The sequence below is a fragment of the Populus nigra genome, chromosome 7 (genome assembly GCF_951802175.1).
Source record: "Populus nigra chromosome 7, ddPopNigr1.1, whole genome shotgun sequence".
NCBI lineage: Eukaryota > Viridiplantae > Streptophyta > Magnoliopsida > Malpighiales > Salicaceae > Populus > Populus nigra.
The window spans coordinates 19514905-19586993 of NC_084858.1; the positions used below are offsets into that span (position 1 = coordinate 19514905).

General features: G+C 32.4%; 5 protein-coding genes across 6 annotated transcripts; 2 read left to right on the forward strand and 3 right to left on the reverse strand.

Moving 5' to 3' along the window:
* Positions 1–1768: 1768 nt before the first annotated feature.
* LOC133698125 (mediator of RNA polymerase II transcription subunit 16-like) lies at positions 1769–12873 on the reverse strand. Its single transcript, XM_062120952.1, has 16 exons — positions 12155–12873; positions 10603–10671; positions 10266–10354; positions 9970–10082; positions 9649–9750; positions 9372–9462; positions 8218–8814; positions 7293–7911; positions 7057–7136; positions 6814–6896; positions 5882–6118; positions 5334–5505; positions 4554–5080; positions 4153–4329; positions 3613–3984; positions 1769–2463 (listed from the first exon to the last, which is right to left on the reverse strand). The coding sequence occupies exons 1-16, from the start codon at positions 12421–12423 to the stop codon at positions 2317–2319; spliced, it is 3744 nt and encodes a 1247-aa protein (XP_061976936.1). The 5' UTR covers positions 12424–12873; the 3' UTR covers positions 1769–2316.
* Positions 12874–25126: 12253 nt separating this feature from the next.
* Positions 25127–30051, forward strand: LOC133698571 (putative serine/threonine-protein kinase). 2 transcript variants are annotated; one of them, XM_062121545.1, is made up of 7 exons: positions 25127–25449; positions 25836–25967; positions 26878–26990; positions 27687–27897; positions 27999–28236; positions 29029–29179; positions 29489–30051. In XM_062121545.1, the coding sequence occupies exons 2-7, from the start codon at positions 25889–25891 to the stop codon at positions 29816–29818; spliced, it is 1122 nt and encodes a 373-aa protein (XP_061977529.1). In that variant the 5' UTR covers positions 25127–25449; positions 25836–25888; the 3' UTR covers positions 29819–30051. The 2 variants fall into 2 exon arrangements, with proteins under 2 accessions (XP_061977529.1, XP_061977530.1); XM_062121546.1 differs by lacking the exon at positions 25127–25449 and adding an exon at positions 25483–25628.
* A 3842-nt stretch (positions 30052–33893) lies between these two features.
* LOC133699228 (clathrin light chain 1-like) lies at positions 33894–36837 on the reverse strand. Its single transcript, XM_062122392.1, has 3 exons — positions 36296–36837; positions 34697–34850; positions 33894–34603 (listed from the first exon to the last, which is right to left on the reverse strand). Exons 1-3 carry the CDS (start codon positions 36655–36657, stop codon positions 34106–34108), a joined length of 1014 nt encoding a protein of 337 aa, XP_061978376.1. The 5' UTR covers positions 36658–36837; the 3' UTR covers positions 33894–34105.
* A 1053-nt stretch (positions 36838–37890) lies between these two features.
* LOC133698951 (RNA polymerase II C-terminal domain phosphatase-like 1) lies at positions 37891–47784 on the reverse strand. Its single transcript, XM_062122063.1, has 17 exons — positions 46989–47784; positions 45505–45981; positions 44994–45204; positions 44669–44826; positions 44436–44506; positions 44176–44281; positions 43936–44019; positions 43107–43760; positions 42955–43018; positions 42515–42642; positions 42323–42376; positions 41513–41609; positions 40791–41026; positions 40597–40683; positions 39172–39237; positions 38979–39052; positions 37891–38568 (listed from the first exon to the last, which is right to left on the reverse strand). The coding sequence occupies exons 1-17, from the start codon at positions 47301–47303 to the stop codon at positions 38460–38462; spliced, it is 2991 nt and encodes a 996-aa protein (XP_061978047.1). The 5' UTR covers positions 47304–47784; the 3' UTR covers positions 37891–38459.
* A 15545-nt stretch (positions 47785–63329) lies between these two features.
* On the forward strand, positions 63330–70354 carry LOC133699730 (wings apart-like protein 1). Its single transcript, XM_062123126.1, has 13 exons — positions 63330–63938; positions 64898–64997; positions 65455–65794; positions 66502–66614; positions 67309–67431; positions 67566–67659; positions 67756–67866; positions 67974–68608; positions 68761–69026; positions 69208–69358; positions 69484–69581; positions 69661–69742; positions 69912–70354. Exons 1-13 carry the CDS (start codon positions 63460–63462, stop codon positions 69993–69995), a joined length of 2676 nt encoding a protein of 891 aa, XP_061979110.1. The 5' UTR covers positions 63330–63459; the 3' UTR covers positions 69996–70354.
* Positions 70355–72089: the final 1735 nt, after the last annotated feature.

The window sequence follows — 72089 nt, forward strand, 5'->3', positions numbered from 1 at the left end:
TTCTATGGTTTTAATTTGGATAATTAAGTATATGACTATATGTAGTTTGATTCATCAAGCAATAGAAGTTACAAGATATATGGCTGCGTTTATTTTAAAATATAGTTTGGACGGTTCCAATTTAAAAAAAGAAAAATTGATAAAAAAAGTTAATATATATATATATATATATAAATGGAGATACAGATACACAATTAAAAAAACAAGAGTAAAGACACTTGATTTGAAAACTTGTATAATTACAGGCACTGAACTTTTCCAAGATAAACTCAAGAATGGTTGGCTCAATTGTTTTATGTTTAAAATTATTTTGTTTTTGTTTTTAAAGTTTTTTAATATGCTGATTTTAAAAAATAAATATTTTAATATATTTTCAAGTAAAAATTATTTTAAAAAATAATATTCACTACTCTCCCTAACCTTCCTAAATATTTAAGGAGTATAGTAGATTTTGTTTTTAGATGTATTTTAAAAATATATTTTTTTGAAAAAAATATCAAATTAATAAATTTTTAATGTTTTTTTATGGTTTTAGCGTATTAATATAAAAAAATATTTAAATATATTTTTTAAAAAAATATTTCACATTACAATATTAAAAAAAATTAGATCTAATAATCATCTTAGAGTTTTGACGAGAAACAACGATAGATAATAAATCCCACCCATCATGATTATTCCATGGAGAAAAATCCATTTCATACAAAATCAAAGCTTTCTTGGACACGTGTCACAGACTATTCTTGGACGTCTTGCGATAAGTCAACTATGATTATCTAATCCATGTCTAATTACCTTCCAAGTGGAGATTTGGAAATCTTGGGTTTGCCCAGTTATGTCATCTTTGAAATTTGAATTTGTTTGCTAGTTCCTCCATGCCATGTTTTTAATAAGTCTTTACTATTCTAATTCGACTTATTTATTAGCATATTATAACACGCCGGTGGTTTAATAATAATGTTTTTTAAATATAAAAATTATTTTAAGTGTTTTAGATCTAATGTTTTTACTAAATTTAAGGTTATTGAATCTAGCGGTCATACCAAATTCTAGAAGCTTGCATTTGATATATTTATCAAATATAAAGTGTTTGGGTTTAACAACCTTAACACAAACAAACAACAAACAAACAAATAATAATTATATATTTTCATTGTCAAGAGAGAGAAAAAAAAACATAAACAATCAAAGAAATATTTCATAAAAAAAAAAGATGAGAAATAAAAAGTGAGGCTACTGTTACAATTTACAGTAAATAACTCTTGATTTAAAGTAATCTTCCCATATTATTTAACTTTTATTATAATAAATCCAAAATTATTCTCTAATTTATCTTTTAATTATTATTTTTAATTTAATACTTCGATCAGTTAGAAATTATGTATAATTTTTTCATTTCGCTTTGCGCGAGATATCTCAAACAAAATTTCCGATATTAGATTAGTACTAATTTTACAATATTTTATTTTGTTATGATATAGTAGAATAAATAATAGTTTCAGGAAAAAAAAAAGTTAGTAAACACCCACCGGGTGAAAAGAGTGGATCCAACCAAGTGAGGGATAGGGTAATTAACAAAAGCAAATATTTCAGGTGAAGCAAAATACAGCTCTCATTTCTTGTTCTACAACACAACATGTCGTGTGCTCGACCAATGAAACATTTGATAGTTAGATGAAAATAACACGCTCAAATTTTGCAGAGAGACAGGATGTGAATCTTTTTGACGGGTTACCAAGATTAGACATTTTTTATTGGATGCTGCAACTTGAAAAACCAGGGCATCATACTAATAAATGATTAATGTTGTCTCAAACAGACGTGACACCTGCTATCCCGATCAATTTCTCGTATCTATAATGTACAGGTAATGTCACTTCCATTAAAGGAAAAGCAAATGTTATATGTGAAATGCTGGGAACCATCATTAATGGAGCTCTCCTGAACATTTTCCAAAACACAAGCCTTCCTTCCAAAACTTTTGCTGTCGAGCTGAGGAACTTAAACGCTGTTACCTAAGCACCAGACAGCTGATGCATAGGACGAACGGACGAATTTCCACTTCTGCAAGGCTAACAGCCCCTCTTTACTTCCAAGCTCCAACCAGCAACTACAAAAAGGAACATAAAATATACTACCATCAAAGAGTGCTGCTTTCTTCAACATCAGCTACTGCATGAGCTTGCCCTGAATTGATTGTCATGAAAGTGGAAAGCTGCAGCTAATTAACATTGCAGTCATGCATGCACCACCTTGAATTGATTGTCATGGAAGTGGAAACCTCCATCTAATTAACATTTGTGATTGCAGTCTCGTCTATACAACTCGAACCCATGTCCCCCCACACATCGGACAGCCATAGGCCCAACGGCTGATCCACCAAGCCTCTCTTTCATTTTGATCTGGTGGATTTGCAGCACCAGTGGAAGCCAAAGCCGAAGTCTGCCGCAAACATCTTATGCACTGCATTAATAGCAATAATGTTAGATAAGTATAATAGATTACAGGTAAGTATAATAGATTACAGGTAGATCCACGCATCCAGAGAGGGCAGAGGATTTGCAACTGAAATAAACATATGAATGGTTATATGGCAAAAGAGAGAAACTTTATGAGTGAGGTTATTCCTTTGCAGATTCTTATCTCATGGAAACATATTATGCAAGAAAAAGATATATTATCATAAACAAAGCAGTTCACATGTTTCATTCCCTAGCTCCACAATTAAATTGAAAATAATGTCCGACCATTTCCATATTATGAACCACGAGAACCAAAACCTAGTAAATCACCTCTTGACCATTCATCCTCGTGTCCAAGGAAATATATTTCAGCACTCCCAGAGAACAGCTCCACTCACATAAAAGTCGGATCCGTGAGTAATCATGGTTGATCCTCTTCTTATGTGAGTTGGGGAAGTAGAGCCCAAGGAGCATGTATCTTTGGGCATGTTTTCAGCTCCTAACATCAACCCAACACCATTATATATCTCCAGTGATATCATTAATACTATAACCTCTAAAGTAATATCCAAATTAGAGTGGTTAATGGATTATGCATGACCAATAATGGTACAGCATCGCAGATAAGGAAAAAGGAAGATGCATGAGGGATGATCGTTGATTTCCTTGTGAAACACAAAAACGCACCGGGACAGAAATTCAATTGCATTATGCATTTACAGCCAACTACATGCCTTCCACCTCATGGTTACCAAGGAAAGAGATCCATAACTCAAGGAATCCCTTCATGGGATCATCCGTGTGCTGTGAAAACTCTTGGGTGTACGGGTACAGGACCAGACTAAAACTACGTAGGTATTAAAGGGAATTGGGTTTTAAGCATCTTGTGGTGGATGTGGTAGTGTATAGGGGATAACAGGGGAATATAATTCACTAGCTTGCAACCACTAAATTCACTTCAAGGCCTAATTATGTTGAGTACCTTCTTCTAGATACATGACACAAACTTACCAATAACATAAAAATGGATTTTCCTTTTTATTTCAGTAATCCTACAGAAAAGATGGCTGAATAACAAAAAAAAAATAACTGACAAGATCCAAACAAACAAAAAAAAACCAAATAAGAGGGAGAAGAAAAATGGAGTGACCTTGTACCAAACGCCTTCAAGACCAGTCTTCCACACTGCAGTAACAACATCTCTTCGAGAACCCATTATGCCAAGATATGCTCCCAGGCCTGCAGAGGTGTTCAAGCCAACAGCTGCATCTCTTTCAGACAGTCTGCGCTTCCTCGGCCAAAGGCCATGAGCTCCGTAATAAACATCACAATTTTCCAGTGAGCTAAAATCAAGTGAATCTGTGGACTTAAGCTTAGAAGAATCCTCTGAACCATTATCCTCTGGATCAGACCAGGGTCCGCCAAACATATTCCGCCTGTGCCACTCTTCAGATGGCGGGTGTAGTTCTAACTCTCGGAGTAACAGACCAGCAGCATCTGCACCTCTGGGCCGTGGCATGTTCTGTGGATTCCATAACAAAATGTAACATATAGTTAAGAAAACAGTTGTTTGTCAAAAAATATACAGAAAGAAAAGTGGAGGGTTATCCCGGTCAAAAAAGAAAGAAAAGAAAGCTACTTCCAAACAACCACAGGTTCATTTACAGGAGTAAATCATAAGCATAGATACCTGCATATGCGGGCCAAGAGATGCTTCTACAACCTCTGGCAATACAGTATAATTGCCGTCAATATAATGCAACCGCACCTGGATATTGCTGCTTCCTACTTGAGAAACCGGCAATGGGTGTACCAGAGCTGCTGTTCGCCGACACAGATCCATGAGTATGAGGAAAAGGACCTTCACCTGCATCGTGCCAAAGAATGAGCCTTTATCTTAATCTAGAGAACCACTGCTGATTGATTGATTGTTTCCTTAACTGAGAGAACTATCAAAAACCTTTCCGATGCCCAAACACTGAGCGATTGACTTGAAAGTAAAGCAATATAGCCAGATAAGAAACCAAAAGCCTAATGAAGATTCTTCATAACATGTGAAGACTAGAAGAATTAAAGAGCAACAGTTTCTACCTCCTCAGAACTGTATCCTTGGCCAGCATTGCCACTGCCTACTCTGTGCCTGCCAGCAGGTCCCTCTTCAACTGCTTTAGCTCCAGGCACTACCTGACTACCTCGAACTGCCTGACCTTCATCCGACCGAACCGCAGCTGGTGCTGGCTTTGAAGAAACAGAGTTGATCTCCTCCACCTTGCCAGGAGCACCAGATTGAGGTTTTTGCACATTTGTATCAGTGGGATTTCTCTGTGTACCTCCGGCAAAGCGAGGTAGTTGAGTTCGCCGCCGAAAGAAAAAACAGAAAAGCAGAAGCTGGCATAATCTGTGAAGGAAATGGCAGTCACCAATGAGCCTCACTGCTGGGGTTCCAGGAAAAGTTCCAGTATTGATGCTTATTGGCATGAAAGAAGATGGACCACTTATGGGGTTTGTAGTTGCAGTGGACACTCCATCTGTTGTGCTACTAATCTTAGCAATGGCACCTTGTACCCAAGCTTGCATCTGAGTGCTTCCAGTAGAACTTGTACCGCCACTTTGACCACCTGGAGAAAATGCATTAGAAGACAGTGTGTTAAACATAATAACCATAAGAGAGTGAGAGAAAGAATATAAGAGTTTTTATGGAATTTTCCCAGAGACTACAGCAGTGACCTCTTAAGCAGTAAAGATCATATTACAGGACTCCACAAGCTTTTGAAGTTGGACACCACAAAACTTAGCAAACACAAAATTATGGAATAAAGGAATTTTATCTTTCTCCTTTATAAAGATGAACACTAGACACTGCATACTAACCCTGATTTGGTGTGGGTGATGCCGAACTTTGAGTAGGACTAGTCACCGTATTGCGGTTACTGCCTGCGCCTGCTGTAACGGCGTGACTGGCCAGTGTGCGACAGAAACTTGCATAACGCCGTAGACGTGTGATAAAATGTGAAGCTAGATCAAGAACTGCATCAACATAAGCCTGCATGAAATTACCACAGTTAGAGAAAATTAACAAATCATAAACCTGCATCAACATGGGCAGATGTTTGAGCTGACTGGAGGCAGGAAAATATGCAACCAGCTCAGTCTGCGTGCTTGGATACAGCAGACTATCAAGCCTAAACTGCCACACATATATTGTTTGGTCAGGCATCAGTTTCCAGGCCATAAAAGCAAGGTACAGCCCAAGCCATGCAACCATCATCACACATTTGATGTATCAGATATAAGCATCATATTGCAGGCAATCAGACCATGAGTAAGCCACATATTGCTGGTAGGAGTAGATCTTCAGTACTGAGAACTTCAACAGGACCCAAACTTTAACATGAGATAATAGAGAGAAAAGAGCAAACCTGAATACTCGGAACAAGGTTTGGTTCAATAGTCATTGCTTCAGGATCAATGCCAGATAATGTCTCGCTAGAAGCCTGCCATGGTTCAGATACTAATGCTGAAGGATTTATCAAAGCTGACTCAATGCCTTTGCCGAGCATATCAAGCAGCAACCTAGCTTGCATGTCAAGAACCATTGCCCTAACCTCCTGAGCATTTGTACCTTCCAGTAGCCTACATTTTATCCTGTCCAGACTCTGCATCATTAAGAAACAAGTTTACTTCCCAGCCAAATGCATTCTAGAAACACAGGCAGTAACAGGAGCTTTGAATTGTCAAGTGGGGTGAGAATTAAAGAATGCTGTTTTATCTTATTTCCTAATTTGATTGTGATGCATGTCTTGCATGGGACTTTGGGTTGTAATGTGCCAGGATATATCATGTGTGTTTATGAGACACATTACATGTCATACCTTCTGTAATGTGCCTCAATAAGCAGAGAGTTTATTTGGTTGAAAGCAGATGATCAATGAATGCAATTTTTGTATTCACAACTTTTTCATATTTATGGTTTCAAGAACTCTTCCTTGAGGATTCATGGAAGCCCCAGTGAAATTCTAAATATCTACCCCCTCAATTTCCACAAGCCATTCTACGTCCAGTCCAAGTCGAATATTCTACAAGAACTAGGCTAGCAGCAATAGAATATTCTAGATGCCCTTGCTAACTATTGAAATAAGATTATTTTTTTTTTTTTGGAGGGGGGGGGGCATGGGCCACCATGGCATATTCTAATTCCAAACGAATAACAAAAGGAGTTACATGGAAAATTTAAGAGAAATGAACCAAAAATATTAGATGCACTCACTCAATAATGTAATTCCAAATATCATAATGATAACTATCTCAAAAGAAATAATGATGAGATGGCAATAGCGCAGAAAAAACATACAGGACCATACTGCTGCCTGTGCTGTGTGGAGGGAAGAGAATGAAAATCAGCATCCAAGACTGCAATGACACTGTTAAGTGAAACTGAAAAGAAAACAAGAACCAGACATCAACAGAGTATCTTACCGTGGATTCATGTTGCTTGCAAAGAAATCTAGAATAGGAATCCTTGGGAAGAAATTGTTCTTCAATATATTTTCTTTTTATAAGCCACGGTAATACTGGAGAATCAAATTATTCTTACCGATGCCATCCTCAGCAGCACTCTGTGTACACCCAACAGCATCCCACCAATCAACACCAACCAAAAGGCTCCACCAAAACCTGCTCTGGCAAAACACAATATCAGTATGACCAAGCAGAATGTTGAAATTATCTGCACATCCAACCTTCATCTGATTTTTAACCAAAGGAAACGCCATAACCACTAACATGTGGATTTCCAAAGTAATTCCCAAACAAATGACTCTTACTAAGTACCTTTCAGCAATAGCACGCTCCCAGATTGCTGAGTTAGCCTTCACCTGACTACTTGGAACAGCAGGAGGAAGAACACGAATTATCTTCAATACAGTGCGATCCTTGCTAGTGTCATGCCAAACTGAAGCTGAGCAGCAGCTTGTGGAAGAGAAGGCAGGAGCAGCAATTGCAGATCCAACATTAATCTGGTAGTTGTCAACAAGTGTGAAGTTTGGCCCAGAGAAAATGTGAACTCCACCCCGCAGAAAAGCAATAGCAATCTCGCCACCATGAGCAGAATAAACAATTCGAGCAAGAGTTCTCACGTCGCTGGGCAGATCAGAGGGATCAAAGGTGACTCTTTTCGTCTTCTCAGAACCAGAATCAGATGCCTTTCTTCCATCTGAGATTGGTACTGCAGGAGCTGCTTGGAGATTTTTAAAATCATTAGTTGGTGGTATGCTTGTATCCACTTTGGACACCCATACAGTTTGCATGGGTGCCTGCCCACCAAAACCAGAAGTGGGATTTCCAAATATTGGATGAAGAACGACAGGTTGAAGGGATGATTCCCAGCGTTGCACCCTCCATCCCGTGATTAAAGGACCCTCATCTGGATCATAAGGGGACATATATTGTCCTGCATGCACAAAACCAGTTATTATTATATTGAATCCAGATAACTGCGGGCAAAGAAAGGGATCTTCAGCTGACTCGAAAATGAAAGTTTAGCCTCACATCACTGTATGAGTATGAGTATTAAAGTGAGTAGAGAAATCACTGCATGAGTATGAGTATTAAAGTGAGTAGAGAAAGAGAGCCAAGGACACTCTTGAACAAGAAAAATCACACAAACTACATAAAAACACACTGAAGGAGGATTTGTTATGGAAAAAATACAGAACAGGCAAAAAATAAAATTTCAATACAGAATACTAATAGGTACCCTCAACTATAACAACCGCAATCACAGAGCCACCACGAGTCGGATCAAAAGCAACGGCACTGACTCCAGAACCCCAAGTGGTAGTTGCTGCAGATTGAGCTGCAGCCTCAGGACTCACATACGCAGAAAAATTTGAAACTGGCGAACAATGAAGTGAGACAGTGTCAGCGAAATCTTTATCCATATGCTTTTTCCCTTGCATTGCTTCAGACATCAGATGCTCCTGCCAGCTGAATAAATATGAAGCCAAAGGAGCAAAACCAGACCAATTAGGAGGCTTGACTGAAGGCGGGACCCCATTGCTAGTACTCACCATTGGAGTCGCTTGAAATCCATTTCCAGGGCCAGGAGTAACCTCCCAAACAACAACAGTTGAAGGGTTTACAATCGGAACACCTGCAACATGCATTGCACCACTATCTGTTATAATAGCATCAGCAGCCATAATCCCACTAGGGCCGGCACCCAAGAGTCCTTTGCTTGTGCGAAACCACTTCGGTGATGTATTATTCTGACTTGGGGGCCACTGGGACCAATGAAGTTGAACAGAACCAGATGAGAAAACTGAACAAACACAGAGGAAATTTGGCCATCTAGCTGAAAGAAAAACAGAAAGCACGTTAGTGATGGTCTTGGTGCTGTTTTAATATGTCAAGTGGAGGTACCTCAAAAGCAGAAAGAACAGAAAACCAAAAGTATCACCATCATTATTGGAATACTTAGCACTAGCAGCAGTGGTCAATAGTCGGTTAAAAGCACCAGTTCATTCTCGTAATTAGGACAAAAAATGGCAGATATTAAAAATTCTTAAATTAAGAGTTTCTGTTCTTGCCATACATTGCATCTTTCTAGGAACATTCACGATACAGTAGTTAGAAGTTGATCCAATAATGAATAAATTCTTAGCAGGAACTACAGCCAGTAATGAATAAAACCATAGCAGAAACTACAACCAAATTACTATTCTAAATTTACAGCTGTTCATAAAATAACCTGAACTATTCTTCTCAAAGCAACAGCCACATGATATAATTCACCGGATGTTAAGTTGCTAGTCAGAAGGCATGGCCCTTACAAGCTAAAAATGGAACTGGGCTTAAAGCTCCCACTTGAGCTTCTACAAACGCTTATAAAGAGAAGTCATGAAAACAAACCTGAAGTTTGAGAATGCTGAGAAAGGAATTTTTCCTCAAAAGCTGACTTTGAGTTTGTGGGAGTACTGGACTTTGACGAAAGCCACCTGTACTGATTTTTTAAGAGAAGTCGGACTACAGCGGGAGTATAACCAAATCCCAACACATTTTTAAAAAAACAGAGATAAACTAGAGAGCTGAGAAATATAGATAAATACTAAACCACCACCACCTATGTGCAAAGCATAATACATGGATAATTTAATAATCAGATAACAAAAACATAATAACTGCATACTGGAGAGACCCCAGATAGCCATTTAGTAACAACTGCAATGTCCTGTCGCCATTCATGCTCACGCTGCCAGCAGCTAGCATCACGCACCAAATTAGATGGACCCTGCATGACCAGATAAGATGTAAGCTACAAGAGAATTTAAAATTATAAGCAGGTGGTATGCATAAACACAGAGAGAGAGGGTAAAAACCAAAACAGGGCCAGCCCCAAACCTCTTATGTTGAGCAAGCCATGAAAAGCTTAGTTCTTAAGAACTAGTGAGTGGAAAAGGGCATCTACTTATTTTATATCTGGCTTAAACAATCCATCAAGTTAGCTTACTTGAGAAGGCTGAGTCCAGATAGTTATCCTCCCATGGAAATTAGCTATTAATAATGCACGAGGGCAAGAAGTAGGGGACCATTCGATAAACTGAACAGAATCACGAGGAGAATCTGCAAAGGGATCCAATTCAATAACTCGAAAATGGGAAATTAGAGCCCAATAGAAAGAGGGAAGTAATAAATAAGTGAGAAATCTAACATGTAATAGATGAATGAAATACACTCGGCATACATGACTAATAAAAACTTAAAAAAAGGAGGGCATGGTAAACGGTGCAAGATGACTCAAAATACCTGCTATGACATTGAAAACTGCACATTCAGTTGGTCTCTCAGGGATAACCACGTGTATGGGGATCCAAAATGGTGGGTTTGCATTGGAGCTACAAAAAAAATAGCAAATGATGATATTAAAATATTAATTGAAAAAATATGAGTCCATCTTGGGTACAATCTTATATTTTAATTAGAAGAACCCGAAATAGTTCACTATAGCAAATATCAATCATGTTTCAACATCTGTTCTCGAGCACATTAGCGTATTTATAGGAAATCCCAATTGGCAACAATGTATACCGAATGCTCTCCCCTATTAAACTGAAACACCTTAGAAATCCAAAACTCCACTGACCTGGGAATTCTTGCACAAGTTTCTGATGCACAAGCTATCGCGTTCAGCTTACCACACCAAGCAACAGCACTGGAAAAGCATAAGTTGAAAATAAGAATTTGGTAAAGACCAGTAAAATGGTAGAATGGACAAGCAAAGATGCTTTAAATAACAACAGCTCATTTACTTTAGACAGCTGTTAATAGAATCTCAAAACCTGCATTAGGAGTATCATGTTTTAACAATACCCATGTCACAAATCAACTGCATGTAGCTACAAGTTTGTGACGCTCATTGTTATGTCATCATGTTTCGAGTGTAAAATAGATGAGAATGACCAGAGAATGTAAGAGTGACAAAACACTGTAGCAACTAGAAAGCATGTATAAGAAAATCTGCAAGTAAAATCTACAATTTCCCGTTGTGCTACCTTCTGTTCTATTTTGGCCTCCCACGGCAGATCATATGTTACGAATGCATATTTTTTCTGCCAAAAAATGTCATTCTCATAATAGGTCAACACTAGAAATTGCAGAAATAGAATGATTTATCACCCTGATACAAGTGTGAGGATGGTGATTTTCAGTATTTAATCAAAACACAAAAGCAAGCTTCTATATAGCATATACCAAATAACTTGATCGTATACTTCTTCATCGTTATCACTTCACTGACTTATTGTATCCTGTACATATCCACCAATCAATTCTAAAACTCTCTTTCTCTTTCACATTTTTCCAAACTTGATTTCTCACTCGTCCTAAACTCACTTCCACTTCCTACACTAACTACAGAGCAGCAAAACCAACAAAATCAAAGCATAAATCCCACTTGAAGGACTCCAGGTATCTACAGATTTAAACAAATAAGAAACTCAACTTCCATAAAACTACTCAAAAAAACACATTTTGATAAGTAAAAGAACCCTAACCAATAGCGATAACTGATAAGCCCAAATTGCAGAAGAAAAAACTCAAATTTCAATAAAAGAAGAGCCTGTGCTCCAATCAACAGAGTAAAAACACTAAACCTTAATAAAGTTTCGCTTAAAACCCACGAAGTTTAGAGACTGAACAACTTCCATATACAAACACGACTCACTTGAAGAATCGAATAAAACACTTGCATTATTTCATAAACTACCTAAAAGAAACTTAACGACAACCACAATACACTGAGATTTGTGCAAAAGAAACTGAATTCCAACTTAAAAGAACCCATAATTGAAACATTCATAAAATTAAAAACACTCAAATCCCATCAAAATTCACTGGAAAATCCACAACCTTAAACACTAAACAACCTCTATTCACAAACAGAATTCATTCAAAATTCAATTGAAGAACCAGGAACTTTGTCTTATCTCAAATATCACCCTAGCAGAACCCTAAGAACAATCACAGTTCACTCCAATTGTCTAAGAGATACTCCAAACCCACTTAAAAGAAGCCCCAACTAGGCCCACAATCCAAAAAAGTAAAAGAATACCAAACCTAAATCGAATTTCACTTGAAAACCACGGCTTTAGTAATCAAACAACCAAAATCCACTCAAATCTCAATCAAAGACTGACCTATATTTGCGACAAAGCTCAGGCACACTCATTTTATGCTGCAAATTCGACCGTGGCTGTTTCAGCCTAATACAAAACACAGTAGCCGGACTCACTGAGTCCTCTTCCATTGAATCGTCAAGTTTCTCGCCACCACTCTCTTCCTCCCCGCCACTGCTGACAGGCTCAGTCTTCTCCGCTCCAGCAACACCACCGCCAGCCGGCACAATATCCGGCGCAACCTGTTCCTCCTCCGTCGTCTCCTTAATAGAAGAAGAAGAAGAAGTCATTTTTGAAAAATAAAAACCGAACCTTTATATAGAAAAAAAAAGAAGTGAATGTTGCTAGTGGCGCAAAAGTCACAATTGAAGGCGACAGGTGTGACTGACTGTTTAGAGTGGGGGAGAGAGAGTGGGGCTAGTGTGGGATTTTGGGTTTTCTTTTTTGATTTTAGTTTTTTAGGGTTTTTGTTTCAAGGAAGAGAGACAAGGAGTGAGAGACTGAGATTCCATCAGGTGTTTCCTTACTCGCCTTGTTAGAGGGAGAAAGGAGAGGCATTTCCTCTCTCTTGGTTCTTGCTTATGTCAAAAGCAAGGCCTTTTTCGTGTTATTGGGTGTTCTTGGTAGTGGGTTTTTCTTGCTTGATTTTGATTTGAGAGACGCAAAAAGGAGGGTGTTATTTTTGTTGTCAGCATTTTTATTATTATTTTTTGTGATTTGATTGGGAATTGGAGCTGTGTGCTGCGTTGTGCTTAGATTTTTTCACCTGTGTTTTTATCCCCAGCACTAGCAGTTTCATTTCATTTGTCTGCTCATGCAAGGCCCCCCCGCCCCCAAGTTCACAAGTGGTCGTCTCCTGGGAGATAGAATTAAACAAATTTGTGAATAATCAAAGATTAACAATACTAATTTAATTTTTTCACATTATTTTGAATCAAGTTGGGATATCAAGGGAAAAAATTATTATAAAGAAGTGAAGTGTTAATGTTCCGTTTATATATATGTTTTGTTTTGTGCAACTAATACGTAATTGTTTGCGCAAATAAATACACATCAATAACCAAACTAGAAAAGAAAATGAAGTTAAGAATAACGTAGATTTGTTTTATAAAAAAAACAGTAATGCAATTTAAAAATTTTGACAAAATAATATCATTTGATAGATATTAATCAAAGAAAACATTTTCATCTTGTTAAACTTTATAAATATAATATTTATTAAATATTACTATTTCTAAGTGCAATAAAATAATTATTCTTCTTTAGAAAATCAATTTTTAAACATGTTGTACTTTCAAAAAAATAACATGTTAATGAAATTCAAATGCATCTTCTTCAAATCAATTAAATTATAATACCAATTCAAAAACTAGACATGCAATTAATGTCGATGTTCTGAACCTTCCAAAGTATTTATTTTATCAGAACTTTCTCTTGATGTGTCGATTCGCTGTTTTTTTTATTTTATATGCTAATTTTCAAATTTGTTGAAAAACCTTTTTTTCATTTTAATCAAAGGATATATTATGTGTCCGTTGGATTTTATTTTTTTTAGTTTAACATGGGTGTTCGGGCCAGTTTACACGCACCTCGACTAATCCCACGGGCCCTGAAGTTAACGACCATTTAAGCTTCCAGTGGCAATCATATGAGCAACCACATGGCTCGAACCTAAGACCACAGAGGGAGCAAGGATCTTTTGCTTCATGAGGAAGAAGTTGTTGTGTTGTAGCTAGCTGCTGCACCGTTGATTTTCTACAACCAGCAAAATTTTTTTATTTTATTAATATAGATATTCTGGTCCGTGTTTACGTATATATTAATTAATTTTATAAATTTTAAAATTAATAATTATATAAATTTGCTGTTATTTAAAAAAAACAAAAAATTAAAAAAGCTCAAACCGTAACTACGAGAACAGACTTAGAGCGTGTTTGGCAGTGTGGTCGCGAGTGCTTTTCAAATAACTTTTCGTGCTAAAATGCATGTCAACGATGTTTTTTCATTTTTTAAAAATTATTTTTGACATCAGCACATCAAAACGATCCAAAACATACAAACCATATTAAATTTTAACCAAAAAAAAATCAAATTTTTTGGAAACACAGCCGCAGCCGCAGCCGCGTTCCCAAACAGGACCTTAATTAATGAAAATTTGAAGGAGACAAGATTTTGACACAAATTTCTTGATGTGTGCAAAAGTTGGAGAATCTCCCTTTGGTTTTTTCAACGGACAAGGATGTAAGAGGGATGGGTGCACTGCACTTGGCCATCACATGAATCAAACAAAGACCGCCATGCATAAAGCTTCCAACAAAAAAGTCTTTGTTTTAGCCTTTACAGGTTTGACTAGTAAATAAAGATCCATCAGCAGACAGTCAAGCAAAGCCCAGCCTGTGCAGCAACGAACGAGTAGTGCCTTCGGTTGTCAGCAACAAATATGTATTGTTAATTTATACACATCATCATATATAATTAAAAAAATAAACCATCTAGATAGTGACCCAGTAATAAAAACCTGAGACTAAGAAATTTGCTTTCTCTGTAGTCTCAAATTAGAGTCTTATGGTTACTCATATGATGGCCACTGGAGGCTTATATGGTCGTTAACTTCAGAACCCGTGAGATTAGTCGAGATACACGCAAACTGGCCCGGACACCTATGATAAACTAAAAAAAATAATAATAATTTGTGAAACACTGAAATTAATTTAATTGATCAAATATTAAATTTATTTTTTAATAATTACGAGTTTGAGTCCTTTTAAAATTATTAGAAGCTTACATGATCATTAATTTTAGAACAATAAAATTAGTTAAAATATATACAAATTAGTCTAACCCCCATAATTTGTGATGATAGAATACTAGGTGAAGATTTTCTAGTAATTATATATATGTGTGTATGTGTTTATCCTAACTATTTTTTGTTGAGTTTTAAAAGATAATTCATTTTTTTTCCAATGATCAAAATTTACATGAAATCATTTAAAAATAAAACATGTTTATACAATAAACATTCACTTTCATTTATTTATAAATAATTATAAAATAATATATTATGAAGTAGAAAAAATACGTACAAGATAATTAAATAATATTATTGTGTCAAAAAAATAAACAGGGGGATATAAATGTACCACTTCAAGCAATAGCGACGTGCACTTGGAGGATACAGGTGAATCAATAATCGTTAAGTTAGGCCGGATTTGTCCGGTCCGGGTCATAAACAATTCAACCAACAGTAATTAAAAGATAATTTAAGATTTGTTTAGTATTACGGTCTAGCCATGTTTTTTTTTTAAAAAAAAATTTCTTTTAAATTAATTTTTAAAATTATTTTGATAACTTAATGTTAAAAAAAATTTTAAAAATTATTTTAATATATTTTTAAATAAAAAAATATTTTTAAAAAACAATTTTTATTACTCTCAAATTCTAAAGCTGTGGATAACTTAGAGTTGAATGGTGGGCCTAATTTAGCTTTACAGATAGCAGACCATTAGCAGGGGAATTTGCCAATTGCTTCGGCCTCTTGTAATTGGGTTCTTTGTCTAGGCCTGTTTACATAGTACTATTGTTCTTTAATGACATGAAAGGTTTTTTTTATGGTATTTATTTTGATGAAAACACTTTTATGGTTTTAATTTGGATAATTAGGTATACGTAGTTTGATCCATCAAGAAAAATAAGTTACTAGATTATGTTTTATAATAATAAATTAATTAATTATGAATTCAAAATATAATGTATATTGATTGATATTTTTTAAAAATACTGATATGAACATATGGTGGATAATAGTTATTTTTAAATATTTACACAATGATATATTATATTGATCTAGGTTAACTTGTCAAATCTTTAATATCAATTATGAGATTGTGATAACTCTAGACAACGAAAAACAAAATATATTATTAAATTTAATTTCTAAACAACCCAATATTGAAATATAAAATTTTTATATATATATATATATATATATATTAAATTTAAAAAAATGACAAAAAAAACTACTCAGTTAACTTGTCAAACCAACAACCCGAGTTGTGAGATCAGAATAACCCAATAGAAATCAAATTTTTTTTTACAAAACTCAATTTCCAACTAGCCTAGTGCTAAAATATAAAATCAAAATATAATTCAATTAGATAAGGCAGCTTAGAATATGAATTGAGTTGACTTAGGTTAATTTATTAAACCTGCGACCTGAGTTATTAGATCGAAATAAAATCATAGAAACCAATAAAAGAAAAATACAAAACCCTATTTCTAATAAATCTAATGTTAAAAGTTGACATTGAGAACAAAACTAAATTCATGAGATTGATATATAACCTAAATAAAAAAAATTATGAAGCACAATTCTCAGAACAACCTAATATCGAAGGATAATACTAAAAAAATTAGGATGGTAAAAAGTAAAGTTTTGAAAAAAAATAAAATAAAATAATTATAATAAATAATATTTTGTGCATGTCTTTTAGTATTTTGTTAATTTTTCTCATATATTCAAGTCAATTTTTTTGTTAATTTTAAGACGGTCGGTTCCAATTTCAAAAAGAAAAATTGATAATATATATATATATATATATATATATATATATATATATATATATATATTAAAAAATAGAGATATAGATACACAAATTAAAAAAAAAATTAAAGACATTTGATTTGAAAACTTTATAATTACACGCACTGAATTTTTCCAAGATAAACTAAAGAATGGTTAGCTAATAATTTTTTGTTTAAAATTATTTTTTTATATTTTTAAATTATTTTGATATGATTATATAAAAAAAAATTTAAAAATAAAAAATATTATTTTAATATATTTCTAAGCAAAAATTATTTTAAAAAACAACATTCATTACTCTCTCAAACACTCTTGGTGTTCAAGGAGTGCAATAAATTTTGTTTTTAGAAGTATTTTAAAAGTGTGTTTATGAAATTGATATTTTTTTAATATTTTTTAAAAATTTTAATATATTAATAAAAAAATAAAAAATTATTTAAATACATTTTCAAACAAAAACATATTTGTTAAAAATATCTCTAACCTCAACACCAAACAAACAGAAAAATTAACAATATTAGATATAATATCTAGAGTTTTGACGAGAAACAACGATAGATAATAGAGTCCACCCATCATGTTTTTTCTACGGAGAAAAATCCATTTCATACAAAATCAAAGCTTTCTCCGACAATAGTTACAGACAATTCTTGGAAGTCTTGTGCTGCGCTAAGTCAACTATGATTATCTAGTCCATGTCTAATTACCTTCCACGTGGAGATTTGGAAATCTTGGGTTTGCCCGGTTTGTCGCCTTTGAATCTGTTGGCGACGCTTGAGTTTATTTTTAAAAATTTACTAGTTTAACTTTTATAATTCTCAATATTATTAGAGGTTTTTATAACTATTAATTTTAAAATATATAAGATTAGTTAAAATATAATTAGAGAGAAGAAAGAAGTGACTGTAGCGATGAAGATCCAAAAAAATTAGCAAATTCCCTTTTTTTGGATATTTTTTAAATTTTGATATTAATATAAAAATTATTAAAAAAACATTAAAAAAATATAAATTTAATATTACTTTTAAAACATACATAACAATATTTTTAAATGCAAAAACAAATTGTTCATTCATGAAAGATAACAGAAATAATGAGGTAGAAAATCGCTTCAGTCATTACCTATCGGTTCAAGTTAACAAAGTTAAATTTTTTTAGAAGGTGGTCTAGAAATAAAAATTTAGGACTAAAAGATTTGCTTATTCTGTGATTTTAGGTTCGAGTCATGTGGTTGCTTGTATAATGATCATTAGAGGCTTACATGGTCGTGCTCATATGATGATCATTGAAGGTTTACATGGTCGTTAATTTTAAGACCCATAGGATTAGTCGAAATACACGTAAACTGATCTAAATATTAATGGTAATAAAAAAAAAAAGTTTGGCAAAGTTAAGAACCTGCAGAATTTGTTTACTTTTAAGCCATTGAGAATTTCCAAGGATCATCAGGTCTCAAGTTCAAATGATGGGACAGATTTTATAAAACGATCTAACGAAGTCAAGAAAATTTAAAGATGATGTCGCTTTCTTCACGATTGAATGAATGACACGACGTGGTACCAAAAGTTGAAAAGGCTAGTGGTGTTTCGCGTTGAAGTTTAAATATATTTTTAAATATATTTGATTTTTTTTAGTTTTAAATTGTTTTTTTAATTGTTTTGAGATGTTATATCAAAAATAATATTTTTAAAAATAAAAAAATAATTATTTTAATGCATTTTCAAGCAAAAAAAACTTTGAAAAATAATCTTTATTGTATTTTCAAAAAATAAATTACTTAGGGAATATTTTTTCTTGACAAACAATAAGCATTTTTTAATGATTAAATCAATATAAAAAAACAGGAGCGGTGCTTGAAAGTGCTAGTTAAATAATATAAGTATAAAAAGATAAATTGTACAGTATAAAGTTGAAGAAGAGAGATTGTAATTACCTAAACCTTAAGCTTAAGAGTTGTTTATATAATAAGATGAGTCAATTCTCATGATATCAATATTAATAAATATTGATTTTATTAACCTAAAATATATTCATTATCAATAAAGATTCTTTTTATCTTTAACATTTATTTATATTTGTTTAATAAATCTAATATTTAATTAATGATTCAATAGTAAAGATAAAGTCCATGAAACAAAAAAAATACTTAAAAAATAAAATTATTATAATTATGAGATTTTTATTATATCAAATCATTGTTTTTAAACATGCATGATCAATGTTTTATTAAAACTGGATATTAATTAGAGTTGTTGAGACCAATACATATTATGTTCATTTATTCAAAGCAGTTACTCTCATAAGTTGAGGTATAGGAGATATAAAAAACAAATATGACAATGCTTGTCAGGTGACATGTACATTGAACTGGCCCGTATGTGAATTCTATATGAAAAGATCGCTTATATCTATAGAAAAATTTACGTGACAGTTGTGTAAATAATCCATAAATACAAGACCATTAAGTTATTATATAAGAAATGTTATGCTTCAATTATGACTGTACATTGTCCTAATCAAGAGTAACAAATAAAAAGATATTTGATATAATATAAAATATATGAATGTACTTGAGTAATCAATAAAAGATTACATTATGTGAATTAGATAAAATATTTATTTGTTCTCAAATAGTATTGATTATGAAATCACTAGTCATTATGGAAAGAGATTTGAAAAAAGTATCAAATCTTATTCAAATAATCAATTACTATAATGTCGAGAATAAAAATTATTTAATAAAGTAAATATACTTCATGCTATAATATCTAAATTATAATATTTTGTATGAATGAATAATAATTACATTTAAAAACTTGTCATTGAAAGGTTAAGTCAAACCACTAATGACTTTTTTAATATTTAAGGATCATGACAAGTAGCTAAACATTGTAATTAATCTTCAAATATAAATAAATAAACTGTTGAATTGATAATAAATTAAATTGATTATTTTATTTAATCTTTTTTTATTTAGAATTATAATTTTTATTTGAGTTAACTTATCAGATATCCTAACAGGTCCCATAAATAAGAATTATTGATCAAAAATTAAAATGAGATGATTAATCAAGTGTGACTTGATTGTAAATAAATTTTAAAGATTGGAGACTAAAATGTAATTAATATTAAATATTACAATTTTAGATCTAGAAAAAAATCAAACCATATCAAGGATTGACAATACAATATGTATTTTTGATATAGATAAAATAATGTTGAGTTAATATTTTAATATGAATAAGATAATTTTTACCACATTTCTGAACATTTAGACTTTTAATGCCCATATAAAAATACACTTTATCCATGCTTAGAGAGTCGGTAGCTATCTGTTTCCTTCACTCTCCTCCGAACAGTATTGATTAACAAAGTTTATCCCAACAAATGTATAATTATGCAAGAATCTTCGAATATTTAAACTCTTAAATTTCACTACATCTCGAGGGCCGGCTGCTAATTAACCTCTTAATAAATTAATTTGAAATCTTAAAAGTAAACTACAATATTGAATTCTCCATAAGAGTCTTAGAAAATTTTTCTTTTACGTAGCTGATCTTGAATTTTAGTGGATTGTGTGTTGAGAACTGTGTGCTTTTTAGTTACAGTAGAAGTTATTTTTTAAAATGTTTTTTTATTTGAAAATATATTAAAATAATATTTTTTTTAACTTTGTAAAATTTATTTTTTATATTAGCATATCAAAACAATAAAAAAACACATAGTAAAAACTAATTTGAAGCTAAAAAAAATTTCAAAAATACGATTAAATTGTAATGCCAAGCACCACTTATAGCAGCCTTTCCATATTCCACAAAATTTTCTACTTCCAACATTCTACAAGACTACAATACTGAATAAATATGGTTATCAATTGATTTGAAAATCTCACTTGTAGAAGAATGGTATGTTAGCTACAATAATATATATATATATATATATATATATATATATATATGGTCTTTAATAATTTTCTCATGGTTTCTTTATATCAAACCATATACATTGAAATAAATTATTACTCATTGCATAGAACACATGTGTTTTACAAGACTATGAATTTTTATTTTATTTTTATAAAGTCCACACCGTGTCTTTTTATCGTGAAAGACTAGACAGACAATTAGGTAAAGATCACAGCAGACATCTCTCGTTTAATTTCTCTGGATCTCAAAAAGTCAGCTGGGTGATTGACCCTCAATATATAGTTTGAAACCCTAGAAGTGGAAATGAGAGAGTAAAATGCTCTACCTAGTTGTTTATTCTTACCATTCATGGATTTCATTGGATTATGAGTTGACATGAAATTAACTTTTCCCATATAAAACGATGTGATTTGATTTGATTTGATTTTATGTATTTATTTTTTAATACAATGATATTAGTTACAATAATGTCTATTATAGTAAAAGCACTAATGAAGAATCACAAAACTTAGAAGAGAGAAAAAAATAAGGGATGAATGTGGCGGTGATGATGTCAAACAAGTTAAATTCAAAGTTAGGTACAAGATGACAAACATGAAGATATTACTTTTTTTTTCTTTTTCCTTTTCAAATAAATATTGTTAAAAAAAATAGAGAAAATAATTATATACCACTTTAATACACACACACAAGACTTGATAATTTAGTAATTTATGCTTATTAAAAGAAGGGTCTCTTTTGATATTTGCAACAATATCTTTATTATTTGATCATGATGCTTATTTTACATTAATAAAAATAATAGTCATCCATTGCATTTGCTAATCAATTCCAATTACATGATATGAAATGAAAAGTCGTGTCTAATTGTTACGAGACATAATACTTGGTACTTAATAAAGTCGTGTCTCATACAAGGACATTCAAATTAAAAAAAAATTTAAAAAAATATTAATTTAATATTTTTTAAAGTAAAACATACTTTTAAAAGTGTATTTGGTATTGTAGTTGCTGTTGTGGTTGTGATTTAAAAAAAGTTGTTTTATAAAAGGTATTTTTAGTTGAGGTTGATTTGGAAAAATATATGTTTGGTTAAAACTGTGGTTGAAACTGAGGTTGAGTAAAAAGTAGTCTAGTATGTTTGGTTAAAAAAATGCTTTTCAAATTGAGGTTATAAAATAATTATATATATATATATATATATATATATATATTAATATTGATAATTTTTAATTTAAATATTGTAGATTTAACTACCATTATTACATTATTAAATAAATAATATTTTATATAAAATACTTTTTATTATTCTATTAAATTATCTACAATTTCATCACGTATGAAATTCATCCGATAAGGACTATAGTTTCCATAGTTTTTTGAGTGTGCAATAAAATCAAGTAAAATATCATCAGAAACAGAATTGGAATTGCGATCAAATTCCACAAGTATTACGTCATCATGCGATATTTTTCTAATTTATGTAGTGTTATTACATAATATTAAACATTATTTTTTTGAGTAAAACATAATTTTAAAAAAATTAATTTTTTTTTTACCAGGTCGTACGCGTTTCAATAAATTTTACTCGCATGAATAGTGCAAAAAAATTCACCTGACACTGTTCACGTGAACAGTGCCTAGTGAATGCTTTTCACGGGTGAATTATAATTTACCTGGCATCACCTAGCATGAACAGTGTCCATGTGAATCATATGAGAAGCAGCTCCCAGCTGCTTGTGCAAAACACAGGTTTAATATAAAAAATTATGAGATCTACCAAATAATAAACTGCTATTTGCATGTTATCAAACACCCGATCTACATTGTTTGCTTTAAAAGCAAAAGTTACCGCTTAAACAAATACCTTCCAAAACAGCACACAAAAAGAAACACGGCAATATACGGGCACATCAATCACTTTCCTCTCTTGAAAGCCGCACTTCACCTTCCGACTAAAGTCTGATATTTTGGCATAGTTAAAACAACTAATGAAAGAAAGAAAAACAACTATATAACAAATATATACACAACAAAAAAAAAAAGAAAAAGTAAAGGCTTTTGAAAAATTCTAAACTTGATTTAATCTTTAAAACTTGTAATTTATAAAATGAAAGCGTGAAAAAAAATTTAAAAAGTCAGTTCTTAATAAATCAAATTAGAATGTGATAAACTCCAATAAAAAAAATGAAAAGAAAAAAGCTAAAACTCAATTTCAAGCAAATAAAATATTGAAAAATAAAAATTAAGCTCAATCATCAAATAATTTAATGTTGAAAGACAAAAACAAAAAATAAATTTAACTAAAAAAAGCTATGAAAAAAATATCAATCAACCATGGTTAAACTGTTAACCCCGCAATCATGAATATAAAATCGAGATAACCTAATAGAGAGAAAAAAAAAAGCATAAAGACTAATTTTCAGTACATCAAAGGTTGAATAATGAAATTAAAATAAATCAATTTAAAAAAAAGAATAAAAAATAAAAGTCAACCTACATTAATCTTTAAAACTGTGACTCTGGTCATAAACCCAAGACTAACCCCATAGAAAGCAGACCGTAAAAAATAACAAAGCAAAACTCTATAAAGGAAAAAAAAACATTAGCTTTAAAAAAGAAAAAAAAACAATTAAACTCGGGCAAACTTCCTAAACCCTATCTAATCTTTAAAATTTGCAACCCATGAAATCTAGAACTGAGATTCAATCAAGAAACTTAATTCCTAACTAATTTAATTTTAAATGATAAAATTGTAGAAAAAATATCAATTTAAAAAACTTGACAAAAGCAAAAAAAAAAAAAATAGTATTTAAAAGAAGAAGATCAAATTTGATAGAAAAAAACCCATGAATGATGAAACTGTAAAAAATAAAATAGATCTTAAACAAAACAAATAACAATCAAAATAATGAAGATCAGATTTGAAAGATTAAAAAATAGAAGGGGTGAAATTAAAAATATTTGTATATTTATAGATTATTCAAAATAAATAAAAAATAGTAATTAAAAAAACATCAACTAAATATGAAGAAAGATAAGATAAATTTGAAGGGGTTGGTTTTAAATTTTGAAAGGAATGAAGTGAGATTTGAAGAGGGGAGAGAGAGAAGAAAAAGAACATAAAAAAGGCTCCTCGATGTTGAACCAGTAACATGTCTGGCATGCATGCCTCCCAATCATGTAGGGTCACTAAAACCTAAAACCATCCAAATGTTGTCCTAAATGATAGTGTTTGGTGGTTGGATAACCTTGTACGTATCGCTTAAAATGCGCGTGGAACGTTTATTTACTGGCATTGCCATGCACGTGCTAGCATGTTTTGTTTAATAATATTTAATATTTGGTTAATTAAACTAATATCCTCAAGTAACCTTTAAATTAATAATAAAACTAATGTAAAAAGACAAAAAACCCTTTAAAAAAAATTATGTTGATTTTATCTTTAAAGGTATCAAAATATTTCAACTATCTTGGGAACAAAATAAAAAGATCATAACACTCATGATGAAAAAACATCATATATTTTTTAATTGCAGGGGTAAATCAATATTTTTACCATGCAAAAATATAAAATTACTAATCTAACCCTTCATAAATTATTAAAAATAATTGCATCAGGATGAAAAAATAACCTTACCTTCAATACCCGGTCAAAAGATTTTTCAGACCATGAATAATTTCATCACATCACTATTCTAGTCAACAGTAGAGCTGCAATAATTTCGCTTCCAGCTTTAGGTTTTTTTTAATGTTAATTCCGAACGACAACATAAAAAATAAATTAACTGTCGTCTAGAAGGAAAAAAAGGAGAACATGAAAAGACAGAATTTGTCACAGCCAGGACCTCGAGGCCTTTGCCAGCTAAGCGCATCCGCGCTTCAATGCATATAAAATTATAAAAGATTAGAAAAGTCAACTCACGTGGTGGAGTGGAAGGATTAAAATTAGTAGACTAGTCAGACAAAACACGAGAGCCCGGTTAATAATAATAACCCTTAAAAAAATTATTTCTTTTCTTAATTTTTAAATTTAAATTCTAGAGCTAATAGTTATTTTGAATGTACATTTAATTTCATTGATTTATGAGCTTGATATTTTTGAAGATATTTTTATAATGATTTAATTTTAAAAATTAAAAAAAATAAAGAAACAGTTTATAGTTGACAAAATCACAATAGGGCAATTTTAGAAAATATATATTCTCTCCGCCTCTTGGCATAATTTTTAAATCATGTTTAATATTATGGTGTAAATATTTTTTAAAAATATTATTTCAAATTTTTTATTTTTAATATTAGCATATTAAAATTATAAAAAATAATAATAATATATATATTTTTAAACAAAATATATTTTTAAAATACAATTACAAACGCCAAAAATAAAGATAACCACTGGACGAAGCTTGAAAGTGAAAGGTCCTAATATGAAAACAACGAAAAACGCACGAAAATAAGAGAAAGGAAGACAGCCTACAAGAAATGGCTTGCTGGTGACCGGTTCCACACGTCGCGGGCCCATAAACGAGAAAAAACCAAGAGCAAACAGAGCTCACCATCTCCAACTAATTTTTTTCCCCCATTAAAGTAACTACAGTAAAAGTCACGAACACCCAAAACATTGAAAAACACCCCAAAAGAAGAAGTTCAAAACCTCAACAGCATTCACCAAGAAAATTATAAACCCAGTATTTTGGTTGGAATATATTTCATGCTCTCTGTATTTCTCTCTTAAAGTTGTTATTCATACAAAAACTTTACAACTTGGAAACTCCTTGATCAGCTTTTATTATGCTGCTAATCAGGTAATAGCTTCTTCTTAAGTACCATCTTAATCTGTTTCTGTTTTGCAGTAGTGGGCTCTTAATTGTACACAATAGAAAAGTTCAAGTCTAGAGATCTCTTGGTGGTGGTTGAGGTTTTTTTTTTAGCTAAAAAATGCGGGGTCAAGCTTCATTAAAGAAAGTATGAAACTTTCAAAAGGGTAGCTGTCTTTTCCTTTTTAGAGCTAAATTTTGTGATTAAGGAAAGGCTAGTTGGATTTCAAAGTAATTATATGTAATCAAGAAGTGGTAATTTGAGAATGTAGTTTAATTGGTGGCAGAAAGTTTTAGTTTGATCATTTATTGCAAAATCAAGGATTTCCATAAAGAGTCGGTTTTTATGTTGCTTTGTTTTTTTATCTTGGAAGGTGAATAACTATGTGATGTAGAAGATAGAGGTCATAAATTGCAGCAGAAAGATATGAGGTGTAGCTGTTTTGGAGGACCAAGTGTAGATAAAAAAAGAGGGAGTGCTGCCGAGACTCTCCACGGTATACATGGTGAGAAATTTGCCAACTATTTAACATGTTTTATGAACTACTGGATTTCAGATGCCCTGTGATGTTTGTTGTGAAAGGTGCATGTCGTGTTCGTTATACTAGTCCTCGATCGAAAAAAACTAACTACATGCATTAGAGTTTCAATCACAATCAATTATTATCTCGCTGCTCGCTCAGTACTGCAACAATCTTTGCTGGCAGTTTTGAGTAAGAATGATATTATGTCAGCTCAGATTTTCGCATGAAGTGCGTGGCGTGATGCTAGCTAGGTTAGAAAATATAACATGTAGATTCTGCTCAATTACATTAAGTGCAAGTCTTGGGGAGGAATGATATTATGAGCTCAGATTTTCAGAGCATAAATGTGTAACCTGCTCATCTGACATGTAGATTTATCAAATGGTTTTCGGGCAAGATTAATGACTATCACTGATGCTTGTGAGACTGTCATTTGTGACTTTGGCATTTTACATATATACTGGCTTGCGATCGATTCTTTGGATGGTCTGGGATTTAGACATTCAGTCAGACAAGTCATGTTTTTAAGCAACAATACATTCAGACAGAATGTGAAACTCTCTCATGTATGTTGCAGTTTCGGTGCACTTGACATGTATTCTGATGTAACCAATGCATGGATTGTATTATAACTTTGTATTCCTCTACCATCTAATACAGACATAATGAAGGCCATCTTTTCTATAGTTATGTTACAGATTATTTATTCTAGATCATACTTTCTCAGCACTATCATTTTGGTTTTTGTAATTCTAGCTGTCCAATGTCAGCCACTCAATTCTGATAATGTAACCACAATTCAAATTGATTTCCACCCTATTTTTTCTCATGCACATTATAATGTGATTTTCTCCTTGTAACTTCATGTTGTTTCTCCTTTTTGTGTTGCTAGGTGATTTGCTTAAGGATGTTAACCATATATCTTACAATGAATTAAGATCAGCAACAGATAACTTCCATTCAAGCAATAAGATAGGACGGGGAGGTTTTGGCGATGTTTACAAGGTAGTCAGAAAATTTCAGATGGTTCTAGTGATAACATTCTGCCAAATTAATTAGCTTGTTAATTTCGTGGAAAGTGTTAAACTTAATATGTTAGACTTTGAATGCATTCAATAATGAAATAAATAGCTTTCTTTTCTTTCCAGTTTGTTTCCCATATAAATTTCATGGTCATTACTCATTTTTGTTGTCATAACTTGTAACTCAGGCTGTTGAATGGAGCAGTAAAGGAAATAATCACGGCCTGGTTCAAAACTTATTATACCAAAATATAAAGCATGCAACAATTTAAATTAATCTATACGGATTCTTACAGTACTTGAAGTTATATGCTTTTGTTGACATCAATTACATGCTATGATTTTGGTCCACAACAAAATTCTTTTATGTAACTATCATACAAGCACGATGGAAAACTATTCTGCTACACTGGAGATATTCTGAGCTTCTCCTATTGCTATCTCTTATGAGTTCACTCAAGCTCATTTGCTTTAATTTTTGTTGAAGAGCTTAAAACACCAATTTTCTAGGCCCCTTCTTTCTTTCCAGAACTAATATTTAACTCAATTGTCTTAGTTATCATTCTCTCATGACTGGACATATTTTGGAACATCCACTGTCTTGAAGATGCAATCATCATTTTGACCATTTTATGCTTTATAAAGACTTTTATTGTTTTCTATTTGGAAACATTGGTAGGGAACCCTCAGGAGCGGAATACAAGTTGCTGTAAAGACACTTTCCGCTCAATCAAAGCAAGGTGTACGGGAATTTTTGAATGAAATCAAAACGATATCAAACGTTAGGCATCCAAATCTTGTTGAGTTGATAGGGTGCTGTGTTCAAGGAGCAAACCGGATTCTAGTATATGAATATTTAGAGAATAACAGTCTTGATCGTGCTTTGTTAGGTGAATTTATGAGAAATTTTATTGTGACAACTGAACTAGTTATTTTCTATCATGGCCAGACAGAAATATGTAATATTTTTTATCCTTTTCTATACTTTCAGGTTCAAGGAGTACAAATATTAGACTAGATTGGGGAAGGAGATCTGCTATTTGCTTGGGTATTGCTAGGGGTCTTGCTTTCCTTCATGAAGAACTGGTACCACATATCGTGCATAGAGACATCAAGGCTAGCAATATACTTCTTGACAAAGACCTCAACCCAAAAATTGGAGACTTTGGGTTGGCTAAACTGTTCCCAGATAATATCACCCACATTAGCACAAGAATAGCTGGAACAACGTATGTTGCTGTTCTTTTGACATTATTTTACTTTAAACAGATGCTGTAGACAAGCATCTTAGCTGCAGTGATGAAATGCTAAATCCTCATAACCAACAAGTTAGTTTTTCAGTCAGCGTTGCTAGATTTTAAAAAGGATTTTTCCTTCCTCGTATAACGATAGCTAAGGGAACTACATATACTAAACCAAGTAACACTGCATTGTCAGCATGAATAATGTTGCATCCTTACTGATCATTCAGAATAAATTTGACTTGTTAACAATCATCCGAGAGTTAGATGCAGCACAGTTTTGAAGCCATCAACCATCCTATATATAGTTTCCATCAAACCCTGGGCCAAATTCAATCTCGTCATAGTTTGAAGTTTGGAATATATTTCTTAAAATAAAAAAGTTGCTCCTACATCTATGACACTGACAGGTCTCTTTGATTTCACTTCATAAAATAGACATTTCATATCTTTCTCATTCTTTAATTTTGTTTAACTTTCAGTTTTCAACTTGGAGTGTCGTTACTCATTCATTCTGATTTGGAGCCCATAGTGTCTTATATTTCAATTTCTGAAACTTGGTCAATGGCCTTTTTTTTTTTAATTCACGGTTCCTTTCTGATCTCTGACAATGTTAATCAAATCTGTCCTTTTAAGGTTGAACTGTTTTGCGTCTGAGTTTCCAAATTTGCTAGTCATGCTGAGCAGTCTGCAGTGCTTTTCTACATAAAGTTTGTATTTAAGTTCTATGTTGCAAGGGAAATTAAATAGCTATTACCTTTCTCTGTTTTTGTTTTGCAGTGGTTATTTGGCACCAGAATATGCATTGGGTGGTCAGTTAACCATGAAGGCTGATGTGTACAGCTTTGGGGTTCTTATCCTTGAAATAATTAGTGGCAGAAATAGTACAAAGCCAAGCTGGGGAGGGATGGAGAAGTTACTCCTAGAATGGGTATGTTGATTTTCCTTATGCAAACAGACTTCCTGATAGCTTTGGATATATATTGCCTATTACATGGGAGATCCTCTTTTTCGTCGTAATTAGTATGCATTCATTAGTTTAGAAAGGTTTTGAGCGTGATTTGGATTTCTGGTGTGGCAACAGCAATAAGTTATGAAATAGGAAGAAAGCTTAATTTAAATGAACCCTCATTCATACAACTAATGCCTTGATATTTGGTACTTCAAATTTTCCTCACTGGATGTGATCTTGTTCACTAGCAATCTTATACTGTTCAATTACTCTTGCCCACTTCTAAAGGCATGGCAGCTTCACGAAGAAGGGAGACCCTTGGAACTCGTGGATCCAGAGATGGGAGAATTCCCCGAGGAAGAAGTCATTAGGTACATTAAAGTTGCCTTTTTCTGCACCCAATCAGCAGCAAACCGAAGGCCACTCACGGGCCAGGTTGTTGACATGCTTTCGAAGCAAATCCGGCTAAATGACAAGCTACTCACCGCTCCAGGTTTCTTCCGAGATTCAGATAGCGCTAGTGGGGGACCTTCTTCCATGAAAAAATCATCTACCGACTCTACTAGCTACCAGATGAGCTCTGTTCCGGTAACAATCACCGAGGTGACTCCCAGATGAAGGATAACCTTGCATTTGCTACTTAGCAGCAAGCTCGGGAAAGAAATGATGGAGGTGGAAAACAAAGAACTAGTTGCTAGGGAACACACTTATTTCATTACCGTTATCATTAGTTACGGATACATGGTTCATTTGTAGGAAGAGGAACACAGTTTATGCCCAATTGAAGTGGCAAATTTATATTGTTGTAGCAAATGTGTTCAACATGCAATTATGTGTTGCGTTTTTGATGATTTTATTTCTTGATACGAGAGTGATAATAGTTTGTTATCTAATAAAAGGCCAAAAAAAAAAAACCTGAAAAATAGCTCAGATGCCCTGTGATTATAATAGGAGGGTGAGCCTGTCAGATCACCGGTTCGCGGGTTCACCTAGCCGTACTAATTTAACTGCCAGATCGCCGGGTTTCTCTCTCTACTTGGGTCGCAGATAAGAACCATGGTCATCATATATGATTTTGAAACTGGTATGAATGTTGTGTTTTTGGAGTATAATATTTTTTATTTAAAAATATATTAAAATAATATATATTTTTTAATTTTTTAAAAATTATTTTTAACATCAAAACAATAAAATATATATAAAAATTTTATAAAAAATTTAAAATTTAATAAAACATGATTTATACTGTGTTTTTAAAAATTTTAAAAAAACTTGCATTATTAAATATGATAATAATTTTTTTTAATATTAATTTGGTTAGGTTTGGACTTGGATTTATAGGTAATTAAAAACTTAACTAGATTAAAAATATTTAGTTGGGTTTATATCTTGTTGTTTCAACTAAAAACCCAAACCGAACATAATTTCTCAAGTTTGGACATGATATTAACAACATGATTAGATGTTGTCGTGCAGTAGGGAGTATTAAAAACCAAGTTGGTGATGTTTTTCTTTTTGTCAGTACCTTGTTTGAATTAATTAAAAATATGGTTTATATTATTTAAAAATATATTAAAATAATATATTTTTTATTTTTTTAAAATTATTTTTAACATCAATATATTAAAATAATCTAAAAAAAAACTAAAAAAATATTAATTTGAAACAAAGAAAAAAAATAAAAAAATTCAATTTTTTTTAAAAACACTTTTGAAACGCAAAAATAAATAAGTTAGCACTAATTTTTTTTGAATCAACCCACCAAATTAAAGCAACATTAAATAGCTATGGAATAGATAAATGGTCTATGTCCGCGCTACGCTATGGATTGGGATAATTTTTTACCAATATAAAAATAAATGTTCATATGATATCAAAGTTTTAGAAGGAGTAAAAAAAATTAAGAATTTGATAACTGAAAAGGACTGCTATGAATAAAAACAAAAATCTATAAATTATGCATCTCATGCTTACTCATGCAATCAATTTAATTTAATTAAAAAAATAAAATTTCTTTTAAAAAAGCTAGATTCAACATAGGTCAAAAACAATTTTGATTTAACCTTTGTCACTTTCAAAATCACATAAAAATCTCATAGAAAGCGAAAAACAAAATGTTGGTGGATGAAATCGAAAATAAATAAACTTAAAAAAAAGAAAAAAAATAAGTAAGTCCGAGTGAACTTTGTAAATCCAGGTTAATCTCTAAAACTCATAACTCATTAAATTATAGACTTAGACTAAACTAAGAAACTCAACACCTTTAAGATTAAATGCTAGAGGATGAAATTAATAAGTTTAATTTAATTTTTTTAAAAAAATTTCTTGTAAAGAAGACAAATTTAACAAAGACTAGAAAAAAAACCTGAAGCAACCTTTGTTATTTTAAAAAGAAAGACAATTTATGGAAAACAAATAAAAAGAATGTTGGAGGATGAAATCGTAAAAAAAAAAACTTAAAAAAGGAAAGAAAAACTAAGCAAGCCCGAGTGAATCTTGTAAAACCAGGTTAAACTCTCAAATCCACAATTCATTAAATTCTCGACCTGAACTCAACATCGGAAAAGGTAAATGTTGAAGGATGACATCAATTAATCTAATTTAATTTAAAAACAAAATCCCTTTAGAAAAGTTAAATTGAACAAAAAAGAAAAGAAACAAAGGCAATTTGTGTTATTTAAAAAATGACTGAAAACTCATAGAAAATGAATAGTAAAATAACAAAATGTTAGAGGATGAAAAAAAAGCTTAAAAATAGGAAAAAAAACAAGAAAACCAGTGTCAACTTTGTAAATCAAGATTAATTTCTTAAACCAACAATCCGTTAAATTTTAGACCTGGACTTAACTAAAAAGCCAAACACTCAACTAGTTAAATGTTGGAGGATGAAATAATAATAGAAAAATGAACCTAAAAAAAATCTTGCAATGTAAAAAAATACAATAATAAAAAAATGGATTAGATTTGATAGGAAAGAAAACTCAAGAATGATGAAGTTGCAAGAAAAAAAACAATTGCAAAAACTATCCAAAATAAAAATATAGTAATCAAAAGAATAAAAATCAAATTTGTCTGATGAAAATATCTATTGGGGATGAAATCGAAAGGAATCCTTAATTTCAAAAATTATTCTAAATAAAAAATTATAATAAAGAAAATAGGGATGAAATTGAAAGAAATCCTTAATTTCATGAATTATTCTAAATAAAAAAATGATAATAAAGAGAATAGGGACAAGATCTTAAAGACAATAAACCTCAAAGATTAATTTGATTTTTTTTAAAGTCAACACGAGAATCAAGCAGGAGTAAAAAAAAAAAAGAAAAAAAAAGTCAACGTGCGTCAAATTGACCATCATGATGCTACACGTGCCACTTATTTATGGAAGGGATGCCAAGATGCTTCGGCAGTTATCCTAGAAATAAGGTTTTGGCTACCGGATGAAGACGATGCATCGTTCGAAACTTATGGACACTGTTCACACGCTTTTAACTTTATTTTATTTGTTTATTTATAAAATTATCTTATTATTTATAAAGATACCCAGTAACTGCCAAATAATCTAATGTAAAAAATAAAAGAACACCTAAAATAAAGGCAAAGTTTTTTAAATCTCAAGGTTAATGATATAATTTAGCTGTTGTAAAATTGAATTCGAAGACGGAAAAACTCTTTGATCAAAGTTTAATGATTTTTTGCTGTTCTGTGATAAACTAATTATATTGTGCAAGAAAATGAAAAAAGATCCCATCCTTTCTTGTCATGATTAACGAGTCCCGTAAAAAAAAAAATTTACTGCCCCTAAAATAAATCCAACTAATTTCACCACTCAAAAACAAAATAGTAATTTCGGTGTGCAATTTACTCTGCTTTTTACTAAGCTATTTTATGTTAGTAGTTAGCAAGCTTGAATCGATTTCAGAGAACTGGCTGACCCGTTTGCCAGTCTTTTTTTTTTAATATATATATATAAAACAGGCAAACGGGTAAGAAAAAAAAAAGAATAAAAAAGAAGGAGAGGCTCACATTCCGGATGAGATGGGAAACATGACCTCCTTGACTTTTTATAGCCACATGTACGTTTGGACCAACTGGAGAGAAACTTCAATCTGTCGAGTTTTTTTATCATTGAAAAACATCTTCTCATTAGCGCTGGTTGGTGTGGTTTAACTTTAATTATCACAGCATAACAGCCTCAACTTCCCCTCTTGTCCTTTTCCCTTTATGCATCCTGTTGTGATATCTGTCTTGTCACTCTCTCCTCTAGAAGAGCCGAGCCGAGCCGAGCCGAGCGGCCACCCATCACTATCTATTACGAAGTCAAGGCTCAACATTTCGACTGTCCAATCTCAAACCAAACACGATTGAAAAACATGTTTCGTTGGAAGCGTGACGAGTGTCGAAGCTTGAGCGTTTGTTTGTTTTGTAAGTGCTTGGATTTTTGATGCCATTTTTACGATGGGAATTGCACGGGTCTACAAGCTTGATGATCCAATAATTAAATATAGGGGAATATGGGGCCAAAATTTAAGACAAAAACACACTGTTTCCAAACTAGGTTGGAGTATGTTTTAGTATCGGAAGGGCATTTTATGTTCTTAGTTTTTATAGGGAGTGAATCTTCCGTTGCTTTCCCACAAGCCTGTGAATACGACAGAGAGAAAGGAGCCAGTGTAGAAGGCTAACTCCAAAAGACAACGCAAAAACAAAACCAATTTCAAATCTCAGTGCATACAAGTATAATATATGCCCCCAGAAAAAAAAGAGCAAATAACAGAACCAACATACCTAGTCATCATGTGATCAAAGACAGGAGAGGCATCACACTACAAAATAAAACCCTGGTAAAGATGGTACAAAAAGTATAGAGTTAAACAACGGTAAAGGGAGAGAAAATGTGAGGGATTAGGCAGCTGGTGTTGGCTCTGGCTCTGCAGTTGGCTGGGCAATGTCAGCAGCTGCATCTTCTTTGGGCGAGTTGGAGGAACCGTTTGCAGGGGCATCTTTGGCAGGTGCAGCAGCCTCTGCCTTTGCTCCTGAAGTGGTTGCACCTAATGCTGCATCTTTTCCGGTTACGGGATCTTTGCCATCCTTTCCAGTTTTGGCATCCTTTCCATCCTTCCCGTCTTTGGCATCCTTTGGAGGAGGTGGGGGTGGGATCATATGAGGTGGGGGTGTATGTTTCAGCTTAACAAGTATCTGTCGCAACCTTGAGAGATCAGTGGGTTTTCCAGGCTTCGGGCCCTGGATAACAGTAACTGATGGCTTCTTATCTTGATCCTTCTCTTTCTTGCCTCTCCTCTTCTCAATATTAGGAACTTCACGAGGAATGAGCTCAGCTATTGCTTTCCAGTACTGTTTGTCCGCTTCTTTGTGGAATTTCTCTTGATTGGCTAAGTACAACTATTCCGTGGTACAAATACCCGTCATCAAAACATGGCAACTGGTACATTATGCGCAAGAATCTAGCAAATTCAAAACTCTTAGAAAAATTACCTTCTCTCTTTCTCTGTTAGTAGCTATGTTGGTCTCAATATTGAGCTTCCTCTTCTCATAGAAACCTCGTATGTACTCGTCCGCTTCTTCAATTATCTGTTTCCTCATCTCCTTCTCTCTCATCTCCTTTTCCTCAAGATGCATGGCATTTTGACTGCCCAACCAAAACGGATTATAAATTTGATAAGCAGAAAAGTTCGAGATAATTGTGAATATGTTATTTTATGAAACAGGATCTGTTCCTATTCGAATAGCAAATTACTGGATATTTTTTACTGCCCAACCCAAACAGGTAATAAATTTGATGAGCAGAAAATCTCAAGAGAATTGTGAATGTACATGCTGATAATATTTTATGAACAGTAATCGGTTACAGAATATTAAGAGTTCTGACAAGACGAGCATTATAACAGCAACTTCAGAGACAAGTAATTTCTCCGAGGAAAATTTCTATGCTTCTGAAAATCATTCAAAATTTCTAACTTAATGGCAGATTCGTAGCAGGCTTCCTACAGTACTTCAATATGCCAGAGATTAAATCCATCTTGGCTGAATAATTGCAAAGAAACATGTTTGATACCTGGAAACAGATAGTTACGACAACCAACAAGAAACAAGCAAAGATTTCTTTTCATCATCACATCACCCTTCCACTATAAATAACTTGCAAAAGGAGGATAGCATACCATCCAGTAATTTGTAGTTTACAACCACGCTTAGCAGAGTGAAAAACTACAGAGACACAGGAATGTCCTAAGAAGTATAGAAACAAAATCCTAAATCAAGGAAAACATCCAAGTTGTATAACCCCAGCTACTTCCATTAGAGAATCAACAAAATAGGCACCTCAATAAATGCATAGGTTAAGATAAAAAAGTTGACTAATTGCCAATGAACCATAAATTTACAATTCAAATATGTAATATAACTAGCAACCCTCTCATAATTCAGTCCCTGATAGCACTGAGGCACTTGCTGCTCAAAGACACTCTCTCAACTCAAAACCTAAAACTACCGATCAAAGTTTAAAAAATCTCAGGCATTGAACTGCAGTGTCAATCTCACAAGACATAATCGGAACCAGGGATTAGATCACCAAAATTGGTACCTTAATCTTCCTATATTGCCCCCACTAGCTAATAACATCTAAAAGATAGCATTAAATTAAGCTCCTAACCATCAACTAACCTATAAAATACTCTCCCGAAAACAAATCAGTCAATTCACAGTCATATGCTGCCGTAAATGAATCACCAAGCCCACTTAAATAGGCCCCAAAACAATCTCATACATCAGGATGAAACAACTGACTGATCGGAAATGGTAAGTTGAAGCTCAACAGCTATAGATTCGAGGAGTATTCCTCGCCATAACTCAACTGAACTCACGCGACACCAAGATCAGCACCGTCATCTACTTCCAGAAACTCTAATAAGTACATAAACTTGTGCAGATCGCATTAAATTAAGTTCTAAATCACAATTAACACTGAAGTCTAAAGCTAACCACTTGCTATAAACAGATCAATCAATTTATTTCAACTACAGAGAAACCAGTAGATCTAAAGATTAAACAAATTAATGAAAAAAAAAATCTCACCGACGCCACTCGCGAAGAGCATAACCTTCCTCAGGCTCCATTTCAGTAGGTGGAGGAAGGATCGGTCCATCACTCACAAAAACGTCATCGTCCGCTCCATTATATCCATTACCATTCCCGTTCTCTACATGCACCGATCCGAACGGACTCTGATGAGAGAAATCCGGATCCGCATCAGATCCAAACCCGAACACATCAGGAGAACCACTCACGTGATCGACGGAGACATCTCCGCCGGGGAAATCACCAGGACCGGCGGCGGTGGAGTAAGAGGCGAAGTTGGAGTAGCTCTCGTCGTCTACTCCATCGAAAGAAGTGTGACTTGAAGGTTGAATGACTTCAAATGCATCAAAGGCAGCCATTTAAACTGATTGCGTGTTTCTCTCTCTAAAAAGCAAGAAATATAGTCTCTCTCTCTCTAGAAATTGCAATGAACCGGTGGTTTGTTTCCTTAGTTCGATTTTTGTTTCTCTCTCTATCTGTGTTTTAGCCTTAGCCGAGCAAGCTGGGGTAGCTTTGAAGGGAAGGGCTGTTTACTTAGCCTTTTTTGACCTTTTATATACTATTTTTGAGCGGTGACGACTTACTGACTGACTGACGACAGAAAAGAAAGAGGGAAACGAAAGGATTTTACTTTTACTTTTACCACCTCTTACCATTAATTGCGTTTCTTAAAAATATTTTGATATTAATCTATTAAATATTTTATTTTTATTTTTGTTATTAATATATTAAAATTATTAAAAATACTAAAAAAATGAATTATATATTTTTTAAGATAAATGTAAATAGGCTCTAAGTGCAAAAAATAATAATAAAAATGGTGGCAAGGCTGGCAACCGAAAACGACGTTGTTTTTCGTAACTTGAAAAGGGGAATAGAAGAGGAAAACGTTTAATGCAGACAGTTCATTGTCAATTACGGCGATCCATGTGCAATGGATGGCAAAAATTAGCTTGCCTCCCGAACCATTGGAAGTAATTAACTTCCGGGAAATAGGTTCTGTTTTTTTAAATGTTTTTTTTTTTAAACTAAACTAATATTTTTATAGTTTTAATGCATTAATATCAAAAATAAAATAAAATATTAAAAAAATATTATTATTTTAATATAATTTTAATTGAAAAGTAATTTTAAACCATAAGCCTACTGAAATATTATTAGAAACTTTATAATTTGTTTCGTTACAAAAATAAATAGAAGTAAATAATGTGAAAATAAATATACCACATTATGGAGGGGAATTTATTTATAAATAAAGCGTAAACATAAATAAAATTGCAGTGATTCTTTTTATCGTTCTACTATGTATTTAGAAGAAAGAAAAACGAATCTCTGTAATTATTTAAAATCAAGAAGCTATTCCATTAGCAGGACAATAGAATGAATCATGTTGAAGTCTCGAGTCGCAATTCAAGATAGCTTCCCTGCAATTTTGTTTTAATGGCAAGAACAGATATTGAGCTGGATATTTATCCTCTATCCATTGCTTTACAGAGCGAGAAAATTATCACTTCGCGCACGTCGTTTCATGTTACGGGTGGCCAAAACCGTTTCCACAATCATCAGGGGGACAGGGAAATGGACAAGAGAGATTGAAAACTTTCACCCCATTTGAACAAATGAAGTTCTACATTTGCTAGGTTAAAACTCAGGATCCAACTTGACCTGGTAAAGTGGAGACAGCCAACATAAACTGGGTGGTTAGATTTTACATCTACAGTGTCAACGGTGGGTCGGAGCAGATACTCTGAGCATATAGCCAGAAAACACTCCCCCATCATCAAGTTTTGACTCGGGTTAAACATGTAAACATCATAAACAGTCCGGACCAAGGCAGCGGCAGCATTGACCGCACAACAATAATCGGGGGTATGTAGCCCTGCCTTTCTTGATGCACGAGCCTTCTGTGCATTCCGGAGCAGCGGATACTTGATACAAATGTGATCCGGAGAAAGAGGCAGAAATCACGAATATTTGAACATCACAGAATTGCAGTCACTTGGAAAAAATTCTGCAACAAGATTGGTCAGGTGGGGGAGCTCTTCTTGGCTTCATTTTATAAGTAGCAAAAGACTTAACCAACAATTCAACTGGTGGCTCGAGATCAACACAGTCCGCGATTCTGTTCAACAAAGTGGGAAAAGGAATTACTTCGTGGTCTTCAAGGAACAGGAGAAGCATTCTTGTGATATCTAGCAGAAGAGGGCATGCGCTGCAGAACCCGTGGGAACTCTTGCTTTAGACGTTTATTTGGCATCCCTTGCATTAGCCTGTTACATTATAAAAAAATAATAATTAAGAAAACATTAACAAAGAAAATAAAATGCAAGCTGGAAACTCAAACTCCTCACGGAGATGATTTTTGGACTAGTAAATCACAAACAAAAGAGAAGAGGAGTCTACTCGTTATTCAACAATGGCATGAAAAGACGAGCAAAGCATGGAACTTTAAGGACGAAGTTGTAATGTCTACTTTTTATACATTTCATCTTTCCGATTGGTTGTCAATTTTGCAGTGCAGAGCCATAACAGCAGTTAGCAACAATAATCTTAATACATGCCAGGGGGTGAAGATTAAAAAACAAAATGGAATAGTGCATATCAGGACATGGTATTTTGTGGTAGCATACAGAACATTGACAACTAATTGTTAAAATAAGCAAAATATACAATCACAAACCTAGGGGAACCCTGACGTTTCGGTGTGTATTGACCAAACATTGTTCTTAGACTTCCAAGGGCCTTTTCAGCAGCCTGGGGAAAAGAATGTTTGGGTGCTCAGACAGATAAAATTAAGGTATACAAAGATTTATGAAAGAAGAGAGAAATATTAGTCTCACAAAATATGATTCTGTATATGGAACAATGCATACCTGCATCTTAGCTTCATCCCATGTCAACCCAATACCCTTCCCCAGAACTTGTCCATCTATTTCAACCTAGGTGTGATAAAAAAAAGTAGTACTTTATCAGAGCTGAGTTGGAAAATGATTGATAATGATGAGGGCTGAAAGTCATATAACAAGCACAAAAAAAATTAGAAAAAAAAGCAAAAGTTTTCTTCTACTTGAAACAAACCACATAATTATCAATTTGAACTGCTCAAACAAGAAACAACGTTTGCTGTTTCAGTTGACTTAAATTCTCCAAACACTTATAGAACTTCAATAGCCTAGCATCTTACTTCTTTGTTCTTACACAAGTAAATATCAATCCTTCTACCCATGACCAAGGGATAACCACACAGATTAATATGCAAAATGAAGTCCAGAACAACATTAAATTTCAAAATGTCAAGCCCAGACAAACGGGATTCTGGTTCTAAATTCTTACCCGTGAGTTTATCCTATAAAATACAAGACCCCTAATTGAGATAGTTTCCTTGAGATGAAAAAAGGTATTCTATAAATGTCAAAGAACCATCTTAACCCCCTCAAGTGAAAGCCTTTTGGGCTTGAAACTTGCACAGGCCCACATTACCTTGTGCTTAATTTTTATCAAATAAATAGGGATGGTGAGATTCGAACTCGTGACCGCTTGGTCATCAAGGCTCTGATACCATGTCAAGAAACCATCTCAACCCAATAACTTAAACTGTTAGGTGAGGTCTCAGGATATGATTTATATTATTCTCTAACAATAAAAATTGCCTGCAACTTAATTGGCTGGAACTGTCAAGATCAAGTGAATAATTAAAGTGCAAATATAAATATAAAAAGGAAAAGATACCTTCTTGATGTGGATGACAAAAGAATAAGATTTATGTATTTTTTTTAATTCAGGGATGCAGGGGTATTTTAGTAATTTTCAAGCTTGCTGGAAAATCTGGAAATTGTCTAAGTCTAGGCTTTATTTCTGTTTAGTGTTACATTTAATAGTCCTCAAGTTATTAGGCTTTCCTATTCTAAATAGGAATAGTTAAGCTGGAGGTTTAGGAATCCATGTCCTTGTTGGATTTGGACTACTAAAACTCTGTAATAAGCACGTAGGCTTTCAATATTTTAATAAAAGTTATTGAATAAAATTCCAGCAATTTGCATTAGTTTGTGTGACTCAATCTCCCTTAGATGTGATTCCTAAGAACCCTAGATGTGAAGCTTAGGTTTTTCTATCCTCTAGGTGAGAAACCCTATTAGTGCGACTCTGATAGTTTCTACAATTTCCATTATACAAAACCCACCAATCTAACCTTAAAACACTCACCAATGTAGCCCCTGAAAGTCAGATCCAGAACATCCCCTAAGCTGTCTTGCATCACTTCTCAAACTTCAAAGTAAAATGCGTGTTCAAATACAAACCTGTGCATGTACCTCCTCTCCCGGTATTGAATTAGTTGAAAGTGGAGTCTGTGCCAGAAAATTTACCCCAAGACCCTCTGTCATGCACTGAAGACAATCAAGACATTAAATGCCAATCCATGACATTTCATGGATAAAAAAACTTAATAGCCATTGAAACATGGTAGATGCATGACTAGCTCCTTGGAACTTACAAATTCTTTGAGTGCAGTGACCGAACCCATTGATTTCTTAGAGCCTTCCAGCCTTTGATCCAGAAGTCTGGATGGCTCTGAAGTAGCTGAATACGTAATGTTCTCATCTTTCAGCAATGGTTGATTCCCAAAAGAATTCATATCACCCAAGAAACCATTATCATTTGCACTAGGATATCTACTTGAATCCCCAAGCATGGGCCCAGAATCAGGCTTCACACGTGACATATATATGCCTGCAGAAATATTGTCATCGGCATCACAGAGCAAAGATGTTTGGACAAGAGGAATTTCCACCGTAAAGGATGTTGGAGCATCAAATTTTAAGAACATTGCCCATGCAAAATAATGTATGAGACACATGCTATGTTAATATTAACAAAGTACATCATACAGCATGTTTCAAGACAATAGCACACTGGCATAGAATCAGTTCAACCTCACTTCTGATTTAGACCATAAGCTCAGAGCAAATTCAAGCACAAGGTACTGGATAGCTACAGTCTAGATTCCATGCTATAAGCATCAGTTACGATAGTAAGCACCAATATAGCAAACAATAAATTCTGTTCAGAGCTCAGCTGAGCAGTTGTATGATACACAGGACAGGCACAACATAGACAATGCACAAATGACAACATGCTAAAAATCAGACAGCTGATTCAATTCAATGACCTTGTGTACTAACGAGTAATAAGAAATATCATGGTATGAAATCTTACCAGCTAACTTCTTAATAGAACCCTCAGCTGCCTGGCGTTGGGCTTCCCTTCTTGTTTTACCAGTTCCTTCACCAACTTTCTCTCCTACAAACCAAGTCTGGGAAAATAAACAAGAAGAAGAACAGGAGGGTTAGGCAGCCATACCATTTCTCTATTCAGGTAAATTAGGTCCTTTTGGACTCCTAATTTTTTTTTAATCATAAGACACAGGATGATACCAGTTATGAACTAAAAGAACATATCAGATTTTACAGTTTCATACAGCTCCCTAATAAACCACATGGAGCTGGTAAATCCTTTAATATTCTCATTCTTCAAGGCATTAGGCCCATTGGGTTCCATGTAAGGTGACTGTGTCCTCATATTAGAAAAGAGTTATCATTTGGCTAAGCTTGGTAGTAACTAGGCTATACAGCAATGCCATCATAATTCTATCTCCATTTGGTCATTTACTTTGACTGGAATGCAAGCTGTTTAATGTTTGCTTTGGTGCCAAATAGCTACAATATAGTAATCAGGGATCGGTATACTAGTTGTTTATCAATTTAAATTAGCCTTGTCCTGGAATTTCTTCAAGTTCTTTCACAACCTAGTAACTATTGCGAAAGAAAAAAGGTTAAAATATACATGGATCCCACCATATAAACAAACTAAACACTGTATTCCACGCAGTTAAGAAAATAAATTATTATGCAGATCACATATTTTAAAAGAGAAAGAATCAATTACTTTTGATTGAACAAACACAAATTTCATATTACTGATAATAAAGCAAAATTTTAAAATTTTAAGCCAGAGAGTAGAGAAAACCTCAATGGAAAACTGCAGATCACTAGTAGCAATCAAAGCAGGCCTGAATTCCACCTGTAGATTTCCATTAAATCAAGTTAAATTTAATAGAGAAAAAGGGAAGAAAAGAAGAACTTAAATGGAACATAAGGGTTAAGGTGCATAGATTGTTCAGTCTGACTTTTGCTCCAGAATACAATCTTCTCCCCTTACCTTGGTTCCACACTTCATCGCAATTTCCTGTAACACTTCAACTGGAGTTTCTGTGCTTGAAAAAGCTCGTTCAGATTCCAAGTCAAGATCCCTGTTACTGGATGATCTACTCAATGGACTCTCCTCCCCTTCAAAACAAAAACCCAAAATTTATCACTGCAGTAATAACAAGGAGTAAAATGCACAAAGTAACTAAATTGATAAGGCAACCAAACCAAAAGCATCACAAGCAATATTGCAAGAGTCATTGAAACTTTCCCAAAAAGCTAATGGAGTTTGCATGTCAAATGTGTTAATGCAGGAGATTCCTCCGGGAAAAAAAAACTATAGGATATTCAAGCTAATGATAGCTTTCATCCAACCCTACTCTTGCTGATGGGCAGAGTGAGGTTGATACTATATGCAATATTTTTTTCAAGAGAAAATATATCACCACTCACCTTGGAAGGAAGGATAATTAGATGTTGGATGGTTTAGCTTCATCCGATCATCTCTATATGTTGCCTGCAAATAAATGATTGTGCAAGTTTAATATACTCTATCAGTTACAGGTAAAAGAAGGCTATAAGTGGACAGTGCCAAGAAAAGTTACCTCTTTTGGCTGTCTTTGGTTCTCATGAATCATCCTATCAGACGGAATATTACTCTCAACCTTATGGAAAAAGGATGGATGGTGAGGTCGGTGCTTTTCAATATTCATTGGATCTGAATCCAGAGGAAATTCTCTAGGTGTTCGGTTCAGTTGCCTTGGGCTCATCTCTTCCTCCACTGGAACCCAGCTTCCAACAGATTGAACACGTGGAGCTGAAACTTGTGTTGAAGGTCTTGCAGGAAATGGAGACTCACTTGGTGCATTGTCTCTTGAATCATGCCCATGTTGTAATATAAGAAGCCGCCTCCTTGTATCAGGATCTAATTCAGATTCGGGTACTTCACCCTCTTCTCGAGCAGGAGAACTATGCAAGCTTGGTTCTGGAGGGACAACCTGGCCCAATTGTTTAACTGATGGAGCCACCTGAGGAAACTGTGTGTTGGGAAATGGCGTCATTGATAGTTGTGATGGAGGCTTTGGTGGTTGTAATGCTGGCATTGGTTGTTGTGATGCCAGCATTGATGGTTGTGATGTTGGCATCGAGCTTGAAGAAGATGCTATTGTGTACTGGAGAGACTGAAGAAGCCTTGGATCTAAGCTACTGACTGTTGAAGGAATTGTTGAGAGGATTGCTGAAGAAGCTGAAACTGCTTCCTGTTTTTTGTTTTTTTTTTTAAGGAGCATAGAAAGAAACCAATTTCAACTTGACACATAGAAGAGAACACAGGCGCTCAGGAAGATCAAGAAGTATAAAACAAATATTTTCCATATCACAACTTTAACACTCCCATAGCCCTTTGTGAAACAAATAATACACACATCTAAATACCTTTAGCTGTCTTTCAACCTCAGCATCTGCCATGCCATCAAAAGAAATTTGATCTCTATTTCCATTTACAGCAGAAGCATCATCCTGAATGCCACAAAAGATTTAATTATGAACAAAAATGAAAAAAAGAGCATACGTCTGCAAGGTGATCGATCTTATATGTATATTCATAATCAGAGCTTAACAGCACATTCTGACATTGTGAATTCAAATACAAAAAAAAAAATTGTAAAGACTAACCTCTGAAACTAAATAGTTGCTCACATCAGGAGGAGAAGGAATATTATCAGTATCATCTTCGTATGCAACCTCAGGTATCTTCTGCAGAAGGCCCTCATCAAATTCTCTGTAAACATATTCCAAGGTCATGCTATACCCAAACAGTGTCACAAGCATAAACAAAATTGACTCAAAATTAACTGGTAGGTAACACAAGTAAAATGGTTAAGTATATAGGAGTGCCCAAGTAGATATATGCCCCTTGGATTTTGTATTCTTACTTGAAGAAACCACCTCTGACATTGCAAGCAACATTTCTCGCAACGCACAATACTGGAACAGCATTATTTACCTATGACATAAAGACTTATGATGAGTGCATGCTGCTACAACTTGATAAAAAAAAATTGGACATATGCATGTGTTGTGTGTCTGGGTGTTTTGAGTAAGAAGTGTGTGCAAGTGTTGTTGCAATATTGAAGTTTCCAACAAGCAAAGTGCTTATAGTTTATACTTCAGCTTGAGGAGCATAGTATGGAGCAAATGCAGGAACAACATGCACACGGGATTGATCCCTCTCATCCCACACTTTCAAGCGATCATCAATCACCAATGCCATCTTAGGATGGCATATTCCATCTTGAAAGACATTGAACAAGGACTTCCTTAAACCTGAATTGCATGACATATGAAATAAACATTAGCAAAAAATGAGCATGCTTGCTCACGCATTTGTAAGACTTTCAACAGTGAGCAAAAAGGTCAAATCACAAACTACATCATTGACTCCATAACCAGCTAAAACAGAAGCAGCCATCTGCAAGCTGGATGTCACTTACCAGACTTGACACACACAATCCGATCTAGCAATTCTTTTGAGTTTATCAAGTTTGACTCTGGATCCAAAAGCCTCCACATTTCTAAAGCATAATCTCTTTCAGCCATTGTGCAAACATAAACCTCAAAGCGCTTGCGCCCTCTTGCAGTCAAGTAGCTTCTCAGATCCTCCCAAGCAGGTCTCAACCTCACAAGCACACTTGTATCACGAATCTACATGATAAAAAAAGATCCTTTGATTCTTGAACCAAAATCAATGCACATGTTCAGGACAAACTAAATATTATTAAACATTGTCGAGCATTGTAGTAGCCTATAGATTCCTCATACCAAAGACAAAAAAATCTAAAATCGTCGTTCTATCAAAAAAAGATCATTACATATCTACTAATTGGTGAATAGGAACTCGACAAATGATAATTTTTTCGAGGCAGTGGTATGATTCGAAAAAACAGCAATGCAGGGAACATCCGAAAAAGGTTGATATCGCTCTAGAATTCATTAAGTACACACCTGCGGATTGATACGAGTCAAAATAATGTTCTTCTCTTGCAACCGTATCAAGGGGCGAACCATAGGTTGATGGTTGTCAGACAGGGCTGGAACAACCTCAGACTGTGTTTTGATCACCTTTCCATTTTCAACAACCTGATCATTTTCCACATATTGCTTCAAAATGTTCTTGTCATCGTGATACCTCTTGACCTCTGACAGCATACCAAGAATGCGCTGCGGGTCCACCTCAGTGCTTATTTTCCGCTGCAAAGCATCAATTCTATCTTCAAATGAGCGCATTGTATTTGCAACTATGAGAGTTTCATCAAGATCAAATACAATGCCCAGGCATCTGAGATTCAGCATGACAAGACAAGAGTCATAAAGTCCTGGTGCAACACTGAATCCCCAGAAACATGGATGCTGTCTTTCATTACTCCTGGAGGGCATTGCAACCAAATGGAGCTCCTCCCCTCCCAGATGCATCACTGCAGTCTGAAAATAATATCACCATCAACATCCAAAATGAAAGAGGAGCGTGAAAAATAAATAAATAAAGATATCAACATAAATCTGCTGGTGTGCATGATACATAAACATGTACAATGAGAAGGAACAATAATCATTGTGAACAAGAGAAAGCCTTCAATAAGATAAAGCAACATAACTAACGAATTATCAGAACTCATGCTTCAGATGAATAATAAAGGTTTTATTCATATTAAGGCCAGATCATAACAACCCAGGTTTCTTCTCAAACTAACAAGAAGACAAATGTCAGAAAAGGCATTCATGTATAGTCATTATATTGACATTCTACATCAACAATCAATAAAACCTTTACAGAATGAGACATTGCCAGCAAATAAGCCTCCACTTACTTTTGTTGAAGTTCCTCAGCCATAAAACCAGAGTAAGACATCAATATTGCAGTCTAACTATCCAAAATTCAGGCTTATATTCACTCAACATTCAATTTCAGCAAATCCCAAAGTTGCCTCCTATAGAAGCAAAAATTCAATTACATATGAAGCAGCTACATCAGTAACACATAATTCTCATGATAAAATTTTCTTCAGCATTAAAATCCCATGACAGCACGTAATATTCACATTCAAATTCCATGAAGCCAGATTCACTTCGAAGTCATCTGTTCATGACATGTACTGGGAAAATACAACAAGTTCAGAAAGTTTTCATTATATCATGGCAAAATTGGCAAGAAATTCAGTTCATAATCATCTGGGTCACATTAATTACTCAACAAAGTTCACAAATTTTCCACTAACTTAAGGTTCATTCACTGAAAAAAATCAAAGTGGGTTCTGGGTCCTTGTCCGAAGTTGTCCAGCGTTCCCTGTACAACAAACCCAGTTAACTGAGTTACAAAGTTCGAAACTTTTTGCTGTGTTTTATCCACCGATTTCAATTAAATCCTTCAATGGGTTTTCTTTAAATTGATTGTTAAGTTCATTATTATTGTTATCATTAACTGGCTGTACCTTGTTTTCTTGGATACAGGAGGAGTGCAAAAGATGAAGCGGCGATTCTTGTTGAGAGATCTTTGTTGTTGATGATGAAGTTGACTCTTCCATTTTGAAGCAAACACCAATAGATGTAATTGTATGAAGCACTGCAAGTGGTGGACATCTCTCACTTGTTTGTGAGAAATGGCTTATTCTGATTTCCTTCACTATCTCATCAATCACTCTCTTCTTCTTGTTCTTGTTCTCTTCTTCTTCTTGCTGTTGTTCTTGTGCGTATATTTCTACTTCTCCCAGTAACTCATCTCCTTTATACACCACTGATTTATACATCTTTTTCCACAAAATTCACCCAGAAAAAATTTCAATCTTTACTTCAAAGTTCCAGGCTTTTGAATTTGAAGTCCATCAAAGATCATAAATTTCCAGGAGAGAAAGTCATTATATGATCTGAATCCGATTTGATTGAAATTGCAACAGGAAAAAGATCTCTTCTGGAGGGAAAATACAAACAAAATTAGGGAAAACTTTTGTTGTTTTTGGTCAGATTTTTAAGATGAACAGATAGATCTGTAAATTGATGATGATAATCAAAAATAAAAACCCCAGTAACTTCCTTTGATGATGAAGATCGATTGATTGACAAAATTACCAGTCTAAAAGTAAAGGCGGTGCAAGCTAGGGTTTGTTTGCTTTTTTCTTTTCTTCTTTTTTTTTTTTTTGTTGAAGATGGTGAAAGTCTGTAGAGAAAAGAAGGAAACCCTAGATCCAGATAGCGAAAGGTCAAAAATGGAACTCCAATCCAACGCCTTGTTGTGGTTTTGTTTGGTTTGGCATGAAATTAAAATATATAAATAAACAAATACAAGATGAAGATGACTTACGTATATGCAAATAAATAAATGAAGCCGTACTCTACTTTTTTTTATTCATATACACAGTCTTTATTTATTTGTTAAAATATATAAATAAACTCTACTTTTTTTATTCATTTGTTTACATGTGCATTTAATTGATATTTGATCAAAAAATAATAAAAATTAATATATTTAATCTTGCAATACGAATCATATATTCAGTCATGTTTGACAACTCTATTTTTTAGAATAAATCTTTTTAATCAATCAAATGATTATTTGTGCTAATAAAAGGTAAAAAAAAATTCATTTACAAAAGTAAATTGAATAAAAATATAAAACAACCCAATATTAAATGACCAAACTAAGAAAAATAATCTAATATTCAATGATAAAATTAGAATAAAATATCAATTTATAAAAATTCTCAGAGTAAAGTCAACAAAGAATGACAAATAAAAAGAACAAGATAACCCTAGTTATTTTTAAAAATAGTAAAGAATTCTATAGAAAAAAAAACAAATAAAAATAATGGAGCCTAATCTCCAAATGAATAAAAGTTAAAGTATGAAAATGAAAAAAATATGAACTTAAAAAAAAAAAGGAAAAGGCAAGATAACCCATATGAACTTTCTAAACCCAAGTTAATCTTTAAAAATCACAATTTGTGAAATCTTAGACCTAACCTCAATCAAGATGCTCAATTCCAAATCAATTCAATGTTGAAGGATGAAATAAAAAAATCAATTTAAAAAATTACAAAAGTAAAAAAGAAATAGCAATCAAATGAATAAGAATCGAAATTGATAGAACCCAATAAGGATGAAATTATATAAAAAAAATTAAAAAATTACCTTAAGCAAACCAAATAGCAATAAAGGAATGGAGACAAAATTTGAAAATTGAAAAAAAATAAAGGGTGATGAAATTCAAAAAGAATTTCAATTTTATAAATTGTTCAAAATAAAATAAACAATAATTAAAAGAATAAAGACAAAATCTAAAATAGTAACAAATAAAAAGGTTGCTTTGAAATTTTGAGGGGCATGCACAAAAATCAATTAGGAGAAAGCAAAGGAAAAGGGATAAAAACAAAAGATCATTAGCCACATGCGTTGCCTCATCACGAAGGGTACGCCGAGATTATTCAAATACCGCCGTGAAAGGCGAGGTTTGGTCACTAAAGGACCCTACATGCGCCGCCCATACACTAGCAACTTTTTAAATAATATTTATATACATAAATTAAAATATTTACCCTAAACCAACATGATAATAATAAATAAATAAAAAGTCTAAGTGCAAATAAAAAAATTTCCATAGATGTAATTTATAGAAAAATCCACTTTTAAGAGTATGTATATCATTTTGTTGTTCTTTAAAAATAGAAAAGATGAAAATACCCCTATACATAAGCTTTAAAAATCTTGAATCTAAGGGTATAATGGTCTTATTGTGCAATAAAAGTGAAAGGACGTAACTTCCCATACTGAATTTGACAATGACAACTGGATTCTAGTGAAATTAATGAATTACCCTCAAGAGCTAGTTTTGAGGTTTTGTTTGTGAAGAAAAAAATAGAAATTTCATTGTATAATGAAATACCCATGACTTTTAGATTTTAAGAGCATGTATATCGTTTTGTTATTCTTTTTTTTTAAATAGAAAAGATGAAAATGCCTTGTACATAAGCTTTAAAAAATCTTGAATCTAAAGGTATAATAGTCTTGTTATGCATTATTAAAGTGAAAGGATGTAATTTCCTACACTAAATTTGACTCTAGTGAGATTATTGAATTACCCTGCTAGTTTTAAGGTTTTGTTTGTGAAGGAAAAAAATGAATATTTCACTATACAATGAAATACCAACGCCTTTTAGATTTTTGTTAATAACCTATAAAAAGTAAATAAAAAAATTATGAAGATCAATTTCCAACCAACCTAATGTTGAATGATGAATAAAAAAAATCAATTAGAAAAGGTGGCAAAAAAAAAATGACCTAAGTCAACCTTGATTAAACTTTTAAACCCTTGACCTGATTCATAAAATCTAGATAAATTCACAGAAACCAAATTGAAAAACAAATGTGAAGCCTCACTTCCAACAAATCTAATGTTGAATGTTAAAATCAAGAGAAAAAAAATTCATGAGACTAGTATATAACCCAACAAAAAAAAAAAACTACAAAGCACAATTCCTAAAATAACATAATATTGAAGAATAAAATTAAAAAAAAAAGACTGAGTTGTTGAATGGTGAAATTAAAAAAAATACAAGGAGTAATGTTTTGATTGACTTCATTTGTTCCATTGATATGTTTGGAGAATGTTAGTCAAACAATGTTTTTTATATGAATAGTGAATTATGTAATTATGAATATATTGCTTGGTATTATTAATATCATGTTGTGCGAGAATTTTAAGATATGAACAAAGTTCTTGAAATAAGGATGATAGGTTATCTCAAGTACGATGAAACGATCGAATTAAATTTCATTGAAGTTAATTATTATCATAAGAGAAACAATAAAAAGCACATGAGGTATTATTCTCTGTCAAAGAGTCATGATACATATTTCTTACTTATTTGACTTCACATTCCTAGTATTTGAATAAAAAATGATTATCTTTTTTTGGGATAGAAAATTTGATTTGGTTGATTTTTTGTATATGAGATATCTTTTAAGAATGATATTTATTTGATATATGTTTTTTAGCTTTTTATTTATGTCATCATTGCCTATAGCATAAGGAGAAATACATATATTGTCAAGTTGACATTTTTAATGAGTTTCAACTTTTCCAATTAAGTGATTTAGCGATACTTTTAAACAGTTGTACTTAACTAATTAAGTTAAGTTGTTTTGAACTTAATATTTAACTAGTTTTATATTTAAAAAATAAGTTGGTTTTAAACTCTATATTTGACTTGTTTTATATTCAAGAATTAACTTGATTCATACTCAATACTTAACTTGTTTTTATCATATATGTTTAAAGTTTATGACATCATATTTGTATCATTATATTCCTAAATGAAAAGATAACCATTTTTTATTCAAATGCCTATATGAAATATATATGATGATTAAATACAAAGTCAAGATATGCGTATGAGTAAGGGTAAGACTTGCTTTTGTATATTGCACAAGCTTTGTTATGATTTAGACATGCTTCATGATAATGAAACCATTCTAAAAGATCATTAAAGATTCAGGATACATGAAGTGATGCAATAACATTTTTTTATTTCAAAAAAAATCTTAATGTAATAATGACTATTGATTTCAAAGATCAAAATCTTGTAAAGAAGGTTAACTAAATAACTTTGAATTTTTATAGGAATAAGTTTCCATACCCACAAAACCTAAACAAACTTATGAGAATACAAGAAAACCAAAACACATAAAATAAGAGAAAAGTTCCAGTAGCTAAATCAATCTAACCGTTTTGTAAAACAATCTAACTATTTTCTCAAAATCCCATATATTGTTCATGTTCTTCAAAATGATCTAATCGTTTTCTAGAAAATCGAGAACTTGTTTATAACATTCTAACCATTTATCCAACTGGCAAAAATATTTTGGAAGCTGCTCAACAACTAGTTTGAGCTTTTAGCCTTATAAAAACCTTTATTTTTAGCAAAATGTAAGAAAAACATCAAAGAAAAAATTCTAATCATATTTATACCCTCATACAACCTCCTATAACCTTTGTTATACTCTTGATTCATCCAAAACAAGGTTGAAGCGTTTTTAGCGAAACTCCTCCAAATGTTTCATTTGTATTCCATTAAACTCTATTAAGTGACTAATAGTGTGAAAAATATATATGACACTTAAAACACTTGGAAAAGCTTTCCAAATGCTATTTAAGTGGTTTAATACTTGTCCATCTATAAATTTCGGTGACAGAAGGTTTTCAATTTTGATCCTATAAAAAGATTGTGATAGGTTTGATTCTAAACCCGTAAAAAAATTAGATTTGATCTTAAACCTGAAAAAGGATTGAGTTAGATCTTAAACTTAGAAAAATACTAGGAAAGGTTTTCAATCTTGATGCTGTAAAAATATTGTGTTAGTTTTGATCTTTATCATGTAAAAGGATTAGGCTTAATCTTGAGTCTATAAAAGGATTGAGGTTAATCTTGAGCTCGGAAAAAAAATGTGTAAATGTTTGGTCTCACCCTCTAAGAAGACCAAGTGACAATAAAATCTTAAATTGTAGTTCAAGTAAAGGAGTAAACGACTGTCCGAATCTCTATAAAAATCTCAGTGCACACTCTCTTAACTTTATCTAGGTCATAAGATAACTCGATTTATAAAAAATTGTTAATGCATTAACACTCTCTTAACTTTGAAGGATGAAATTGAAAAAAATTTATAAAAAAATGGAAAAAAATAACTCGATTCAACCTGGATTAACTTGTTAAACTCACAATTTAGGTCATAAGATCAGGATAAATTCATGAAAACTAGATCGAATAACGTTATGAACCCGTTATTTCTCACTTTCAATTACTCGTATAGACTTAAACTTGTTATCTCTACTCTCTAAAGTAATGCATTACCGTTTGGGTTGTTTTATTTTATGCTTCATAATTTGAATGAATGTATTTGTATGGTGAAAAATTAAAAAACTTGTTCATTTGTTGAAAATGAAAATGATTTTTTCTACCAAAAAAAATAAGAATATATCAAGAGTACAACCATTTTTTTTTTAAAAAAATAAAAACCATAATTTATAATAGATATTTTAATATTTTGTATTTGTGATAATCTAATTGTAGAATGTTAATTTTATTTTATTCAAATAATAATTATCATAAAACAATTATATTGGTAACTCAAAAAATCTTTATATTAATTTTGTAATAAAACTTAAATTTATGATACTATCTAAATATAAAAAAATAATTTAATTTTTTTACATTGCTAAATTCCTAAGAAGATATATTTCTCATGTTTGTTTTTCATTTTTAAAACAGTAAGAAATTATATTGGAAATATGTGGAAAACTTTTAAAATATATTTTTTAAAGTCAATACAAATTTGGAAAATAAAAAAAACTAGTCTTTCAATTTTTTGAATGAAAAAATATTGTATTTAAACAAGAAGTTCTAGTTTTTCCCTTTTTACTATAGTTTTTTTTAAATGAAAATATTACTCTATTTCTAAATAATCTCAGTGTTTAAATTAAAAAACAAAGTGAACTTCTTTAAATTAGAAGAAGTAATTTTTCTTTAGCAAAGCAACTAAACAGGATGGTTAAGATAAAGATTTATTATTTTTAAATACATCAAGCCAGTATATGGATTACATCCTTAAACAATATTTCATGTCTTTTTTTAAAAAATTTAAATTTATTTTTTACTTTATAAAATTAAAAGAGAAAAAAAGAAGTAGATGGAATCAAATATAAATTAATACATTTTTTATAATAAAATATTACTAGATTAATTTTGAGTAACACTAGCTAAAGACTATTTAAGTACTTTTTTTGTACAATATAAATTAATTTATTTATTTTAATAAACAACATGGATTAAGTATGCGTTTGTTTTCTGGAAAGTGGTTTCTGAGAAATTACTTTCCAAACTTTCATGTGTTTGTTTGTCATTAAAAAAATTAATCAACAAAAAATATTTTCCAATCAAAGAAAAATACTCCATTCAAATCCTTTAACGATTCACATGAGTTAGCTTTCGCCTACGTGCAAATAATTTCATTTTAGGTGCTCATGATTTTCTTCACATTTTGAAATTAAACTCACTCAATTTTCATGCTCATTAATACTTGAATTATGGATTAGAAAATAATTTAATTCTAAAAATAATTTAATTAACCAGTTAATTCAAAAATTTAAACATTTGATTAATTGAATTAATCCGATACTTGGCATTATCTAACAATTTCAATGTTGTAGTTCCATTTATGCTTGGCATTAGTTAACGGATTCTATTAACAAAATTATTAGAAGCAAATTATGACTAGAAATCACTTGAAGAAAAATATATGATATATAGGAAAAAGGAATGAAATGTGAATGGAAGGATAATATTGAAATTAAAAGACAACTTTAAGGACTAAATTGATTCAATCGAAAGGTAAAGGAGTAACATTGTTAATAAGCACATGGTAAGGGTATTTTTTATAATTATCGAGTACTAGATTGCATTTAGCAAATGAAATGTTAGCGTGTCGTTGGGATCTAATGAAGCAATTTTTTTTGTTTATTTAGTTGATGATGGCCATGTTAACGCTATCATTACCAACTTACACGCCGCCATCATTTTGCTATTATAACTAGTTTTTTTAACTAATAATATATTTTTTTATTTTTTAAAAAAATTATGTATACTTTTTTCCCTTTATTAAAAATACACAATTATTTTACCATCCGATTATTTTACAAATAAAAAAATATTTTACCATTTAATATTTTATACTGTGATATTTTGAAACATTATACTTATTGATATAATTATATTTATTTATATGATTTTTGTTATATTTAAAAGAGAATGGTAACAAATCTGGTACTTATGGAATATATGTATTGACCCAGATTTGAAAGTTTGTATACATAATTATCAACAACCTACATTATTTTCTTATTAGCTCAAAACATATTTTATATTACACTTATTCTTATTCATTAATTAATTAATGTTGGTTGAAATGAATTTAGAAAAAAAATATTATTATAGAAAAAATGTTGCATATGATATATTCTACATTTTTTTTTTATAAATATCCCATTTAATTACAGGATTTTATTATTTTGTTAGTAAAGCGATTAATTAAAAAATAATAAGGATATCAACTATACGTAATTCAACTATCATATTTAATGAGATTGATTAGAATGGAGACAATTTCCTCGTCTTTTTTCTAGTTCTTTTCAATGAAAAAAAATATTCAATATACCTCTCAAATCAAAGCTTCAAAATTCTTAATTGTTTTTTTAAAATAATAAAAATAAACAAATATTTCATAAGAAATATTTATTTAGAGTTATTATTTTTAATAAAAAAAATATTCCTACAATTCGAGAAGTTTTATTTCTCTTCAAATCTTCATTAATGTTTAAGTTATTATTTATTTTTATGAGAACAAATGGCATAAAGAATCCACCACACTTTCTAGTCTTCACATGTAGCATATAATATAATTTTCAAATAATGGTCCCTTACACGGGTGACCATGTCCATGAGTTAAATTAAATATCTCATCTTCACATTTTTCTTTAATTAAAACTTCCTTTTTATTTATTTACTTCTTTTCTTACAAATAATATAAGAATAATTAATTATAAAAAATGTATAATTAAAAAAGATCAATATATATATATATATATATATATTATTCTCATCTTCAAAACAAATTCATTAACACTAAAATTAACTTTTTTATAATAGAAATATGATCGATTAAATTTTCTATTTTCTCTTACTTTTAAGTGATTCTCATTTTTTAATATTCAATAATTGAATTATGATAAAAATAAAATTTTAAAATTAAAGCATAAAAATCTAAAATTAAAGGATCAAATAATATAAAAATTGAAAATTTAGATGCTAAACTATACTTTGCTGTAAAGGAACGCAATTCACGGGAATTTGGTGTCTTGCTGCTGTTGATGTTTTAGTTTAGAGCTGTTTTAATGATTTTCTTTTTAAAGTATTTTTTAGTTAAAAATATTTTTTTTATTTTAAAATTTTTATTTTTAACATCAACATATTAAATTTATCTAAAAACATAAAAAAAAATTAACTCAAGAAAAAAATAAAAAATTTTAAATTTTTTTAAAATTATTTTTGAAACTTAAATATAAACAAGTTTAATATATATTAAATTAGATATATTTTTAAAATACAATTCCAAATATAAAAACAAATTGTGCCTGCCAGTCATTAGAAATCATTAGGTTGAGTATTTTTTTTATTTTGTTTATTTTTGTATTTTAAAAATATTTTTTTTAAAAATATTTTTTATATATTTTTTTTATTTCAAAATAATTTTTTTAATATTTTCAAATTATTAATATTGTAGTATTAAAAAAAAAATTTTAAAAAATAAAAAAAATTTTAAAAAACAATTATTATTATAATACAACTGACTGACTTTACTAACTGTTTTTTGTACTGTTGTGCGTAGGCCAAGACATTTTAGAAACCACTTTTGTTATGTAAATTCAACGTTTTGGATAAACTTTTTTTTTGACTGATGTTTTTGCAATATTCTATTTCATTCCCTAGTTTCACGTTATCTAACGAGGGGTGGGCCCCGTCTACGGCGATCAAAGGTGGTTAATGTTATGTTGTGGGTCCAATCGATATTTTTTCTAGCACAAGAAAAAGAATACAAATGCTAATTTTTAAAACTGCAAGAAAATTTTTAAAATTTTGGAACTTGAGTTATTGATTTAAATAAATTAAATAAGCTTAGTTAATCTAATAATATAATTTAAAAAATCAATAACAAAAAAATAACAATAAATAATAAAAAAACACTTGTTAATTGATGGATCAAAATATATATATAACAACTCATGATTGAAAGGGTAAAAAATAGGGTAATAATTCAATATATCCAAGCTTGGTAGAATGTAAAGCCTAAATGTAAAGCCTAGTTAATTTAATAATATAATTAAAAAATCAATAACAATAAATAATAAAAAACACTTGTTAATTGATGGATATATATATATTTGTTTAATAACTCATGATTAAAAGGGTAAAAAATAGGGTAATAATTCAATATATCCAAGCTTGGTAGAATATAAAGCCCAAATGACATGAGTTTAGCTTGTTTCGAGGCCCAACATCCTTTGATTCAGCTATATGTTGAGCCCAAATACACATGAGTCTCGTATGATGCCAGATCAAACCTTATTTTTTTTTTATTACAATCTCTTATTAAAAATCACTGATGATCCCTAAATCCCGCTAAAAAAGGATTATTTTGCAGTTTTTTATTAAGAGATCGTTCTTGTAGACATTAAGCTTTCCCAACAAGCGGTTTTTCTAAACATGATACTTCCAGCTACCATAAGCTTAAAGTTAGCTATTAATTAAAGTTAGCTATTAATCCTACCATTCCATGCTAGAATTCTTTAGCTTCGTAGAGCCTATTGGACAATAGTTGGGAAAAAGCATAACTGATAGATACTTTAATTCAAGGTCTACAGTCCTCATGAGATAAATAAATTATTTTTATCTAGGAGGGTCTTACATACCCTCATCTTTAAAGAGTACATCTCCATGAAAATGATTTTGGAAAACTATGATGGTCTCTTAGATCCACGTGAACATATCTAAAATGTGTGTAACATCCTTGAGCTAGTCATTTAAGATGGTGATGCTATATATAAGATCCTCCATATATCTTCAGAGGGTTAGCACGAGCCTGGTATAACAACCTGGAGCCCGACTCTATCACGAGTTTTAATTACATCTGTGCTAAACTTATGTCATGGTTTAACACTAGTATACTCGCTAAGAGGAGCTCTATTAAACTATTTGACGTTAATAAATCAGAATGGAACCCACCAAGAAATATTTAAAGAGGTTTAACAAGAATTGATTGAGCTAATAGCTTTAGATGCTTTGATAAATTGAATAAGAGAACATTTTTTATAGAAAGATTTGTATGCTCTACCAGACATAAGCTTATTGAAGGTAAAACAAGTCATGAAAAATCATATATAGGTGAAAAAGGCTAGTAGGTTAAGGCATGGGCCTCCCCGTTTCTACTAGGAGGTTGAGGATGAGAAGCCTTTCAAATGAAATCACTTTCCCAACAAAGATAAAATGACCATTAAAGGAATATATACAATACCCTAAGAGTAGACATATGACTTTTCTGAATGCCACTATCATGGAAGTCTTTAAAGCCATCAAGGGAAAATACTTTGTTTAATATCCACCTTATATGGTGTCGTCTTCACACATACATACCTCCAAAAAGTTTTGCTTATTCCACAAGGATAAATGATATAATACAAAAGATTGCTTCATATAAAAAAAAATAGATTGAGAGGCTGATAGCCAAGAGTTATTTAAAGTAATTTATCAAAAAGCATGCCCACATGAAACATGATAGAGAAGAGCCTAACCAACTTGTCCAAGCCCTACATAAGATTAATGTGATTCTAAAGGGCATTTTGACTTAGGGAGATACTTTTAATGAAGAAAGGAAGTATGGAAAACAATTCCTTATAATGGCTTGTTAATTAAAACCATGGTATAAGCCTATAACTTTAGATTTCTTAGAAAAACCTTATTTGACTTCAATGATCAGAAATGAAGCTTATCACGCAAAATTACCCAACACCATAATCCTAGAGTCAAGAATAAAAGGTTAAAATTTGAAGACTCGATGCTAAGAAAGTTAGAGGCTACGAGCAACATAGGGAGTAGAAGCAAGTTGGCCTCAAAATGGGATGGTCCCTTTAGATTCATGAGGGTGGTCAAGGAAATACTTACCATTTACAAGATATGGAAGGGAATAATCTCCCTTATGCTTGATACTTTAGTCATTTGAAAAATATACTATAGTCAATGACAAATAATATAAGTTTCTTATATATTAATTGATTTATTCGAAGATGATGTTTTCACTTTATCCAAGTGATGCCTAAGGGCCTTTCATCAACTCACCAAGAATAAGATTGACTTGGTCTCTCTAGTGCGATTGCACAACTCACCAAAGATGAGATTGTCTCGGTCTTTCTAGTAAGATTGCATAACTTATAAATTTACTTATGAACTAAAATTTCCTCAGTTTTAGACAGGGGGCGAATCCTACTAAATTCTATTAGGGTTAGATAAATTTCAAAGTACAATTTAAGTTCAAAGATTAATTCTTGTTGAAATTTGAAATATTTTATCAACTATAGGCGTTAGACCTATACAAACTGTCTAAAGGATCCCCTTCTAAATACTTTTCTAAGTATAGGCGTTGAGCTCATATAAACTTTTGAAAAAATTTCTACGTAGAGGTATTGGACCCTGCATGAAATTTCTACTATGAGCATTAGACCTATATAAACTACACAAGTCCACAACATATAAATGAAATATAAAAAGCTCATAAATTGAAAATAATATACAAAATGATAAACCCTAAAGGACCAGGGTTGTTTACATGTCTAAAGAGAGATGAAGGCTAAGGGTTATATATCTAGGCTAGGCTCTTGGCAAGGTATTCCTCACGTTAGGTATTTGCAGCCCTAACAGGGAATATGCCAGTAAAATCTAATATAAGGACTGAATAAAAGGCAACATTGAAGCCCATTTGCATTCATTTTGATTGATTAAAGAAGTACAAGTTGGACATGGTAATGAAGATCTTGTCCCAAACCATCTCGAATAAAGTTATAGATCTTCCAAAAAATTTATGAAACTCCACATGAGAGTTTCTTAAAGCCTTTAGCACATTTAAAAGCTCTAAGCTTCTTTCTTGACCGCAAAAAGCCCAACCCTCGAACCATCTTGAGTGGTTTTCTCATAAAGGATCCTCTATTTCATGGCATCCATTTTATTATGAGCTGTTTGAACCTATCTTTCAGTATAGCTTAACTGAAGGGTAACGCTTTGCATGTCATCCTTCAGAGTTATATACTCTTCTAGCTATCGATAGTTGACAAATACCACCTCATGTACGCTTAAGATGATAAAGGCATTGTCCTTATGGGCCTACAACAACCTCTCTCTCTTTTTCCCTCTCTCCCTTGATGTTCCATAGTAATGGTAGAAGAAAAACTTCTCCAATGAAGATAACTACTTTTCCCCTACTACGATGAGGACAACTACCTTTTCCCTATTAGAGATGGACGCTGGGGTTCCACCTCCTTTAGTTTTAGGGCGTAGTATGATGGACACCTGTTTTTTACTACTTCTTCTAGTTTCAAGTTAGAATCTGAACTTCTTATTAAAAGTAGCAATATCCATATTACCAGGGTTAGATTTAACTCATTTTGGTCCATTTTTCTATTCAAGAAGAAGAATAAAGAAATACTTGGTAGACGATACCTAAGATGGCATTTCCTTCTCAGAATAAAGCAAAATTGGTTCAAGGATTCTGCAACAAAACTATTTTTGTTTACAGAGGTTAAAGAGAGTAAAAGTAAAAGAAAAAATGGAAGTAAAAACAACTAGGGTTATAAAGTAAAAAACATTTCACCTTTACCATTAGATGAATGACCTTTCATGTCATCTCAAATCTCTAGAAATCTACTTAATATTGAATGCACGCTACCATTTTGTTTCCCAATGGATATCTTTTTTAATAAAGATAGGCCATCTGACCATTTCTTTCAATAAACACAACCACCTGGCCACAATAATCCCAATAATTATATGTATGATAGACAAGTCTCACGAGGAAGGTTAAAAGTCTTTTAAAGCTAATAATTTTTCAAATCTTTGTGTATTTAATACACAAAGACTTGAGGGCTACTAATGAATCAATTTGTTTTATATATGTGATATGTTTGCTTAAAAACCCATGATTAAAAGGGCTAAATACAAGGTAATAACCCAACGTACCTAGGCTTGGTAAAATGCATAACCCTGATGATATGGGTCTGGCTTGCTTCAAAGCCTAACATTCTTGGGTTCAACTACATATTGAGCTTAAGTACATGTAGGTCTGACGAGATACCAAGCCCAACACCATTGGTTTTAGTTACGTATTGAGCTCAAGTATATATGGGTCTAGAAAGGTGTCAGACCCAATACTTTTAGGTTCAACTATGCGTTGAGCCCAAGTACGTATGTGTCTAGAAAGGTATTAGACCCGATATCTTTAAGTGAGTTACATGTTAAGCTAATGTGTATTTAGGTCATGCAAGGTGTTAGACTCAACATCATTGGGTTTAGCCATGCGCTAAGCCTAAGTACATGTATGTCTAAATATATATACCTAACATTCTTAAGTTTAGCTATGTGTTGAGCCCGAGTACATTGAGCTCTAGCAAGTTATCGGACCCATAACCATTGGGTTTAGAATCATTCCAGGTCCAAATACATATGAAGTTGATAATTTTTTTAGGCTTCATGTTGGGTCACGAAGATTTGTTTGTTTATTCTCATGTATTTTAACATCAAATATTAAAAGTTAAGAATGATCATCTCCTTACATATTTAGGTACATAAAAGTCTCCAAATGACCTACCATATTTCCATCAATATTAATATTGTGTAAGGGATATCTATCTCTCATTAATATTATGTAAAAGATATTTCTCTCTCGTTAATGCTATCAGGAGGAAATGACACTTCAACCCCTCTATTTAAGAAACATGACAAAGTTCAAAGGCTATATATACCGTCTGAACCACCCAGGTAAATGGTTCATAGTTTTTCTATTCTTTAAGTATTCATACTTTTAAAGTATTTATCATGCATAATTGAGAAAAAAAAACACATTTTCCCCTCCATTCAAGCAACATGACAAAGTTTAGAAGCTATATATACCCTCTGAACCACACATGTAAATGATTCATATTTTTTATATTATCTAAGTATTCATATTTTCAAAGCATTTATCATACACAACTGAGAAAAAACACACTTGTTTTTAGATTTTAAATCTCATTTTCTTATTTATTACAATCTCTTGTTAAAAGTTACTAACTTTATCATCTTAAAGTCCCTAAATCCCTTTGTGTTATATATTGTATCACCAATCATCAACCACCTTAACTTTAAAGAATATGATATTAATGTTAATGTTTGATTACCCTCTATCTAAATATTTAAAAAACTCTCATACCTGAGCATATTAGATCTTGGAACTTCATCAATAGTATTATAAAAAGATTCCATCAAAATATTCTTAAAAGACCCTCAAAGATCTTATTTGATAATAAAGTAAAAATTAAGTAAGAATGAGATAACCTTATAAAAAAAAAAGAAAAATCAGAAACTCAATCACCAACAAATTAAACATTGAAGGATGATTTGAAAAAATCAATTTTTTTAAAAATGACAAAAGGACTTGGCTTAAGTGGTTTTAAGGTTTTTTATTTCAAGGATAATTTTGTCATTTTATTACGCTAATAAGAGTAAAAAGACGAATGAGACCATCCTTGCTATCATTTTATTTTTTCGTGCTTTTAATTAAAAAATTTTTGACGTAATGGATTTGGTAATGACCAATTGGTTATTTAGAAAAGACAAATTTATCCTATAAACAAAGTTATTTTTTTTTTGTAAAGAAAGGTAAAATCATAAATACGCTATTCCATTTCGTAATATTACGTATCTTGGGTTGGATAATAATACTTAGCCAATCACATAATTATATTTTTCTCTAGTTTTTAAGATTTGTTTTATTGAATCAACTTGTGAAACTCTGTTTTCACATATAATCTTAAATATATATTATCTATATTGATGTGATATCTTAAAAAAAACTTAGTGAAATATTAGCTTTGAGGCTAAAATGTATTTTTTTGTAATTATAAAGTAATATTTATAATGAATACATAATATAAAAATAATTTATGTCTTATTATGAATATAAAATTTTATTGTAATTTTACACTGTATGACGATATATAAATAACAACAACACAAATTCAAGAAATTAACTTGAAACTCAAAGAAATTTGCTAAATTCTTTGATTTTTTTATGTTTATACTTTACAATTAGTATTAAAGATAATTTATTAATTTTTCTTAACTAATATTTGGGGTGCATTTATGAGATTGTTAGAGAAGAGATATATTGTCTATTTGAAAGTGTGATAAATATTGGATTTCAAAGTATTTTTTGTTTGAAAATACATAAAAATAATAGTTTTTTATCTTTTAAAATTTATTTTTGACATTAGCACATTAAAACTATCAAATAACACAAAATATTAATTTAAAAATATTTTTTCTCTAAAAGTACGATTTGAATGCAATACCAAACAAGACCATAGTCATAATTAAAATAAAACATTAAGATAAATTTAATAATAAATTCATTTTAAAATATAAAAATCAAGTTTTAAAATTATAATAAAAACAAATATTTATGTAAACAGAGTGCTTTATTGTTATCAAAACCTTTCTTTCCAAACAACTTCTGATATATAAACAAAATTTAAAACTCTACTATCATTGTCAATCATATCTTTTAATGACTTTCCCACCCCATTAAACACCTAAAATAACCTATATTTGGTAGCATTGAATCTCATAAACCTAAAAAGAAAAAAAATCCATAAAAATTAAACTAAAGACCCTTTATTTTTTTATGAGTATTTGAGAGTGTAATAATAATTATTTTTAAAGTATTTTTTGCTCGAAAATGTATTAAAATAATATATTTTTGTTTTTTAAAATTAATTTTTAACATTAATACATTAAAATAATTCAAAAACACTAAAAAAAAATTAATTCTAAATAAAAATATTTCAAATTTTAATAAAAAATAAATTAAAATTCAATAAAAAACATCTGAGTGTCTAAACCCACCCCTCTCCCCACCTCAAAAGAGAGAATTTCAAATTTCTTCTTTCTTTCCTAAAAGCCCTCATCTTTCCCTCTTTTTTACTTAATCGGCCCTCCTCGCTTCTTTTTCTTCTTGTTCATTGCTTCTCCTGAGCGAAACAAACGAAATTTCGAAAAAAACATGTTCGTTAGAACGTACGGTCGGCGAAACCGAGGGGGAGACGGCACCGTGTCTGACCATAATTACTCCTTCAGTGAATCTCAAGAAAGCCCATCCAATCAAGATTTCTTCAGCAGTAGCTTCCCTTTCTCATCTCAAGAATCCACCTCTTATTCTCTCGATCCCGATCCCTACAGTTTCGACGAAAATCCCATCCCAAGCGGTGTCGTTCCAAGGAAATCGAAGAAGGCAAGGCATAGTAAGTCAAAATCTGAGAGACCCAATAGTGGAAAGATTGGGAATTCAAATGCCTTGACTAGTTCGACGACGTTGATGGAGGCGCAAGAGTTTGGGGAAATGATGGAGCATGTTGATGAGGTTAACTTTTCACTTGATGGGTTAAAGAAAGGACAGCCTTTAAGGATTAAGAGAGCTAGTTTGTTGTCTTTGTTAAGAGTTTGTGGGACTCAACAACAGAGACGGCTTTTGAGGACTCAAGGGTATGCGGGTTTTGTTTTGTTTTTTAAAATTTGTTTGGGGTTTTTAGTTTTTTGATGTTTAAAGATTGATTTTGGAGTTATTTCGTGTTTGAAATTTGGGGGATGTTTTTGGATTTGGTGTTGAATTTTGACTTTTTGAAGGTTAGTCTCTGGGATGTTCTTGGAATTGAAAGTATGGAAGTTTTGGGGATTTTGTAAGTTTTTGAATTTAGATAAAAGGGTGGATTTGAATTTAGAAAGATTGAATTTAGGGGTTATTGTTTTAGAAACGGTGGATTTTTTTGGAATGTATTTGATGGGGAGAGGGTATTGGCATTTCAAAGAGTTCTGATTTTGAACTTTTGCATTGTAGTTTTAAGGGTGGTTTTATAGAAATTCTTGTTGGGTTTTGGAATTCGTATTTTTCTTGATGGCTTCTTGAAGAGTGTGCTGTTTTTTTTTTTTTTTTTTTGTGGACGGCTGTTTCAAGTTTTGAAATTAAAGAAATGGGTTGTTTGCTGAGGAGATCATTATTTGGATTTTGAATTTAATATTTTGCTTACCATAGATTTTGAATCTTACAAAAGGGATGTCATTTGTTAAATTTTGTAACGGTTTATGGTTTCTCTGTTTAAGCTTGGAAGTATCTAATTAAGGAATGATTGGAAGATTTTATAATTAAATTGTTGAGTTTTTCGGGAATTTATGTTTAATGAATTCCGGAATACAGCATGCATATCCAAAAGTACCAAGAACTTCTGAGAAGTGAAAGTTATGAATTCTTGTCACTTTTTATTCCAATTGGTGAATGAAATACAACATGTGGGGTTGTCTTGTTAGATGTTTCGATTTATGCACTCAAAATGATTTCTTTGTTGGTCTGCTATCTTGTATTGAGGACACTATTTTCATCTTGCTGACATCAAGTTATATGTCTTATTTCTGGTGCATGTTGAAATTCTAAAGTTTTGTGCTTTCAGGATGGCCAAGACAATAATTGATGCTATTTTGAGCCTCAGCTTGGATGATTCAACTAGCAATCTGGCTGCTGCTGCACTCTTCTATGTTTTGACTAGTGATGTAAGTTTTATGTTTTCTACCATTTTTCCACACTCTCTTGTCCATGTACGTACTTTGTTGAAAACCTGAAAAAAAGGGCCTCTGAAATCTATACAAAAGCAACTGGGAATGCAGCATTACCTCCTTCTTAGTTGTTAGATAAGGTACTGTCTTTAGTTGTTTAGACATGGATGGAAGGCAATGACTGGCATTAGTTATTTTGAGAGACCATAAAATAGCAAGTACAACCTTTAACTTATATAATAAAATATTCATATGGAGTTCTATGCTTGTAAAAGTATAATCTTCGGTTTCTTTGTTTGAAAGTTGTAATGTTCTCAAATCATATGCTGGTGTTCTTAGCCAGTTATTTCTTGTTTGTCTTTTTTTTTTTGATTCTCTAGGCTGGAATTCATTTTTTCCATGTATCTTGTCCCTCATCAGAATGGTTTTGACAGCTTTAATTTCACTGTTTCAGGGTCAAGATGAACATGTTTTAGAGTCACCAACTTCCATTCATTTTCTTATTAAATTGTTAAAACCCATCATTTCCACTGCTACTGAAGATAAGGCTCGAAATATAGGCAGTAAGCTTTTATCATTACGCAAGGAGTCTGACATCTTACGAGATACAAGTAAGCTGGCAGATTCTACCTCTACTGCCATTGCTGCCAAAGTTCAAGAAATTCTTGTTAATTGCAAGGAAATGAAGTCACATTGCGGTGATGATAATAGAATGGAGAGGCCAGAATTGTCTCCAAAATGGATTGCATTGTTATCCATGGAGAAAGCTTGTTTATCTAAGATATCCTTTGAAGGTATTCTAGATGTCATACCAATGAACTCTATCTATCAGGAACTGTTACCTTTTCATATCTGTTACATATGGTTTATTCTTATCATAGGATGAATAGTAGTTTTGTTGATTAGGACAATGAATACATTACTGGATACCAATTATTATAAAGTCAATATTGTTGATGCAAGTGCTTTTATTCTCCCTTTTGCTTTTGTTTTTGACTGCTTCTGTCTTCTGACTTATCTTGTTGAGGTAGATCAAACTTACACCATTGTGTAATGGACAATATCTCTTAAATCATTTTTTTGTCCTCTCTGTTTTTTTTTTTTTTTTTTGCAAGTTTCACTTGTCTATTTTTGTAGGATTACATCTGATGAAGTTTTGTCTTTGAATATTTATTAATTACTCGAGTTAAAAATGACCTAGGGTTACATTTTGCATATAGCTGTTTATTACAAACTTCTTGAACTTCCTTATCCTATATGCATGTTTTCTATTAAAATTTATGATTTTTTTTTTGGTTATGGAACATGGAGATTGCAAATCATTCTTCATGCAATGTCTTGTCATGAATTTTCATTTGTTGGATTACATGCTTTGTGCATGTCTTTTCATAAGCAATAAAATCTTGCATGCATGACCATGCATGCTTGCACACACATTTCTCTCTTGGTTTTCCTCCTTTCTGATTGCTTATTTACTTCTGTGTGTGTCACTTTCATTCAGATACATCTGGCATGGTAAGGAAGACAGGGGGCAACTTTAAGGAGAAGTTACGTGAGCTTGGAGGACTTGATGCTGTCTTTGAGGTCATCATGAATTGTCACTCTGTTATGAAGGTGCGAGCTTGTATGATTGTTTTTTCTATGTGTTATTGAATACAATAGCGAGCTATAAAAATCAAGACACCTTGTTGCTTTAAAACTGAAGAACAACTTTAATTTTAGTTAATCATTTGAGAAATTAGGAACAGTGTGCAACTGGAAATTCTGTGTTGCTTTAAAACTGAAGAACAACTTTAATTTGAGCTAATCATTTGAGAAATTAGGAACGGTGTGCAACTGGAAATTCTGTGCACAGTTCATGAATTCAATTGGGGGAAATCTTATGTCTTTGACATGCTACTTATGTGTGATAAATTTGCAGCATTGCTACTTAGCCATCTGGTTCACACATTTAGCCACTGATCTGTATTGTTCATTTCTTTCTATCTTGGAACTTAATCCTGTATGGTCCTGAGTTCAGTTCATCACTGTTCTTTGCTGGACTAAAAGATGAGTGGTGTGCATGGATGCATTTCCTTGTGTTTGACTTTCACCTTATAAGATCTAAAGCAGATCTTAAACCAATGGTAGCACTTTAACTTGTTTTCCAGTACATTTTCTTTTGTATATGGAAGGTATGTTATTTATTTATTCATTCTGAATTGAGTCATTATACCTGATAATAAATTCATGCCTACATGTCTTTGACATGCTAATTAGTGATATGTATTATTCGGAGATGGTAACTATTGAACACATTTATTTGCAGAGGTGGACAGAACATCATTCACCTTCCATTCAGGAACATGACATGCATCTGTCGAGCCTGGTGCTGCTTCTGAAATGTTTGAAAATTATGGAAAATGCTACATTCTTAAGTAAAGATAACCAGGTGCAATGAGATGTGATTTTGTTCTGTTATTCTTCTGCTGTTTATTCTTCCTCTACGCAGTTATTAGAACTTAAAATGCTATCTGAAGCCAAATTATTAGATTTTAATGTTCAATACTTTCTTCTATGATACAGACTCATTTGCTTCGAATGAGGGGGAACTTAGATTCTCATGGGCATCGGATATTTTTTACTAAAATCATTATAAGCGTCATCAAAATTCTATCCAGTAAGACTGCTGTCTTGCTTCTGTCTATTTCTGGTTCTTATAACTAGATTGCTTTAATCAGATCTGTGTTCTGATGATTGATTCATTGATTTCTAGGTCTTCATCTGCTCAAGAGTTCTGCTGCTGCTTCCAGTGTCGGAAACTGTTGTAGTCTTTCTGAAAGAAGTGATCATGCTTCTGATTTGGTCTTAATTGATGACTACAGAGGTATGTGGTAGCCTAATATCACTGTAGTGTTTCTGTATGCCTGCCGCCCTTCTCTCTCTCTCTCTCTCTCTATCTATCTTTAATGATGTATCTTTTATTTTAATTAGCAGTAGACAGCAATGGAGTTATAAGCATCAGTTCTTCTTTGAATAACTGCAATGAAGCGAGGACCTCCTCTGAGAAAAGCTTAAATGTATCTCAGAATTCCATTGCCCGGTTGAGGCTTTCTGCCTCCAGTTCTGAAACTACTACACCATTTATTGGAAATACTTGTCAACTGAAGATGAGAATACATCCTTCCATGTCCAGCTCATGTAGCGAGACATTGAGGAGTTATGAGAGCAATGGGTCAAGGACCATATTTGGCCTTGTTGAGAAACCTAATTGTAGGAAAGATGCCAGGAGTGAGCTCTTAGATGATAGCCAAGATCCGTATGCATTTGATGAAGATGATTTTCAGCCCTCAAAGTGGGACTTGCTCTCTGGGAAACAGAAAATCTCTCGAACTCATAATGGCAGGGTAAACTCCAGAGAAGTTGAAAATGGGTATCAATATAAGCTACCGAGTCAGGAAGAATTAAGTAATGGTGATAATTGGCTACAAAAATCAAGTAATGGTGAAAATTGCCTACAAAAATCAAGTAATGGTGAACAATATCATTCACAGAAAAGCTCTCATTGCAGTGTTCCTGATGAAGAACATTCCAGCCTTCTGGCAGACTGTCTTCTTACTGCTATCAAGGTATTCCTCTGAACCATTTTGAGGATTTTCTTTTATGTTCCATCCTTCTTTTATGCTGTCAAAGTAAGAAAAGGTAGCTGCATATGCTTTTTTTTTTAATTTATTTTTTACATTTAAATTTAGCCTTTGTAGTTACCATCTTTACTTGGCAGGTTCTAATGAATTTAACAAATGACAATCCTATTGGCTGTCAACAAATTGCTGTTTGTGGAGGGCTGGAGACTATGTCTACTCTGATTGCTGGCCACTTCCCCTCATTCAGCTCATCTATATCCCTTGTTGGTGAGATGCAAGAGGACGGTTCAAGCATTGAACCTGACAATCAGAATGATGTTCATCTCACTGATCAAGAGTTGGATTTTCTTGTTGCTATATTGGGCCTACTTGTGAACTTGGTAGAAAAGGACGGGGATAACAGGCCAGTTTTACTTGCCCAATAATCACTTCTCTCATGCATATGTTGTTTTCTTGCAATTGGTGCATGGCATAGTGAAATGCTTCTTGTATATGTTTCCTTGTATATTCATAGTTCTCTGGTAGAAAAAAAGCATGTTTTATGTTTATTGCCTATCAAAACTTATGGTTAAAGTCGACTGCAGATCAAGGCTCGCTGCAACAAGTGTTCCTCTGTCAATCTTGGAAGGGTCAGAAGATGAGAGTCGCAAGGATGTAATTCCACTACTGTGCTCCATCTTCCTAGCCAACCAAGGTGCAGGTGATGCAGCTGGAGAAGGAAATGTTGTGTCATGGGTGAGTACCCTTCATAATGTCTTGGAATTATATTTTACAAATGTATGTGGGGATGCATGTGAATAATTGAGTAAATCAAATTGTTACTGATTTTTCCAAAATGTGCATATTATTGAATTGTACAGAACGATGAGGCAGCTGTTTTACAAGGAGAGAAAGAAGCAGAGAAGATGATTGTCGAAGCTTATTCAGCACTGGTACTTGCATTCCTATCAACTGAAAGGTTTGTGTGCTCCATTCCTTCTTTTCTTCCACATTCTTTTCAGTGCAATGCTTCTCAAATTCTCCCTGTTCAATGACAGCAAGAGCATACGTGATTCCATTGCTGATTGCCTCCCAAATCACAACCTGGTTATCCTTGTTCCTGTGCTGGAGAGATTTGTGGTATTTTTTTGTTGTTGTCTTAAGGGTATATTAAGGGAAGAGATAGTTGCAACTTGCAACATATTGAAATCCCATACTTTCTCGGCATCAACCTTCTTATTATTATTGTTATTATTATTATTATTATTATTGAGTGAAAAGAACGGTTGCACATTTTTTTTCTCTCCAGGCCTTTCACTTGACATTAAACATGATATCACCGGAGACTCATAAAGCTGTGACCGAAGTGATCGAATCATGTAGAATCCGATGAAATACTTGAGATTTTACTGGAGACTCATGAAGATGTGAGCCAAGTGATTGAATCATGTAGAGCATGATGAGAAAGCTCCAGAAATGCGAACTTTGTACAGCCTTTTTCTTCTCGGTCAATTTCTCTTTGTCCACCATGGTTTTAGATTGTTGTAGCACACCATGGAACTGACTACGAGCCTGCCTTATAGTCTGATTGATTAACCTTTTCCAGTCTTGCCCACTTTCTTTTCCTTTCCTTTCTTTTCTTCCTTTTCTTTTTCTCATAATCCATGTTATTCTTTTTGTATGGTGCAGGCTCAGACGCTTGTATACACGGTAATGAAAGCAAAATTAAATTGTATTTGTGCATTACACCTATCTGATATGTGTGCTCTCTCAAGATTCCTATTATATAACATCAGATATTTGCTAAGGCGACTTTAGCAGGGGAAAAAGACAGTGCCATGTACGAACTCATTTTGGATATGATCAAAATAAGTCCCAAAATAAAACATATGCTAGGCCAGGCTGGAGGAACAAGCTGAAATGGAGATCCAACAAAAAAAATTTGTCAAAAGAAAGAATTGTGAGTCGGGAGGCAAGCCTTTTTTTATTTATATATTTTTATAGAGGACATTTAACGTCACAAATTACTAGCACCACGGGGAGAAACTTTTCAGTCTGCTTCAAGAAGACGAGTCTGGCAAGCCCAGCCTCCAAGACAATCCTTTATTTATAATGAAGTATCAAAGAAAACGTATAAAACTTGGTTGCCATTGCTCCAGTTCACAATTTATTGCCGCATAACACTGGGAAAAATGGCAGCACAAGACATCCTTGTAGAAATGTTCCCAAGACTCCCTGCCAAATCTGCAGCGCGTGTCTCCAAGCTGTGGCGCTCTTTTTTATCGACTCCCAGGCTTGCTAGATTTCACCTCCAACAATCATGCACAAAAGACAGCCTCCCCAGGACTCTTATCGTAGTAGTATAACGCTTGATTTGCCACAATTGAAATACAATACAGCCCGATTTGTTGATGGATCGAAGATTATTGTAGGGTCTTGTGATGGATTGATATGAATAGAGATTGGCGATGGTAACCTAGCTTTATATAATCGTATAAGAACTAGAGAACCGTAGTTTGCCAAGTCTCGAGTATGATGAAGAGACCAAATATGGTCCTAGCTTTTATGGACTCGGCTGTGATTCTTTGCTAATAATAAAAATCTCATTTTCTGAGATTTCATCTTTTGCTTGAATTTTTTGGCTATTTAGAATCTTTGGAATTGAATTCAATTCCAAGATTTAAATCAATTCTTTAGTTAGAAATTCTTTTGAGATATTAATTTGAATTCAAAATATAATTACAGTAATTCTTTTTAGAATTAACATTAAAAATAATATTACAAAAACACCTTTAATAACACAAACCCCTTTCCAAATTTTCATTCAAAAGAGACACTAAAGAATTGACGCCATTTTCATCGTCGTCTTCCTGAATAGCTGCACTGGATTTCATTGTTTGTGATGAAAGTGATGTTTTTTCCACCAACAACAAAGGGAATATGGCCAAGATATAGTTTTTTCATAAGCAATTCCAAGGCCCTTGTAAACTGATGAAGAATTGTTTCTCCTACAAATATTTTTAGGCTCTTCTTGTTTTTATTTTTAAGTCCAGATGGCTTGACCATCGAAGTAATTCCTGTTGCAAACACAAATTACTAGCAATTTGCGGGGCTGACAAAATTATTATAAATTAAATTTAAATCATATGTGTAATTGAATTCAATTCTACATATGATTTGATTTGAAATACAAACCAATCAAAAATCTTTTTGTTTATTGGTCACATGTTTCCCGAATAAACTTTGTGTCCCCTTCAGCAGCCTAGCAATGCATCCTGCATACCAACCATTAGTCCCTCATCGACATACTCACCACGCATCGCCGAGCAAGGATTATACCCTCTGAATTCAAAGGTTATAATTGGATGCACTCGAATCCAACTGCCATACTCGGATATGGTCGAATCGAACTATTAACCTGATGCAATACCCTTAGCCAAACCTAATCTATTTGCCACCAATTACAAAGACAAAATATAAATTAAAT

What these genes read in the sequence shown, in the direction of transcription:
- LOC133698951 (XM_062122063.1), bottom strand. Translation starts at nt 47,303, where the DNA reads ATGTATAAATCAGTGGTGTATAAAGGAGATGAGTTACTGGGAGAAGTA. An exon ending in CCTGTATCCAAGAAAACAAG is followed by an intron (nt 45,982 to 46,988) that starts GTACAGCCAGTT and finishes TATTATTTTCAG; the next exon opens with ACTGCAGTGATGCATCTGGG. An exon ending in TAATTATCCTTCCTTCCAAG is followed by an intron (nt 42,643 to 42,954) that starts GTGAGTGGTGAT and finishes TTTGTTTTGAAG; the next exon opens with GGGAGGAGAGTCCATTGAGT.
- LOC133699228 (XM_062122392.1), bottom strand. Translation starts at nt 36,657, where the DNA reads ATGGCTGCCTTTGATGCATTTGAAGTCATTCAACCTTCAAGTCACACT. An exon ending in GCTCTTCGCGAGTGGCGTCG is followed by an intron (nt 34,851 to 36,295) that starts GTGAGATTTTTT and finishes TTGGTTGGGCAG; the next exon opens with TCAAAATGCCATGCATCTTG. An exon ending in CTAACAGAGAAAGAGAGAAG is followed by an intron (nt 34,604 to 34,696) that starts GTAATTTTTCTA and finishes ACCACGGAATAG; the next exon opens with TTGTACTTAGCCAATCAAGA.
- LOC133698571 (XM_062121545.1), top strand. Translation starts at nt 25,889, where the DNA reads ATGAGGTGTAGCTGTTTTGGAGGACCAAGTGTAGATAAAAAAAGAGGG. An exon ending in GACTCTCCACGGTATACATG is followed by an intron (nt 25,968 to 26,877) that starts GTGAGAAATTTG and finishes TTGTGTTGCTAG; the next exon opens with GTGATTTGCTTAAGGATGTT. An exon ending in AGAAGTTACTCCTAGAATGG is followed by an intron (nt 29,180 to 29,488) that starts GTATGTTGATTT and finishes CCACTTCTAAAG; the next exon opens with GCATGGCAGCTTCACGAAGA.
- LOC133699730 (XM_062123126.1), top strand. Translation starts at nt 63,460, where the DNA reads ATGTTCGTTAGAACGTACGGTCGGCGAAACCGAGGGGGAGACGGCACC. An exon ending in CGTCATCAAAATTCTATCCA is followed by an intron (nt 67,660 to 67,755) that starts GTAAGACTGCTG and finishes ATTGATTTCTAG; the next exon opens with GTCTTCATCTGCTCAAGAGT. An exon ending in GCATTCCTATCAACTGAAAG is followed by an intron (nt 69,582 to 69,660) that starts GTTTGTGTGCTC and finishes GTTCAATGACAG; the next exon opens with CAAGAGCATACGTGATTCCA.
- LOC133698125 (XM_062120952.1), bottom strand. Translation starts at nt 12,423, where the DNA reads ATGACTTCTTCTTCTTCTTCTATTAAGGAGACGACGGAGGAGGAACAG. An exon ending in ACTTGTGCAAGAATTCCCAG is followed by an intron (nt 10,355 to 10,602) that starts GTCAGTGGAGTT and finishes TTTTTTTTGTAG; the next exon opens with CTCCAATGCAAACCCACCAT. An exon ending in TGCTGCTGAGGATGGCATCG is followed by an intron (nt 6,897 to 7,056) that starts GTAAGAATAATT and finishes TTTTCTTTTCAG; the next exon opens with TTTCACTTAACAGTGTCATT.